Genomic DNA, 70009 nt, shown 5'->3' on the forward strand with positions numbered 1-70009 from the left:
TCAGCAGGACAGGGCGGAATAAGATGAAAGAGAACTCGTGGGTTGAGATAAAGGCAGCGTAATAAAGAAATGCAAAGGCCGTGCACGAAAGCAATGGGAAAAACAAACCAAGATTTCTTCTGTACTTCCCATCGGCAGCCACTGCCTGGGAGGGCCTTCAAGGTGCGTAGTGGTTGCTCTGGCCAGCGCCTTGATGACTAACGCCCACCCCCTTCCTCCCTTCTCTTAGTTTTTATGCTGAGCACAACGTCCCATGGCATGGAACATCCTTTTGGTCAGTTTGGGTCAGCTGTGCTGGCTACGTCCCCTCCCAACCTCTTGCGCACCTCCCAGCCTTTTGGGAGGGATGCTGGAGGGACAGCCTAGATGCTCAGCAGTAGCCCAAACACTGCTGTGCTCTCAACACCTTCCTCACTGTGAACAGAAAGCACCGCACTGTGAGGGCTGCTGGGAAAAAACGGAACTCCGTCCCAGCCAGAGCCAACACGATCTCCACCCCTTATTCCATGCCACTTGCGTTGTGCTCAGGTTCTACATGATTTAATACACTTATACGTCTTCTAACCATCCCTTCGTGTCTCATTCTCACTACTAAAATCCCTGCTCACCAACACATGTTGCACTGCGTGCTTAACCATTCCGATACCCAACGGTACAGACCGGTACATTCTCGTTAGCGAGCACCTCTCCCCTGCCCCTCAACAGACAGATGTCACTCATGAGATTGTGCAGCATTCCAAGACTGATGGATACTACTATGACTAGAAAATTCAGCAACAGCCATGCCACTGTCCATGTTCCAGAAATGCTTCTGTTATGGCTGCGGCCAACCCCCCTGGCATGTCCATAACTTACAGCCAATTCCATTCGTCTGTAAAAATTGTGTTTGTTGCCAATGCAAAATTAACAAAACTTATCGTCACGGTTTAGCCTGGCCAGCTGCTAAGGCACCAGGTGGTCACTCGCTCACTCCTCCTCCTGCAGTGGGGTGGAGCGGAGAAAGAAAACGTAACGAAAGGCCTGAGAGTTGAGATGAGAACAGGGAGGGATCACCCATGAGCCATGGCCGCGGGAAAACAGCCTCGGCGTGGGGACTAATCAATTTAATCCATTATCGGTTCCTTCAGACAGCACAAGAAACAAAGGTTAACCGGGTGATCAGGCCCAGTCAACACGGGTTTATGAAAGGCAGGTCTTGCCAATCAAACCTGATCACCTTCTATGATGGGGTGACCATCTTCTCAGCTTGGGTATTTCCACCAATTGCTCCAAAACCTACCGAGAAGGAAACAGCCCATAAATCACACATGCAAGACCAACAAGTGTTTTTAATTCTGGCTTTGGCTTTTCTGCCTGTTGGCTCCAGATGACTGTTGTTTTTGCAAGGTGATCCCAAAAGCTGAATAGGGATTAAAGCTCTTCCTCGAGGGACCTGTGAGTGCAGGCCAGGCAGCAGAACTGTCCAAGTCTCTGGAAGGGCTCTCTGAGCTCTCCCTGGCCAGAGGCAGCACTGGGAGGAGGGACAGGGTGGGCTGCTGGTGCCCTTTGTGCAGCTTGGTTCCTGCTGGGGGTGGTTTTGGTGTTCCCAAAAAACCAAAAACCTCCTCCCCCTCCTCTTCTCCGGCATGGCAGAAGTCAGATGCAGAAGTCGCAGTCTGCCCCATCACTACTCAGCACCGTGAGTGTTTGTCCAATGTGTATCTCGAGGCTGCAGAAATGCACCTTCTCCCTGCTGAGGGGTTGTAGTCTGTGATGTCCACGAACGAGCTGCAGAGATCATAGCCCCGACGCCGGGATCTCCTCTGCTTTCTCTGCCTCAGCCGAGTTTGCTCCCGAGCAGCACTGGGTGCTGGAGCCCCCTTGGAGCTGGTGTTGGAGGGCCCCGGTGCTGCATCAACGTTTTTTCCACCTCTTCCTACGTACTGAGGGGTGATAGTCCGTGATCTCCAAATATCGTATGTGGAGAATATTGCCCCGCTGTGGGGATCTGCTCCGCTTTTTCTGCCTTAGCAGGGCTGGCCCCCCAGCAGCACTGGCTGCAGGAGCCGGCTGGGAGCGCTCTGAAACTCTGTCAACCCTGCGAGCATGGTCACGACTTGGAGGAATAGTTCTCCTCCTCTTCCCTGTGGTATGGTCGCAGTTTGAGGTGTCCCAGCTGTGGAGATCACTGCCCTGCTGTGGGGATCTGCTCCGCTTTTTCTGCCTTAGCAGGGCTGGCCCCCCAGCAGCACTGGGTGCAGGAGCCGGCTGGGAGCGCTCTGAAACTCTGTCAACCCTGCGAGCATGGTCACGACTTGGAGGAATAGTTCTCCTCCTCTTCCCTGTGGTATGGTCGCAGTTTGAGGTCTCCCAGCTGTGGAGATCACTGCCCTGCTGTGGGGATCTGCTCTGCTTTTTCTGCCTTAGCAGGGCTGGCCCCCCAGCAGCACTGGGTGCAGGAGCCGGCTGGGAGCGCTCTGAAACTCTGTCAACCCTGCGAGCGTGGTCACGACTTGGAGGAATAGTTCTCCTCCTCTTCCCTGTGGTATGGTCGCAGCTCGAGGTGTCCCAGCTGTGGAGATCACTGCCCCGCTGTGGGGATCTGCTCCGAGCCCCCTCTCTGTCACTGTTCCTCTGGCTGCAAGAGGAGCTGAATCTGTGCTCCCGTTGTTGTGCTTTCCTCTTTGTTCTTGCTCTCCTGTGTTGTTGCACAGTCTGCAGCGCATTGTCAGACGGTGGGCTGCAGGTCGGGAACGCAGCTTGGCATGTGGTCATCAGCCTTATACAGGCACAGACACAGGCACAGAGGCAGAGATGCAAGTAGTTGCACACGTAGAAGGTGGTGATAATCAATGTGCCTGGCCAGATAGGCCCTGACCAGCCTGCACATGCCTCCCCTGCACCTGCCCAGGTTAGCTGGCTGGTGCTGGCTGTTGTGGAGGAGCTGCTGTCCTCTGGAGGGTCCTCCGAGCCCACCGCCATGTCCTGCAAAGACAGCTGTGAAAGGTCCTGCCCTTTCCTCCTGGAAAGACCAGAGCAGGGGGACAGCTCAGGGCCTCCCAAAGGCTCTCCTGGAGGGCTGCAAGGGCAGAAGGGCCAGAGGTGGACAAACGGGATGGAGCTAGGTGGGATGCTTTGAGAGGGAGCAGCGTTGCAGCTGTGAAGAAAGCTGCAGTGTGGGTGGGAAAAGAGAGCAACGCCAAGATCCCAGAAAGAAATCCATTGTGCATCTGGTGCCCTGACCCACCTCCCCAGAGTTACCCTAGTCCAATGGGGCAGACCCTGTGGTCCCACAGAACCCACCTGCTTGCTGTCAGCGCCCCGCTGACCGGGGAAGGAATGGACATGCGATGGTGCTGGTGAGGAAGAAGCCGTTTCTCCAGTTTCCAAATCAGAGCACCTGGAGGAAAAGAAGTGATCTCTGTTTAGGGCTGTTCTTGCAGCCTCCTCTGGGGTTCAGTCGTTTTCTTGGAGTGGGTTCTACAACAATGTGATGATGTAACCAAGACTACAAAGGGGAAATTTGATTAGAGTCTTCCCACCAGGTTCTGCCCCTGTCAGAGCAAGTCCTCTTCTTTCTACCCGTTCCAGCCTCCATTTCATAGAATCCTAGATGGTTTGGGTTGGAAGGGACCTTCAAGAGCACCTAGTTGCAACTCCCCTGCTGTGGGCAGGGACACCCTTCACTAGACCAGGTTGCTCAAAGCCCCATCCAACCTTGCCTTGAACACTTCCAGGGATGGGGCACCCACAGCCTCTCTGGGCAACCTGGTCCAGTGCCTCGCCACCCTCAGAGGGAAGAACTTCTTCCTTAGATCTCATCAAAACCTGCCCTCTTTCAGTTTAAGACCGTTAACGCCTGGTCCTGATGCACTCCCTGATAGAGTCCCTCCCCATCTTCCCTGCAGCCCCCCCCGAAGTACTCCTCTCTACATTAGCCAGCTTCAGCTAGCAGACAAGGAGCAGTTCACACCAGGGCAGTGGCCTAAAGCCCAGCAGGGGAAAATAAGGACCGACATGGGGAAGTTCCGATTCAACTGCACGGAATGGTGCAGGTAGTAACTGTCTCCTGTGACAGAAAGAGAAATGCTCAGGAGGATGAGAAGAGAAAATAGCAGAGCCAGGGAAAGGAAACGTCTTCTGAAGACATTTTAACACTCGTTCTTACCTGGCATAAAACAGTAAATAGGCTTGCTGCCCGAGAACCTCGTCGACATCACAACCGTCCACGGACTTATCGATCATCTTATACCACAGTCCGTCGGCGGCCTGCAAAGAAGGGCATGGATACCTGGAGATGAACTGCGTGGTTTCTCCACAAACACACGGGCAGAAAACTACAGAACCGAGAGTGCGCCAAAACACGTCCAATCCAGCCCCTAAGGAGACCTTCTCCTCCCAGACCTTGGCTGCCAGTAACACTGCCATGAAAGTTTGTCTTCCCCAGCACACACTTTTCCCCTGCTAGGAAGGAAGTTGCTCTTTACCTTTGTGTAGCAGAAATAGTGTCCTGCATGCGAGCTGGGACCGCTGTGTACCAGGACAGCATATAAGGCGTAGAGGACTGGTTCTCCAGCTGCCTGGGACATGTATGGCCGAAGATCCAAGTACTCGGGATACGCCACAACCTACAGAGAGACCAAAAGGGCTCAGAAATGATCCTGAACTACTACATGAAACAGCCTTCCCAGAGCAAAGGCTAGAGGTGTATAATTTACATCTTGTTGGCTCATGAGCACTTGGTTTTCCCTGAAGCAGCACGCAATGGTTTGGGTGGCAGGAAGCTGTTCTTGGCCAAAGCAGCTTTGTCAGAGCAGAACACATTTTGTCTTCCCACAGCAACACTCGTCTCCCCAGAAGGGAGCACGAAAAACCCAACATGAACAGCTCGTGAAAGAGCGTCCTGCTTTGGGAAATCTCCCGCCCCGGGAAGGGGCACTCCAATCGCGTACTCACCCTGCAGATCTTCCTGCCCGTGAAACTGTCGAACCTTTTCAGGCACAGTGTGAGCACCCTGGGTGCACAATGGACTGTGAACCCCTTGGAGGCGGCGACCATCTGGTGACACCTGGAAACCAAGCACAGAGCCAAGTGCTGGAGCACACCCTGTCTTCCCCCAGGGAGGCCAGACAAGCTGTCAGGTCTGGCACAGCCTTACACCACTTTAAGGCTACTCAGTACCACAAGACCACATTTTCAAAAAACCGCGTCGCATTCTTGTGCGTTAAACCGACATGAAAAGACAACTTGTGCTCAGTGACGTGCAGCACCTTCACGCCGGATCTGGTGTTAGTGTGTCGTTAGAAATCATCTTACTTGCCACATTTGTAAGCATTTTCATCGCCCAGCGGCTCGGGTGTCACAAAGTCCTCCAGAGCTGCGGTGACAGATGAGGCTGCCTGGAGGGGTGAGAAAGGAGAGCGCTGAGCTCGGGGAAACGCCCTGGCCCAAACACTTCCGAGGAGCTGACAAGAGGGCCCAGGTAGCTGACGCTGAGCAGACCCACTGTGAACCCACAAGCAGTGTCCAGAAAGAGGCAGAAAGAGGGTATTTTGCTAGACATTTCCCACAGTTCCCAGGGATTCCCGGGGCTATCAGGAGCTTCCTCTCTGTGCCACCACTCAGTTCAACTACCAGTGATATGCAGGGTCATCAATAATGAAAACAATACAAACAAGATCAGCCCGGGAGTCAGACGGGTGTGGAGGAAGGGCAAAGGAAGAAGGATGAGAGCTCGCCAAGGGTGCAGAGAGGATCACGCGTGTCCGGCTTAAAGCCAGAGCCTACAGGGAGACCACTGCCGTGGCCTCCCCAGACAGACACAGTCCATTCCACCTGCCACCTACCACCAAGCTCTCTTGCACTCGCAGTGTAAGTTTTTAAGCCAAATGCGTGGATTCTGGAACGCTACAGGGGATGTCTCAAAGCACAATTACAAACTCTCTTACTTTTATATCCAAAGGGACATCCAGGAAGGCCTCGTACGAACTGGAAACCGCTCTGCAGCTCAAGCACGTGACTGGAAGACAAATCAAAATGCTCAGCCATAGGGCAAGTTGACCGGCTGTGCTGGTTTCTGTCCTTCTGTCCCAGTTTTAGCTGGGACCGGGTTAGCTCTTCTTTTTTTTTTAACAGCCATAAGAGCTCCGTGTTTTGGTTTTACTCAGAGGCTCGCTCTGGAAGAATGCTGATAGCAAGTTGATATTTGTGGTTGGATGTGAAACTCCAAGGACTTTTCAGTGTGCCGGAGTGCAGAAGCATGGCGGGATAAGGGGGGAGCATAGCTGGGACAAGGGGGACATGATTCCCCTTGTGATTTAGAATCATAGAATCATAGAATGGTTAGGGCTGGAAGGGACCTTCAAAGGTCATCTAGTCCAACCCCCCTGCAAGGAACAGGGACATCTCCAACTAGATCAGGTTGCTCAGGGCCTCGTCCAACCTGGCCTTGAACGTCTCCAGGGATGGAGCATCCACCACCTCTCTGGGCAACCTATTCCAGTGTTCTACAACTCTTATGGTAAAAAATTTTTTCCTAATATCCAACCTGAATCTACCTCCCTCTATTTTAAAACCATTACCCCTTGTCCTGTCACAACTGGCCCTCCTGAACAGCCTCTCCCCATCTTTCTTGTAGGCCCCCTTGAGGTACTGGAAGACCGCTATAAGGTCACCCCAGAGCCTCCTCTTCTCCAGGCTGAACAGCCCCAACTCTTTCAGCCTGTCCTCATAGGAAAGGTGCTCCAGCCCTCTTATCATCTTCGTGGCCCTCCTCTGGACCCTCTCCAACTGGTCCATGTCCTTCTTATGTTGGGGACTCCAGAACTGGACACAATACTCCAAGTGAAGTCTCACGAGGGCAGAGTAGAGGGGGAGAATCACCTCCCTCGACCTGCTGGCCACGCTCCTCTTGATGCAGCCCAGGACGCGGTTGGCCTTCTGGGCTGCAAGAGCACGTTGCCGGCTCATATTGAGCTTCTCGTCCACCAGTACTCCCAAGTCCTTCTCCTCAGGGCTGCTCTCGATCCATTCTCCGCCCGGCCTGTATTTGTGCCTGGGATTGCCACGACCCAGATGTAGGACCTTGCACTTGGCCTGGTTAAACTTCATGAGGTTGGTACGGGCCCACCTCTCCAGCCTGTCGAGGTCCCTCTGGATGGCATCCCTCCCTTAAGTTCCTTTGTGGTGGAACTTAAGATTGAGGCCAAACTGGCCAATTAGTATTCCATATCATGCAGCGTCATGCCCAGTATAAAAGCGAGGGGCAGCCGGACAGAAGGGCTTTTGCGCTTTGGCTCTTTCGCCGCTTTTGCTCTTTTGCGCTTGCTGCGCTGTTGCTCTATTGTTTTTCTTTCTTTTTTCTCTCTCTCTGTTATGGTTTGAAGTGGGGGGGGAGGTCCGGGTGGCAGAAGCTGCCCATCACACCGGACTCCCGTCCCCCTCGGGGCTTGAGCCAATCGGCGCCTCTGCGAATTGCCCTATTTATGTCGGCCAAAGGAACCGGAAAGGTGTGCCGGTGCCCAGGAGCAAGGAGACGGGAGGGGGGCACGGCCCCCGCTCCCGGCTCCCGGCCGGGCCGGCGGCCTGGGCCGGGCCGGGCCCGCTCCGTCGAGGATGGCGGCGGCGGAGCCGCTTGGGGAACTCGGGGAGAGCCCCGCTGCCGGGGCGCCCACCGGGCCGAGTTCACCCAGACAGGACTGAAATCTAAGAGAAACGGCCACACACATAAGAGGTCAGTGAAGATGGGACGGAACAACGTGTGCCGCGGCTGAGTCCCCCTTGGCAGCAGCCCCTTTTATAACAGTCCTCGGTGGAGCAAGCAGAGACCCACTCGCAACCAGTGGATGACCCACGTCGGGAAGAGATGCCTGAGCCTGAGACTATTGTGAATCATGGGCACAGGTAGAGACACATTTACGCATTTTACGCATTTACGCATTTAAAGTTTCTATGGAGACGCATTTAAGGTCGACATGACGACCCACGCCGGAGCACATTTAAAGTTTGTTGATGACCCACGCCAGAGCGAGTGGCTGCAGCTCCTTAAAAGCCCAGGACTGGTAAAGCCCGCACTTGGGGCAAATCCGATGGGGTAAGGATTTGCCCCCCCAGCGGGCAGGATTCACGCCTTCGCCGTGAGTAGGGGATCCACTGGATCAAGGGACAATGGTGTAAGGACTCCTTCCTCCTTTAAGAAAAGCACAGTAACAACTTGGAATGAACTGACCTGCACTCCCCCATTCCCTGCCCCCCTGCGCCGCTGGGGGGAGGAGGTAGAGCCGGGAAGAAGAAGCAAAAAAGGGGGGGGGGTGGTGTTGTTTTAAGACCTGGCCTTGTTTTCCTCGTTATTCTCTCAAGTAACCGTTTTTGTGTGCTTTTGTCTTTGTAGGTAGCTGTTAATAAATAGTTTTGCATTAAGAAAAAAGCCTCTTTTGCCCGGGACCGTGGTTGGTGGGTGCTCCTCTGTTCCTGTCTCGATCCTCAGCTCTTTATTACATTTTTCTCTCCTCCCCATTTTACTGGACTAGGAGAGCTGCATGGGTTTGGTTGCTGGACTCAGCCTAACCCACGACACTCTCCCAGTACTCCCGCTCTCGGAGTACTATCTCTCCCTCTCTATTTCGGGGCCTCACGTTCGTCTGGGACTGCAGCTTCGGGACGAGACGGGCTTCGCATACAAGGGGGTGGTGAGCATCTACCTGTGTATTAAATCATCTGTATTAATCACTCTTATCTCAACCCACGGGTTTCCCGTTTCCCCTTTAATTCTCTCCCTCATTCCTGGGGGTGGGGAGGGGGAGTGACCGGCTGTGTGGGAGGGTCAGCCAAACCACGACACCTTCATACCTACTTATGCCGGTGACATGGTCAACTGTTTATCGCAGGCAGACAGAAGGGCACAGACAATTCCAAGGAGAAGAATAGCTGTGGAAAAGTACCTCTGGATCTCAGAAGGCCCCCAAATATTTGATGGACAAACGGTAGCATCTTCAGAAGAGATGTCCCAGCTGGAAAGAAAGGGTAAGGCAGAGAGCTATCACCTCCAAGAGTTCTCCTTTGTCCGAAAGCCCTGGCCGTAGGGCTTTCTTGACGGGACTACATCACGGAGTCCAAAGGGCTCGGGAACATCGGAAAATGTAATTTGCTTGTGCTTACTTGCTGCTTCCGCTCAGACAAGCTGTCTGCATGGCACTGACAGTGCAGCGCAAGAACTCATGGGCATCTTCCTGCCTGCCATGCTGGGAATGTTCTCCTATTCCAAAGAAAGAAGATGTTAGTAGTTTCTCTCCTACAAGAAGATGTTGTGGGTTAGGCCACTCTGGCAACTAAACCCTACACAGTCCCTCTCTCACCCTCCCCCCACCCCCAGGGATGAGGGAGAGAATCAAAGAGGGAAAAAAGAAAAAAAAAGACCCATGGGTTGAGATAAGAACAATTTACTACTGCTGCTACCAATATATACATATACAGATACGTACAAGGATAAACATATACAAATGAGTATGTACAGTGTAATTGCTCACACACCCCTTGACCGAGGCCCGTCTCGTTCCAAAGCTGCAATCCCAAACGGATAAAACTTGATACGGCAATCCCGGACGAACGGGCGGCCCCGAGACAGAGAGCGAGAGAGAGAGAGAGAAAACACTCTGAGAGCCCGAAAGTGAGAGTCCCGGAAGCGCAAAGGCCCTTCTTTCCGGCTGACCCTCACTCTTATACTGGGCATGACGCTGTGTGATATGGAATACTAATTGGCCATTTTGGCCCTCAATCTTAAGTTCAGGTACAAATCATAAGGAGAGTTTGTGGACTCTCTGTCCCGGCCATGCTCCCCCCCATCCTGTTGTGCTCCTGCACACTGGCAAGAACCCGGCAGCTGAAACGTCCTTGAGGCCTCAGTGCCAACCACAAACATCAACTTGCTATCAGCATTCTTCTCAGAGCGAGCCTCTGAGTGAAACCAAACCACGGAGCTCTTCTGGCTGCTAAAAAGAAGAGCTGACTCTGTCCCAGCTAAAACCAGGACAGAAGGAAGAAAACCTGTAAAAGCACCTGAAGGGACTCACGGGTGAGGACACTGCTGACAGCAGTAGGCGGATGGCACTGACAGCCTCAGGAATGCAGAACCTGGTGAACATGCGCTTCCATCGTGCACATCATGCAGAAGCCTTCCTGACGACCTCAGGGAGAGAGGGAAGCAAGCTCCTCAGGACAGCAGAATATCCCTAGCGAAGGGAAATCTAATTTTGTCTTCCCGGCTCAGGATGGTATCAGCAGTCTCAGAGATTGTGGAGTTGGGGGTGAGCAGCTCTACAGGCAGCATGAGCGAGGGGAAGTCGCAGAGGGAAAAGCTGCACCAGTGCCACCAGCCGGGGACATTCCTGGCACCGTCCTGGCTGAGCCTCACTGTGTCCATGGAGCATCCGAAGAGCCTTAGGGCCAGTTCGAGAAGCCTCTTCTTGGACACGGGAACGTCACCAGCCTGGTCCTCAGGGCTTGATTGTGGGGTCAGCAGAGGGGCTGGTGGGGAGACGCTGCCCAGCGGGATGTTGCGCACAGAGGTGCCCGCGCAGGGGTTTGCCTGTGCTGGAGTTGTCGAGCTTTGTGAACTGTCCCTCGATGTGCTCGTAGCTGCTGATGGACATCGGTAGCACCTGAGGGGCTGGGGCCACCACTCTCACCCCTGAAGTTTGTAGGGCAGGGGGTGTTGCGTTTGACTGTGGGAAGCCCCGGGGCGGCCCAGGCCAGGGTCGTCCTGCAGCCCCCGGGGCCCCACAGGGCAGCACCTGGCAGAGAAGGTGTGTCATGGCCGAACGTGGAGGTGGCCAGTGGAGGCAGGATGGTGCTGGTCCCCTGAATCTGGAAGACCTGGAGTCAAAGCAGTAGCCACATGGTGGTGTGGGTGATTGGTGGTGTGCTGGGCCAGGAGGATCCTCCAGGGATCTCCAAGGGAATGGGGGAGAGATCGAAGGGGTAGAAGGGAAGGAAACTCGTGGCTTGAGATAAGAACATTTAATAATCGAAATAAAATAAAATTTAAAGTAATAATATAAAAAGAATAATAAAAAGGAAAAGAATACACACAAACAGTGACACACAGTGTAATTGCTCACCGCCCCGCTGACCAGTGCCCAGCCCGGATGCACTGCCTGAGGAATGCAGGGCCTGGTGAACATGCGCTTCCATCGTGCACATCGCGCAGAAGCCTTCCTGACGACCTGAAGAGGGAGAGAGGGAAGCAAGATCCTCAGGCTAGCAGAATATCCCTAGCGATGGGAAAGGTAATGGCACAGGCAAAGGACACCATAGGACAGCCTGGTGGGGACGGCCAAGGGACTTGGTGGGGGTACTGAGGTCCTTGTCTTCTCGGCTATGGCTGTTGTCTTTTCCAGTCAGGCCCAGGAGACGACACCGGTTCCTCACAACCCCAGGGTCTCGGTGCTTTCTCGCCACCATAGAGCATGGGAGACGTCCTGGCACTGTCCCGCCCTCAGCATCGCACACCTCCACATCACGCTGCCCCCAGGAAAAGCCCCGTCCCATGAGAGAAAGGTGCTTGCTTTGCAGGGGATGAGGGGTCAGGGTTTGGCCATCTTGCTTGGCAAAACACAGCCAAGGCTTTCAGAGCCACCTCCACATTTGATCTTCCTCCCGTAGCCAGTGCCTCTGACTTCCTGCTTCAACAGCCCCCAAGGGATGGCACCTTCTCTGGTCGCTCCCCTCACTGCTCTTCAGTGACAGTCCTCAGTGAGGCCCACCAAAACCCTCAGGCACCTGGACGTTTGCATTCTGTCTTTTACTTCTCTAGAGGCTTCTTCAACCTTTCAGCATCTGCAGCTCAGGAACCTGGCACCAGCGGGCTCAGTAACACGCAAAGCACCCTAATAAGCCAAGTCTCTGGGCATCATTTTCCTCAATTCTGCAGTCCTTAGAGCAAGCTCCCTATCCTGGATTTCAGGAGAGCAGACTGCAGCCTCCTTAGGGATCTGCTTGGCAGAGCACCGTGGGATAAAGCCCTGGAGGGAAGAGGGGCCCAAGAAATCTGGCTAATATTTAAGGATCACCTCCTCCAAGATCAGGAGCAGTGCATCCCAACAAAGAGGAAGTCAGGTAGGAACACCAGGAGGCCTGCATGGATGAGCAAGTAGCTCCTGGACCAACTCGGACACAAAAAGAAGGCCTACACAGGGTGGAAGCAAGGACAGGTAGCCTGGGAAGAATACGAGCCATTGTCCGAGCAACCAGAGATCAGGTTAGGAAAGCCCTGATAGAGTTAAATCTGGCCAGGGACATCAAGGACATCAAGAAAAACTTCTATAGATATGTCAGTGATAAAAGAGATCTAGGGGAAAACACGGGCCCTCTCCGCATGGAAGGGGAGACCTGGCTACCTGAGATACGGAGAAAGCTGAGGTATTCCATAATTTTTACCTCAGTCTTCACTGGGAAGTGCTCTAGTGCATTGCAGAAGGCAAAGGCAGGGACTGGGAGAATGAAGAACCGCCCACTGTAGGAGAAGATCAGGTTCGAGACCATCTAAAGAACCTGAAGGTGGACACGTCCATGGGACCTGATGAGGTGCATCCACGGGTCCTGAGGGAACCGGCAGATGAATTGCTAAGCCACTATCCATCACATTTCAGAAGTCGTGGCAATCTGGTGAAGTTCCCACTGACTGGAAAAGGGGAAACAGCCCCCATCTTTAAAAAGGGAAAAAAAGAAGACCCAGGAACTACAGGCCAGTCGGTCTCACCTCTGTGCTTGACAAGATCATGGAGCAGATTCTCCTGGCGACTGTGCTAAGGCACATAGAAAACAAGGAGTGATTGGTGACAGCCACATGGCTTCACTAAGGGCAAATCCTGCCTGACTAATTTGGTGGCCTTCTATGATGAGGTTACAGCACTGATGGACAGGGGAAGAGCAACTGACATCGTCTACCTGGACTTGTCCAAAGCATTTGATACTGTCCCACACGACATCCTTGTCTCTAAACTGGAGAGACGTGGTTTTGATGGATGACCACTTGGTGGATAAGGAATTGGCTGGATGGTCGCACTCAAAGAGTTGGGGTCAACGGTTCAATGTCCAAGTGGAGGCCAGTGACGAGTGGTGTTCCTCAGGGTCAGCACTGGACCAGTGCTATTTAACATCTTTGTTGGGTGACATGGACAGTGGGATCGAGTGCACCCTCAGCAAGTTTGCAGATGACACCAAGCTGTGTGGTGTTGTGGACATGCTGGAGGGAAGGGATGCCATCCAGAGGGACCTTGACAGGCTGGAGAGATGGGCCTCTGAGACCTCATGAAGTTCAACAAGGTCAAGTGCAAGGTCCTGCACGTGGGTCGGGGCAATCCCAAGCACAAGTACAGGCTGGGCGGAGGATGGATTGAGAGCAGCCCTGAGGAAAAGAACTTGGGAGTGCTGGTGATGAGAAGCTCACATGAGCCGGCAATGTGCACTTGCAACCCATAAAGCCACCTTGTTGTGGGCTGCATCCAAAGAAGTGTTTTCAGCAGGCCAAGGGAGGTGATTCTGCCCCTCTACTCTGCTCTCGTGAGTCCCTGACACGGAGTACTACGTCCAGCTCTGGGGTCTTCAGCACAGGAAAGACTTGGACCTGTTGAAGTGAGTGCAGAAGAGGGCCATGAAAACGATCCGAGGGCTGGAGCACCTCTGCTATGGAGACAGGCTGAGAGAGTTGGGGCTGTTCAGCCTGGAGAAGAGAGGCTCCGGGAAGACCTTCCAGCAGCCTTCCAGTACCTAAAGGGGGCCTACAGGAAAGCTGGAGAGGGGCTTTTTACAAGGGCAGGTAGTGACAGATCAAGGAGCAATGGCTTTAAACTGAAAGAGGGGAGATTTTGTTAGATCTAAGGAAGAAATTTTTCACTCTGAGGGTGCTGAGGCACTGGACCAGGTTGCCCAGAGAAGCTGTGGCTGCCCCATCCCTGGAAGTGTTCAAGGCCAGGTTGGATGAGGCTTTGGGCAACCTGATCTAGAGGAAGGTGTCCCTGCCTATAGCAGAGGGGTTGGAACTAGATGATCTTTGAGGTCCCTTCCAACCCAAAACCATTCTATGATCTATGATACTTAGCAAACTAAAACTGAGCATTTGCACTGTAAAATGGATGCTTGGAGCCTAAAATGAGGCTTTGGATGCCAGATCGAAGACTCTGTAGAGGAAAAATGAGGTTTGGGATGTAAAAATGGGGCTTTGGGACCTGAACTCAAATTTTGAGCCCTAAAATTGAGAGTTTAGGCACTAAAAATGAAACTATGGGCTCTAAAAAAGGTCAGAGACATGCTAGGGCAAACCATGATATTGATGAGCTGGTGGAGACCAATGGGGTGTTGGGCCAAGTGGGCGCATCCAGTCGCACGTCATACACCTGCCCCTCCTCTGTGTTGCAAGATAGCGGTGGTCAAGGGGCTGAAATTGGGGTATGCCCCGCACTGTTCTCCCACCCACACTTGGAGCAGCAGAAGTGTCAACATCACCTCCGTGCAGGTGATGAACCACGGGTTGTAGAGGAGGGTTGAGGGGCATCACGGCAGCTCTGTGCCAGAATCAAGTCCTCTAACCGCTGCCTCGCAGCCCGGCAGAGCCGCCCCGCCTATATTTCATCAACTTGTGGCCCATCCTCCAGTGCCGGCGTCATTGCCACTGCTCCTGCCCCCGCCATGCCCGCCAGAAGAGCCGTCGCCCCCCAGCCCCACCCAGCAGAGTCCTGCCCCGTGTCAGCACCAGTGGGTGGCTGAGGCCGCACCAGACTAAGCAAGGGTAGGGCGGGCAGGGGACCTGCCGGAGAGATGTGCAGCAGCTGTGGGAAGAGGGGAGACAGCATCATCCCTGGGAACCCCGTACTTTGAGGGGGAGACCCCCGTCTGCCATCTCCCCCTGCTCAGCTCACCACCAGAACGGCAGCCACGGCCTCGCGTTTGTCACCGCCCTCCAGGCGGCTCAGGGCGGCTCAGGCTGTGGGGAGGGGATGTGGGTGAGGCGATGGCAGCGGCCCCACAGCACCACCCCCCGACCGTCCTCCCCCCCCGCCCCGCTGTCCCGCAGCCGCACGCTCACGTCCGGGCACGGTCGCTCGGGACACCGCAGCGGCGGTGGCGAGAAGCCGGTGGCCGTGGCTGCCGTCCCGCGGCACGCCGCAGGATGCTGATGCTGCGGCGCGGGGGCTCACCGCGGAGACATGGCGTTCGGAACACGGCGGGGGGTGGGAGCGGGGAGGGGGCCCGGGCCGGGGCTGCTCGGCCGCTGAGCAGCCCCACCTGCGCCATGCTGGAGTTCGGCCCCGCTGCCGGCGGAGCCCGCCTTCTTCTCACAGGGGTCTGCGCTGGATTGGCCAGGAGGGCTGTCGGTCTCCTGCCCTGAGGTGTTGCTGCCTCTGATTGGCCCCCAGGTGGTCAGTTCACCTGGGGCAATGCTCTCTCTGATTGGCCGCCTGAGCTGTCACTCTGCCCAAGTGTGCCTGCCCTTCCCTGAGGTGGTGTTTTCTCCGATTGGCTGCCTGGGATTTCTCCCTTGCGCCTCCCGTCAAATGACAGGTCAGACAGCGTATCAACGGTCTGTGGGTCTGCGGAACCGTCAGCTGTGATTGGTGGAGCCAGCATGGCCCGCCCCCAGCCCCCAGCCCGGGCCGTTTGACTCCGCCGTTCCTGCAGAGAGCAGGGCCGGCCCCGGCCGGGCCCCGGGGGCAGCGCGTCCCGCCGGAGCTCCGCCCGGGAAGCTGCGCCGGTTGTGGCGGGCGCAGCTCGGAGCGCCCGCGGACACCGTCGCTCCCGGCTGAGCCGGCCGAGCTCTAGCGCCCGTCCTGCGCGCCCTGCCGCAGCGCTCCCTGGGCAGCCGGCAGGGACAGCGCCGGTCCCGACAGGCGCGATTCCACCCGCACCGCCCGGCGCAGCGCAGCGATGCCCGTGGCCAGCGGGACGACATCGCGGATCCCAGCCCAGCGCTTCCTGATGCAACCGCGCTGGCCAACAGCACGTACGGCGACGCGGTGCTGAGTCATACGGCTCTGGAAGCAGCCCTGGGAGCGCATCAGGCGGCACTCGGGGCAGCCACATCCGAGGAAACACAAGGAATGTTTCTAGCGAGTTTATTTCAGCACACTCTGGTCAAATTTGTCCGTATCTCAACCCTTGGAGTGCCCTATGGGGGGCCAAAAAGGAAGGACTGCCGTGGGCTCGTCCGGCCGGACACTGACCGCCACGCAGCCGCTTCCTCACCCTCCCTCCCGCCCTGGGGAATGGGGATGAGAACTGAACGATTTGATAATGAGTTTTATTATTATAAATAGTTTTTAAAAAATAACACTTGAATGTATCTATGAAATAAGGTAATCGCGTGTACAAACAAGTGATGCACAGTACAATTGCTCACCACTCGGCAAGGGACAAGCGAGAGGCCCGAAAAGAGAGTGAGTGAGAGAGAGAGCTCCCGGAGTCTGAGAGAATCCCTCAAAAGAGAGAGATTCCAACTTCCCAGTCAACCCTCAGCGACATATATGTACTGGGCATGACATCGCATGATATGGAGTATTCCATTGGCAAATCTGGCCCTGCATCCTCAATCTAAGTGCAAATCGTAAGAGGAGTTGTGGGCCCTCTGTCCCAGCCGTGCTCCCCCCCCAGCCTGTCGTGCTCCTGCACACCAGCAAAACACAGGAAGCTGCAAAGTCCTTGATGTCTCAGCACCAACTATCAACATCAGTGTGCTGTCAATATCTTCTCAGAACAAATCCCATACTCGATCCAAACCACAGAGCTCTTCTCGCTCCTGAGAGGCAAAACTAACTCTGTCCCAGCCAAAGCCAGGGCACTAATCCAACCCCATTCCGCTCAAGTGACTTGAACTCCATATTAAAACGGAGCACGTGCACTGCTTCCAAAAGCCCGTAACATAAACTTCTCAGCTTGGGTATTTCCACCAATTGCTCCAAAACCTACCGAGAAGGAAACAGCCCATAAATCACACATGCAAGACCAACAAGTGTTTTTAATTCTGGCTTCAGCTTTTCTGCCTGTTGGTTCCAGATGAGTGTTGTTTTTGCAAGGTGATCCCAAAAGCTGAATAGGGATTAAAGCTCTTCCTCGAGGGACCTGTGAGTGCAGGCCAGGCAGCAGAACTGTCCAAGTCTCTGGAAGGGCTCTCTGAGCTCTCCCTGGCCAGAGGCAGCACTGGGAGGAGGGACAGGGTGGGCTGCTGGTGCCCTTTGTGCAGCTTGGTTCCTGCTGGGGGTGGTTTTGGTGTTCCCAAAAAACCAAAAACCTCCTCCCCCTCCTCTTCTCCGGCATGGCAGAAGTCAGATGCAGAAGTCGCAGTCTGCCCCATCACTACTCAGCACCGTGAGTGTTTGTCCAATGTGTATCTCGAGGCTGCAGAAATGCACCTTCTCCCTGCTGAGGGGTTGTAGTCTGTGATGTCCACGAACGAGCTGCAGAGATCATAGCCCCGACGCCGGGATCTCCTCTGCTTTCTCTGCCTCAGCCGAGTTTGCTCCCGAGCAGCACTGGGTGCTGGAGCCCCCTTGGAGCTGGTGTTGGAGGGCCCCGGTGCTGCATCAACGTTTTTTCCACCTCTTCCTACGTACTGAGGGGTGATAGTCCGTGATCTCCAAATATCGTATGTGGAGAATATTGCCCCGCTGTGGGGATCTGCTCTGCTTTTTCTGCCTTAGCAGGGCTGGCCCCCCAGCAGCACTGGCTGCAGGAGCCGGCTGGGAGCGCTCTGAAACTCTGTCAACCCTGCGAGCATGGTCACGACTTGGAGGAATAGTTCTCCTCCTCTTCCCTGTGGTATGGTCGCAGTTTGAGGTGTCCCAGCTGTGGAGATCACTGCCCCGCTGTGGGGATCTGCTCCGCTTTTTCTGCCTTAGCAGGGCTGGCCCCCAGCAGCACTGGCTGCAGGAGCCGGCTGGGAGCGCTCTGAAACTCTGTCAACCCTGCGAGCATGGTTACGACTTGGAGGAATAGTTCTCCTCCTCTTCCCTGTGTTATGGTCGCAGTTTGAGGTCTCCCAGCTGTGGAGATCACTGCCCCGCTGTGGGGATCTGCTCCGCTTTTTCTGCCTTAGCAGGGCTGGCCCCCCAGCAGCACTGGGTGCAGGAGCCGGCTGGGAGCGCTCTGAAACTCTGTCAACCCTGCGAGCGTGGTCACGACTTGGAGGAATAGTTCTCCTCCTCTTCCCTGTGGTATGGTCGCAGCTCGAGGTGTCCCAGCTGTGGAGATCACTGCCCCGCTGTGGGGATCTGCTCCGAGCCCCCTCTCTGTCACTGTTCCTCTGGCTGCAAGAGGAGCTGAATCTGTGCTCCCGTTGTTGTGCTTTCCTCTTTGTTCTTGCTCTCCTGTGTTGTTGCACAGTCTGCAGCGCATTGTCAGACGGTGGGCTGCAGGTCGGGAACGCAGCTTGGCATGTGGTCATCAGCCTTATACAGGCACAGACACAGGCACAGAGGCAGAGATGCAAGTAGTTGCACACGTAGAAGGTGGTGATAATCAATGTGCCTGGCCAGATAGGCCCTGACCAGCCTGCACATGCCTCCCCTGCACCTGCCCAGGTTAGCTGGCTGGTGCTGGCTGTTGTGGAGGAGCTGCTGTCCTCTGGAGGGTCCTCCGAGCCCACCGCCATGTCCTGCAAAGACAGCTGTGAAAGGTCCTGCCCTTTCCTCCTGGAAAGACCAGAGCAGGGGGACAGCTCAGGGCCTCCCAAAGGCTCTCCTGGAGGGCTGCAAGGGCAGAAGGGCCAGAGGTGGACAACGGGATGGAGCTAGGTGGGATGCTTTGAGAGGGAGCAGCGTTGCAGCTGTGAAGAAAGCTGCGGTGTGGGTGGGAAAAGAGAGCAACGCCAAGATCCCAGAAAGAAATCCATTGTGCATCTGGTGCCCTGACCCACCTCCCCAGAGTTACCCTAGTCCAATGGGGCAGACCCTGTGGTCCCACAGAACCCACCTGCTTGCTGTCAGCGCCCCGCTGACCAGGGAAGGAATGGACATGCGATGGTGCTGGTGAGGAAGAAGCCGTTTCTCCAGTTTCCAAATCAGAGCACCTGGAGGAAAAGAAGTGATCTCTGTTTAGGGCTGTTCTTGCAGCCTCCTCTGGGGTCAGTCGTTTTCTTGGAGTGGGTTCTACAACAATGTGATGATGTAACCAAGACTACACAGGGGAAATTTGATTAGAGTCTTCCCACCAGGTTCTGCCCCTGTCAGAGCAAGTCCTCTTCTTTCTACCCGTTCCAGCCTCCATTTCATAGAATCCTAGATGGTTTGGGTTGGAAGGGACCTTCAAGAGCACCTAGTTGCAACTCCCCTGCTGTGGGCAGGGACACCCTTCACTAGACCAGGTTGCTCAAAGCCCCATCCAACCTTGCCTTGAACACTTCCAGGGATGGGGCACCCACAGCCTCTCTGGGCAACCTGGTCCAGTGCCTCGCCACCCTCAGAGGGAAGAACTTCTTCCTTAGATCTCATCAAAACCTGCCCTCTTTCAGTTTAAGACCGTTAACGCCTGGTCCTGATGCACTCCCTGATAGAGTCCCTCCCCATCTTCCCTGCAGCCCCCCCCGAAGTACTCCTCTCTACATTAGCCAGCTTCAGCTAGCAGACAAGGAGCAGTTCACACCAGGGCAGTGGCCTAAAGCCCAGCAGGGGAAAATAAGGACCGACATGGGGAAGTTCCGATTCAACTGCACGGAATGGTGCAGGTAGTAACTGTCTCCTGTGACAGAAAGAGAAATGCTCAGGAGGATGAGAAGAGAAAATAGCAGAGCCAGGGAAAGGAAACGTCTTCTGAAGACATTTTAACACTCGTTCTTACCTGGCATAAAACAGTAAATAGGCTTGCTGCCCGAGAACCTCGTCGACATCACAACCGTCCACGGACTTATCGATCATCTTATACCACAGTCCGTCGGCGGCCTGCAAAGAAGGGCATGGATACCTGGAGATGAACTGCGTGGTTTCTCCACAAACACACGGGCAGAAAACTACAGAACCGAGAGTGCGCCAAAACACGTCCAATCCAGCCCCTAAGGAGACCTTCTCCTCCCAGACCTTGGCTGCCAGTAACACTGCCATGAAAGTTTGTCTTCCCCAGCACACACTTTTCCCCTGCTAGGAAGGAAGTTGCTCTTTACCTTTGTGTAGCAGAAATAGTGTCCTGCATGCGAGCTGGGACCGCTGTGTACCAGGACAGCATATAAGGCGTAGAGGACTGGTTCTCCAGCTGCCTGGGACATGTATGGCCGAAGATCCAAGTACTCGGGATACGCCACAACCTACAGAGAGACCAAAAGGGCTCAGAAATGATCCTGAACTACTACATGAAACAGCCTTCCCAGAGCAAAGGCTAGAGGTGTATAATTTACATCTTGTTGGCTCATGAGCACTTGGTTTTCCCTGAAGCAGCACGCAATGGTTTGGGTGGCAGGAAGCTGTTCTTGGCCAAAGCAGCTTTGTCAGAGCAGAACACATTTTGTCTTCCCACAGCAACACTCGTCTCCCCAGAAGGGAGCACGAAAAACCCAACATGAACAGCTCGTGAAAGAGCGTCCTGCTTTGGGAAATCTCCCGCCCCGGGAAGGGGCACTCCAATCGCGTACTCACCCTGCAGATCTTCCTGCCCGTGAAACTGTCGAACCTTTTCAGGCACAGTGTGAGCACCCTGGGTGCACAATGGACTGTGAACCCCTTGGAGGCGGCGACCATCTGGTGACACCTGGAAACCAAGCACAGAGCCAAGTGCTGGAGCACACCCTGTCTTCCCCCAGGGAGGCCAGACAAGCTGTCAGGTCTGGCACAGCCTTACACCACTTTAAGGCTACTCAGTACCACAAGACCACATTTTCAAAAAACCGCGTCGCATTCTTGTGCGTTAAACCGACATGAAAAGACAACTTGTGCTCAGTGACGTGCAGCACCTTCACGCCGGATCTGGTGTTAGTGTGTCGTTAGAAATCATCTTACTTGCCACATTTGTAAGCATTTTCATCGCCCAGCGGCTCGGGTGTCACAAAGTCCTCCAGAGCTGCGGTGACAGATGAGGCTGCCTGGAGGGGTGAGAAAGGAGAGCGCTGAGCTCGGGGAAATGCCCTGGCCCAAACACTTCCGAGGAGCTGACAAGAGGGCCCAGGTAGCTGACGCTGAGCAGACCCACTGTGAACCCACAAGCAGTGTCCAGAAAGAGGCAGAAAGAGGGTATTTTGCTGGACATTTCCCACAGTTCCCAGGGATTCCCGGGGCTATCAGGAGCTTCCTCTCTGTGCCACCACTCAGTTCAACTACCAGTGATATGCAGGGTCATCAATAATGAAAACAATACAAACAAGATCAGCCCGGGAGTCAGACGGGTGTGGAGGAAGGGCAAAGGAAGAAGGATGAGAGCTCGCCAAGGGTGCAGAGAGGATCACGCGTGTCCGGCTTAAAGCCAGAGCCTACAGGGAGACCACTGCCGTGGCCTCCCCAGACAGACACAGTCCATTCCACCTGCCACCTACCACCAAGCTCTCTTGCACTCGCAGTGTAAGTTTTTAAGCCAAATGCGTGGATTCTGGAACGCTACAGGGGATGTCTCAAAGCACAATTACAAACTCTCTTACTTTTATATCCAAAGGGACATCCAGGAAGGCCTCGTACGAACTGGAAACCGCTCTGCAGCTCAAGCACGTGACTGGAAGACAAATCAAAATGCTCAGCCATAGGGCAAGTTGACCGGCTGTGCTGGTTTCTGTCCTTCATACCTACTATGCCGGTGACATGGTCAACTGTTTATCACAGGCAGACAGAAGGGCACAGACAATTCCAAGGAGAAGAATAGCTGTGGAAAAGTACCTCTGGATCTCAGAAGGCCCCCAAATATTTGATGGACAACGGTAGCTTCTTGAGAAGAGATGTCCCAGCTGGAAAGAAAGGGTAAGGCAGAGAGCTATCACCTCCAAGAGTTCTCCTTTGTCCGAAAGCCCTGGCCGTAGGGCTTTCTTGACAGGACTACATCACGGAGTCCAAAGGGCTCGGGAACATCGGAAAATGTAATTTGCTTGTGCTTACTTGCTGCTTCCGCTCAGACAAGCTGTCTGCAAGGCACTGAGAGTACAGCCCAAGAACTCATGGGCATCTTCCTGCCTGCCAGGCCGGAAATGTTCTCCTATTCCTAAAAAAGAAGGTGTTAGCAGTTCTCTCCTACGAGAAGGGAAGAAAACCTGTAAAAGCACCTGAAAGGACTCACGGTTGAGGACACTGGTGACAGCGGTAGGCCGGATGGCACTGCCTGAGGAATGCAGGGCCTGGTGAACGTGCGCTTCCATTATGCACATCATGCAGAAGCCTTTCTGATGACCTGAAGAGAGAGAGAGGGAAGCAAGCTCCTCAGGTTAGCAGAATATCCCTAGTGATGGGAAATCTCATGGAGATCTTGAAGTTATAAGAACAGTCTCCACTCCTCTTGTCCCAAGGTTCCAACGTCCCAACAAGCTAGAAAGAGGTGCCTCTCTGAAGATGGACACACCTAGGTACGCATCCTAGGCTTGGCTGGGAAAGAGTTAACTTTTTTATGGGAAGCTGAGAGGGGACACGGCACTGGCAGCAGACCAAGCCTGGACCAGTGGGCTGTTCGACCCCATGTGCCGACACGCTCAGAGTAATACTGGGGGAGCGAGCTGGGCGGGGGGGTTTGCTTCCCGGGTCAGGAGCAAGCTTAGTTTCCAGGTTCCTTTCTCGTTTTCCTGGTATTGTTCTATTAAATTGCCCTTATCCCAACCCACCGGTTTGCCCTTTCCTTCCGATCTCTCCTCTCCGCCCCACCGAGGTGGAGGAGCGAGCGAGCAAGGCGGTAGCCTATCTGCTGGCTGGGTTAAGCCATGACAACACGACAAGTGGCTTCTAGGCTTGAGCATTCAAAGAACACCCACTCAGGGGGTTGACAAAGAAGAGCTGCTTTTCTCCTGAATCATGTTCCAGCTTCTGGGAATCCTTGGGAAGTGCCCAACAGATTTACAAGGAGATGTTCCTAGAAGTGCTCACATGACTGGCTGTGCTCACGAGAGAGCAGGTAGTTGGCCAGAGGAGGGGTGTACGTCAGGCACTGCAGGACCGAGTTGATGAAGCACGTGTTGCCCAGGTTGTGGAGTCCCGCTCCAACACTCTGTCTTTGCTGCCACTCCATGCAGATCTCCGGGGGAAGGAGGATCCTTTGTGGTGGAGCCATGCCCTCAGCAACGACTGCAGGGAAATGACATTTGAAAAGAGTTGAGACGATACTGGTGCACGAAAGCGTATTTTAAAAGTCGAGCTCTGTACAGGAGCATGTATTCTCCAGCGCAGAAACATCGGGAGAAGCCTAACATTGCCCTTGAAATTTACTCCTGCTGAGCTCAGGGCAGTTTGTTTGCCTGCTGCTCCACTCGCCTGCACAGAAGCTGGGGAGGGGGCAGCCCCTGCCTCCCCCCTCTCTTCACTGCAGCTCCGAGCCACACTGTGGGCTCCCTTGTCCCCATCGTACATGGGGCATCGGCAGAGGCGCTGCCGGCTCGGCCCTGGCGTGAAGGGATGGGGGGTCCGACCTGGCCAGAGACCGCTCCGACCGGTGTTGGAGCCCGGGAAGTTACAGGGGCTGCAGCCCCTCTCCCGCTACCAAAACCCCCAGCACACAGACCCAGCACACCGTGACGTTCTGACGCGCACAAAAAAGCCGGGAAGGTTTCTGTGTGCCCGCCTGCCCAGCGCTCATGCCAGAGCCTTGGGGAAGAAGGGCCCTTCAGCAGCTGGGCATTTTTAAACTCCGTTTAGGTTTCTCAGAAGGCTTAACTCCCAGGACACCAAGAAACTCCTATCGAGTATTCTCCATTTGGTCGCCAACCGTTTCAGCAAAACTCACACCCCATACCTTTACCCCTGCCCAGGTTTCACAGCCTCTCCAGAGCTCCCTAATTCCAACTCCTTTTACATCCTTCTCACCAAAAGGAAGCACAAGCCCAACAGTACTCAGCGTACAGCCTGGCACAGGTGAAGCCACTAAATCTATCTGCCCATCCATGATATCATGGGGATTTCTTTTCCCAAAAACCCACACCACCTCCTGGGAACAACCCAATCCAGACTTGGAGCAGTCGTCGCTGCCCACCATACCTCTGCAGCCATCCCACCGCTACTGGGGACTAAACCTGTCCAGAGCAAACCAGGATCTGACACTGACCTCAAGGAGGAACTGAAAAGGCGACTGGAAAATCTTCCACTGCTCACGACAGCAGGAAACCCAGCAGCACGTCCCAGTTTGTGCTGTTGAGAATTCCCACTCAGGTGTGTCCTTACGGACTCTCTTCCACAACAGCGGCTGCGCTCCTGGCTCTGCGAGGGGTGGCAGCCCCTGAGCCCGGTGCAGCCACCGCGCCGAAGCCAAGACCCGCGTCTGCCACCCCTGGGGTGGGCGAGTGGCCTTATGTAGGTGTCCCAGCAATGACATCACGGGGGGGGGGCGGGGCAGTGTGGCCTGATTGGCTACAGCCTGCCCTACCTCACAAAGGGGGGGACAGGACAGTGTGGCCTTCCATGGAATGTTCTGGAATGTTCCGGACCCCCTGCACAAAGGAGGGGTGGGACAGTATGGCCTTCCACGGGATGTCCTGCCTCCTGTACACAGGACGGGTGGGAACAGTGTGGCCTTCCATGGGATGTCCTGCCCCGGTGCGCAAGGGAGGGACGGGACAGTGCGGCCTTTTGTTGGTTTGACTTTGGCTGGCCGCATGCTCTCCACCCAGCTGCTCTATCACTCCTTTCCTCAGCAGGACAGGGCGGAATAAGATGAAAGAGAACTCGTGGGTTGAGATAAAGGCAGCGTAATAAAGAAATGCAAAGGCCGTGCACGAAAGCAATGGGAAAAACAAACCAAGATTTCTTCTGTACTTCCCATCGGCAGCCACTGCCTGGGAGGGCCTCAAGGTGCGTAGTGGTTGCTCTGGCCAGCGCCTTGATGACTAACGCCCACCCCCTTCCTCCCTTCTCTTAGTTTTTTATGCTGAGCACAACGTCCCATGGCATGGAACATCCTTTTGGTCAGTTTGGGTCAGCTGTGCTGGCTACGTCCCCTCCCAACCTCTTGAGCACTCCCAGCCTTTTGGGAGGGATGCTGGAGGGACAGCCTAGATGCTCAGCAGTAGCCCAAACACTGCTGTGCTCTCAACACCTTCCTCACTGTGAACAGAAAGCACCGCACTGTGAGGGCTGCTGGGAAAAAACGGAACTCCGTCCCAGCCAGAGCCAACACGATCTCCACCCCTTATTCCATGCCACTTGCGTTGTGCTCAGGTTCTACATGATTTAATACACTTATACGTCTTCTAACCATCCCTTCGTGTCTCATTCTCACTACTAAAATCCCTGCTCACCAACACATGTTGCACTGCGTGCTTAAACCATTCCGATACCCAACGGTACAGACCGGTACATTCTCGTTAGCGAGCACCTCTCCCCTGCCCCTCAACAGACAGATGTCACTCATGAGATTGTGCAGCATTCCAAGACTGATGGATAACTACTATGACTAGAAATTCAGCAACAGCCATGCCACTGTCCATGTTCCAGAAATGCTTCTGTTATGGCTGCGGCCAACCCCCCTGGCATGTCCATAACTTACAGCCAATTCCATTCGTCTGTAAAAATTGTGTTTGTTGCCAATGCAAAATTAACAAAACTTATCATCACGGTTTAGCCTGGCCAGCTGCTAAGGCACCAGGTGGTCACTCGCTCACTCCTCCTCCTGCAGTGGGGTGGAGCGGAGAAAAAAAACGTAACGAAAGGCCTGAGAGTTGAGATGAGAACAGGGAGGGATCACCCATGAGCCATGGCCGCGGGAAAACAGCCTCGGCGTGGGGACTAATCAATTTAATCCATTATCGGTTCCTTCAGACAGCACAAGAAACAAAGGTAACCGGGTGATCAGGCCCAGTCAACACGGGTTTATGAAAGGCAGGTCTTGCCAATCAAACCTGATCACCTTCTATGATGGGGTGACCATCTTCTCAGCTTGGGTATTTCCACCAATTGCTCCAAAACCTACCGAGAAGGAAACAGCCCATAAATCACACATGCAAGACCAACAAGTGTTTTTAATTCTGGCTTTGGCTTTTCTGCCTGTTGGCTCCAGATGACTGTTGTTTTTGCAAGGTGATCCCAAAAGCTGAATAGGGATTAAAGCTCTTCCTCGAGGGACCTGTGAGTGCAGGCCAGGCAGCAGAACTGTCCAAGTCTCTGGAAGGGCTCTCTGAGCTCTCCCTGGCCAGAGGCAGCACTGGGAGGAGGGACAGGGTGGGCTGCTGGTGCCCTTTGTGCAGCTTGGTTCCTGCTGGGGGTGGTTTTGGTGTTCCCAAAAACCAAAAACCTCCTCCCCCTCCTCTTCTCCGGCATGGCAGAAGTCAGATGCAGAAGGCGCAGTCTGCCCCATCACTACTCAGCACCGTGAGTGTTTGTCCAATGTGTATCTCGAGGCTGCAGAAATGCACCTTCTCCCTGCTGAGGGGTTGTAGTCTGTGATGTCCACGAACGAGCTGCAGAGATCATAGCCCCGACGCCGGGATCTCCTCTGCTTTCTCTGCCTCAGCCGAGTTTGCTCCCGAGCAGCACTGGGTGCTGGAGCCCCCTTGGAGCTGGTGTTGGAGGGCCCCGGTGCTGCATCAACGTTTTTTCCACCTCTTCCTACGTACTGAGGGGTGATAGTCCGTGATCTCCAAATATCGTATGTGGAGAATATTGCCCCGCTGTGGGGATCTGCTCCGCTTTTTCTGCCTTAGCAGGGCTGGCCCCCCAGCAGCACTGGCTGCAGGAGCCGGCTGGGAGCGCTCTGAAACTCTGTCAACCCTGCGAGCATGGTCACGACTTGGAGGAACTTGTGCTCATGTTCCAGAAATGCTTCTGTTATGGCTGCGGCCAACCCCCCTGGCATGTCCATAACTTACAGCCAATTCCATTCGTCTGTAGAAATTGTGTTTGTTGCCAATGCAAAATTAACAAAACTTATCGTCATGGTTTAGCCTGGCCAGCTGCTAAGGCACCAGGTGGTCACTCGCTCACTCCTCCTCCTGCAGTGGGGTGGAGCGGAGAAAAAAACGTAACAAAAGGCCTGAGAGTTGAGATGAGAACAGGGAGGGATCACCCATGAGCCATGGCCGCGGGAAAACAGCCTCGGCGTGGGGACTAATCAATTTAATCCATTATCGGTTCCTTCAGACAGCACAAGAAACAAAGGTTAACCGGGTGATCAGGCCCAGTCAACATGGGTTTATGAAAGGCAGGTCTTGCCAATCAAACCTGATCACCTTCTGTGATGGGGTGACCCGCCTGGTTGACGAGGGAAGGGCTGTGGATGTAGTTTTCCTTGACCTCAGTAAAGCCTTTGATACAGTTTCTCATGGCTGAGAAACTGGTAACTGCTGGCCTGGACAGGCACACCCTCCTTTGGGTTAAAAACTGGCTGGATGGCCGGGCCCAAAGAGTGGTGGTAAATGGGGCCTAAATCCGGCTGGAGGCCGGTCACCAGTGGGGTTCCCAGGGCTCAGTGCTGGGTCCGTTCTGTTTAACATCTTATCCATGACCTGGATGAGGGGATTGAATGCACCCTCAGTAAATTTGTGGACAACACCAAGCTGGGAGGCTGTGTCAATCTGCTCAAGGGTAGGGAGGCGCTTCAGAGGGATTTGAACAGACTGGATCGTTGGGCTGAGGCCAATGGCATGAGCTTTAATAAGGCCAAGCGCAGAGTCCTTCACTTGGGGTATAAGAACCCCAAGCATCGCTATAGGCTCGGGGAGGAGTGGCTGGAGAGCTGCCTGGCGGAGAAGGACCTGGAGGGTGTTGGTTGACTACCGGCTTGATAGAGCCAGCAGTGTGCCCAGGTGGCCAAAAAGGCCAATGGGATACTGGCATGTATCAAGAATAGTGTTACCAGCAGGAGCAGGGAAGTGATCCTGCCCCGTACTCGGCACTGGTGAGGCCGCACCTGGAATATTGTTCCCAGTTTTGGGCCCCTCGCTTTGAGAGAGATATTGAGCTCCTGCAGCGGGTCCAGAGAAGGGCGACTAAACTGGTCAAGGGGCTGGAAAATAAAACTTATGGGGAGCGGCTGAGGGAGTTGGGGCTGTTTAGCCTGGAGAAGAGGAGGCTGAGGGAGACCTGATTACGCGCCTACAAGTACTTGAGAGGGATGGTGGGGAGGTGGGGGAAGGGCTCTTTACATCAGTGATGGGTGATAGGACAAGAGGAACTGGGTATGAACTTAGTCAGGGGAGGTTCAGGTTGGATGTTAGAAAGAATTTCTTCTCTGAAAGGGTTGTCAGCCACTGGAATAGGCTGCCCAGGGAGGTGGTTGAGTCCCCATCCCTGAATGTGTTTAAGAAAAGGCTGGATGAACTGCTTAGGGATATGGTTTAATGGGGGATTAGGGACGGTGGACTGGATCATCTCTAAGGTCTTTTCCAACCTGGAAATCTATGAAATCTATGAAACAGACTCGGCTTGGGAATAAAACAATTCATTTATTATCAGTTACTTTAAAAAGATAGAGACAAAGAAAACCAGTTAATTGAGAGGATAAAAAGAAAACAAGGCCAGATCTTAAAAGCAACACCTCCTCCCCCTTTTCCTTTCTTCCCAGCTCTACCTCCTCCCCCAGCGACAGAGGGGGACAGGGAGTGGGGGAGTGCTGGTCAAATCATTCCATGTTGTTACCTGCCGCTCCTTTTGTAAAGGAAGACGAGTCCTTACACCCTTTTCCCTTGCTCCAGTGGATCCCCTACTCACGAGGAAATCCACAAACTTTTCCAGTGTGAGTCCTACCTGCAGGATGCAATCCTTCCCCATCGGATTGCTCCGGTGCGGGCTTTACCACAGTCACGGATTCTTAGGGAGTCGTTGCCACTCGCTCCTGCGTGGATCATCATATAGACTCTAAATGTGTCTCTACCTTGTCGTGCGTCCCATGCTTCACGACTGTCCTCAGGCCCAGGCATCTCTTCTCCAATGTGGGCGTCTCCATGGGCTGCAAGTGGGTTTTTGCTCCACTGAGTCCATTCTGGCTGCAGGGGGCCGCCTGCCATCTGGCCACCGCTTGCAGGGGAAACTCAGCTCCATCACACCTCGTCCCGTTCCATCCTCACTGACCTGGTGTCAGTGTGGCCGTTTCTCTCGGATCTCAGTCCTCTCTGGGTGAACTCACCCCGGTGGGCACCCCTGGACAGGGGTGCTCCCTGAGTTCTTCAAGTGGCTCCGCTGCAGCCATCCTCAGCGGGGGCAGCGCCCCCCTCCCCTCTCCTCACTCCTGGGCAAAGGCACCTTTTCTGGTTCCTTCATCTCAACTTTAATAGGGCAATTCGCAGAGGCGCCGATTGGCTCAAACCCTGAGGGGGATGGGAGTCCGATCTGGTGGCCAGAACCAGAGATGTAACAGGGAGCAAATCCCTGCTCCTGCCACCAGAACCCCCCCATCAAACAATCACACCAGGACAAGACCCTGTGGTGCGGTGAAAAGGGGTGCCAGGGTGGGAAGTGTTCTGGTGCCTGTGACATCACCAGGACGAGTCCCTGTGGGGCGATGACCAGGTGTGCCGGGCTGGGATGCGCTCTGGAGCCTGTGACATCACCAGGACGAGTCAGCATGGGATGGTGACCAGGGGCGTCAGACTGGGATGCGCTCTGACTCCTATGACATCACTGGAAAGAGTCCCCGCAGGGTGCTTACCAGGCTTTCCAGGTTGGGACTCACTCTGTCGCCTGTGACATCACTGGGATAATTACCCTTGGGGCGATGATCGGGGGGGCTAGGCTGGGATGCGCTCTGGTCCCTGTGACATCACTGGGACGTGTCCCCGCTAGGTGCTGACTAGGAGTGCCAGACTGGGACACGCTCTGGCGCCTGTGACATCACCGGGACAAGTCCCCATGGGGCGTTGACCAGTGGCGCCAGGCTGGGACACGCTCTGGTGCCTTTGACAATCACCGGGATAAGTCCCCATGGAACCGTGACCAGGGATGGCAGCCTGTTAGGTGCTCTGGCACCTGTGACATCATCGGGATGAGTCCCCGCAGGGTACTGACCAGGGGTGCCAGGTTGGGACACGCTCTGGCACCTGTGACATCACCGCGACGATGCCCGCGGGGCACTGACCAAGGTTGCCAGGCTGGTGATGCGCTCTGGGGGCCTGTGACATCAGTGGGATGAGTCAACGTGGGGCCGTGACCAGACTCACCAGTCTGGGATGTGCTCTGGTGTCTGTGACACCACCGGGATGAGTCCCGTGGGGTGGTTACCAGGGATGCTAGCCTGTGATGTGCTCTGGGGCCTGTGACATCCCAGGACGAGTCTCCATAAGATGGTGACCAGGATTGCCAGGCTGGGATGCGCTCTGGCGCCTGTGACATCAAGGGGAAAAGTCCCATTGGTGCCGTCACTTGGGGTGCCAGACTGGGACACACGCTCTCCGCCTGTGACATCACCAGGACGAGTCCCTGTGGGGTGGTGACGAGGGGCGCCAGGCTGTGATGCGCTCTGGGGCCTGTGATATCACCAGGATGAGACCCCGTGGGTCGGTGTCCAGGTTTCCACTCTGTGATGTGCTCTGGCACCTGTGACATCACTGGGACAAGTCCCCATGGGGCGATAATCAGGGGCGCCTGGCTAGGATGTGCTCTGGCACCTGTGACATCACTGGGATGAGTACCCCGTGGGGGCCGTGACCAGGTTCGCCAGGCTGGGACGCGCTCTGGCGCTTGTGACAATCACCGGGACGAGTCCAGTGGGGTGGTTACCAGGGGTGCCAGGATGTGACGTGCTCTGTTGCCTGTGACATCACTGGGACAAGTCCCCGTGGAGCAGTGAACAGGGGTACTAGGTTGTGATGCGCTCTGTCGCCTGTAACATCACCGGGACGAGTCCCCGTGGGGCCAAGACCAGGCTCGCCAGGCTGGGATGCGCTCTGGTTCCTGTGACATCACTGGGATGAGTCCTGTGGGGTGGTGAACAGAGACACCAGGTTGTGTTGCACTCTGGTGCCTGTGACATCACCGGGACAAGTCTCCATAAGATAGTGACCTGGAGTTCCAGGCTGGGATGCACTCTGGCACCTGTGACATCACCAGGATGAGAACCCGTTGGGGCGGTGTCATGTTAAGCGGTCAAAGACCCGGTCTATCAGCACCCAAGTCAGAGCACCGGGACTCAACACCAGTAGACGAGAAGATAATTCTAGCTAGTATACTGGTTTCCCCCAAATGCCACGAGCACCCTTGCACCCAACTCCACCTGTCCTCCCTTGGCAGCCACAGTTAGTCGGAGGGTGTTCACCCACCTATAGGTTAACAGCAGTAATACTATGGCCAAAACTCCTAATAAGGAGACACGTCTCTGGAACCATTATATATATTTATTTGTGACAGAATATAGATTGAACCCTTTCAGCTTCCCGCGAAAAAGAAAAAAAAAAATTAAAAATGAACCTTCTCCCAGCCCAACCCAGAACATTATCCACCCCTTATTCTATACCATCTGCATCATGCTCAGAACATTACATCTTCCAATTAATCCCCTTAATTTATGGGCCATCCCTCTAACATGTCCGTGAGTTCATTTAGTCCGCGATTTCGGGGGCCCCGTTATCCCAACAGTCCTTCAGGTCAGGCGAGGCGGTGTGCAGTATCAGGTTGTTGCACGCTGCATCTGGAGCTCGTGGCTGGTGTGTCGGGCATGATCCTTGACTGTGGTCGGAGATGTCAGTCTCAGGAAAGTCGCTGGACATCGATTGCTAAAAACTCATTCTAATTTCAAACCACTTGTGTGCTCTGGACAGGGGGCGTGGAAATGATTTTCTGCTGCGCACACTATCCCAGAATCCAACAGTCCAGGGCAGCAGGCTGCATGGATCGCGAGGGCAGAGTTGTGTTGCGTTATATCTTCAAAAAAAAACCCGTGAGAAAAATGATGAAATTTATGCCAATATTCTTTCCAATTTATTGCCTGACTTTACTTCCAATCGTTGTGTTTGTGATTATTGGTTGTTTCCCCGGGAGCGTTTTTGTTGTTGTCGCTGTCCATGTAGGCCATCCCCGCAGCCTGCTCCCGAGGCGTCAGAGCCACCAAATGTTGTTACTATTCAATGTTAATAAGATGTTAAAGTTGTTAAACTGTTGTTTCAATGTTACTTATATGTTAAAAAAAAAGTTAAATCTCTGTTCTAATGTTGAAAACTGTTGTTAGCTATCGTTGTTCATTGGTTCAATAATCAGGTTTAAAATTGTTAAGTCTCTATTTCCAAATTGAAAATTGTTGTTACGCGCCATCTCTTTTCTTCTTTCTTTCTCTACCTCTATCACTTGTGCCACCATGGAGAACCATTTTTTTGAAGACACACCAGTCGCGGATGTCCATCCGAAGATTGTCGGGAAGGAAGACCACTGGCTGTGTCGAAGATCTCCTGCCCTCCCATGGACCTGAGAGCGGAACCTAGGAAAACCAGCATGCACCCAAACCCTGTGGTCCAAAAACAGAGGGGCCTGGAGACCATCGAAGACCCCTGGTGGCGCCCCGAGGAACAGCACTGGGCATGCGCACCACTGCCAGGTAGTGGGTGGAGCCAAGCGGGACTGGGGACTTCGCATCCACCTGCTCGAGGAGTCAGACTGTTGGGACACCGCAATTCCATGGTGGCAGCTCTCCTCCAACTCTTCCCTTCTCTGCATCTTTCTTTTCTCTCTTTCCAATAAAGTTGTTTTGGCGCTTGACTCCGAGTCTTAATTCTGTTCCTGGGAACATGAACAAAAAAAAAGAAACCACGCTCTGGTCTATGACTGGCGTGTGGCCTTAACGTAATACAATGTAATGCATTGGCTGTTTTCTCCCAAAATCAAATCCCCTGGGGTACACATCGGACTTCCCCATCCTTCTGCATCACCCACCAAGTGCACCAGGTCCTTGGGCAAAAGCAATCCCATGAATGGATTTGCCTTTGCCCGAGGCAGGACTAACCCAGACCGCCATCCCCAACATGTTCTTTACACGCACTATGGGGACCTTGTCGCCGTCTACAATACGTGGGAGTTTCGACTGGGCAGGGCCGGGTCAACTGGCAGAACATCTAGTGTTAACCATCCAAGTGGCCTTTGCTAAATGAGTATCCCAGTGTTTGAAAGTTCCACCACCCATTGCTTTTAGTGTTGTTTTAGCAGCCCATTGTATCGCTCAATTTGCCCAGAGACTGGTGCGTGATGGGGGATGTGATACACCCACTCAATGCCATGTTCCTTGGCCCAAGTGTCTATGACGTTGTTATGGAAGTGAGTCCCATTGTCCGACATGATTCTTTCTGGGGTGCCATGTCGCCACAGGACTTGTTTCTCGAGGCCCAGAATAGTGCTCCAGGCAATGGCATGGGGAACAGCGTAGGTCTCCAGCCATCCGGTTGTTGCTTCCACCATTGTGAGCACATGGCACTTACCTTGGTGAGTTTGTGGGAGCGTGATGTAATCAATCTGCCAGGCCTCCCCATACTTATGCTTTGACCATCGGCCTCCGTACCAAAAAGGCTTTAACCGCTTGGCCTGCTTGATCGCAGCGCGTATCTCACACTCGTGGATAACCTGCGCAATAGAGTCCATGGTTAAATCCACCCCTTGGTCGCGAGCCCATTTGTATGTGGCATCCCTTCCTTGATGGCCTGACGTATCATGGGCCCGCTGAGCTAAAAATTTTTTGCCTTTATGCTGCCAGTCCAGATCCACTTGAGCAACTTTAATCCTAGCAGCCTGATCCACCTGTCGGTTGTTTTGGTGTTCTTCAGTTGCTTGACTCTTGGGTACATGAGCATCCACGTGCCGTACCTTCACAACCAGCTTTTCAATCCGTGCAGCAATGTCTTGCCACAACGGGACAGCCCAGATGGGTTTGCGTCTGCATTGCCAGTTGTTCTGTTTCTGCGGGAGATGAGTGAGGACACCTGACACGATCAATGTGATCAAACAAGTGAACCTTTATTTGCATACACTCAGCGTGCTTTATAGCTTTCTAAACAAGACTTGGCAATCTATGATTGGTTACAATACAAACAATAGCCCACCCCTGAGTATGATTGGTTGCATCCCGGAAGCAACGTCATCATGGTGTCGAATTCCCTTTCTGCATCCAGGCACGTGCTCCCAGGAAAGGCTGGATTGTTCACATGACTCAGGTATCCTTCCACACATCCCCCTTCTTGTTTTTGAACAATCCAGACTTGTTTTACAACCTGTTCAATCATTTTCGTGAGCAAGTGTAACAGACAAATTATTAAGCATACAAGCAACCCCCACACCTGCAATACACCAAACAACAAGAAGCATAAAAAACAGTTTACATATTCTTCTGAGGCTTTTGAAACCATTTCTTGTCAGTAACCAGTATGTATCTGTGGGAAGAAGCCACATTCTAGTTTGCTTCGGGTATATATGGCTTTACCCACTTCGCCGGAACCCACAGTGGTCCGTTTCCTGTAAGTAAACCCCATATATCCTCTGCCTGTTACTTCTAATTCTACTGGTCCTTCCCACTTCCCTGTTTTTTAATCTTTATAGAGTACTAGGCCTTGTGTTTTTCTTTCCAGAACGAGCCCATTCCTTTTCTGTGTACTATCATAGGCAGCTCATCGCTGTTTCCTGCACTCATTGGTATTATGATTATCCCTTTTGCAATTTTTGCACCATTCTTGCTACTATATTGCTGCTGTTGTTGTGGCTGTTTACATTGAGTTCTGTAATGGCCTGATTTCCCACAATTAAAGCATTTCTTTTGCTTAGCTCCTCCTTCTTTTTGTTCTAATAGAGGACAAACAGCACTATATACCGCAGCAGCAGCAACTAAAGATGCAGGACCGGTGGTGCTTTCCGTAACTTCTAACATATCTGCCACTTGGGCATCTCTAGACAATGTGCTCAAGACCCTTTTTACTTTATCATAGCATTCTCAAAGGCAAACATTTTAAAGACTTGTTCCTTCATTGTCTCATCAAATCAGGATGACTTCGAACAGCCTGATGTACACGATCAATAAAGGAAGGAAAACTTTCCTGGGGGCCTTGTTTAGTATTTGCAAAAGAATATACTTTTCCCGGTTCTCTAATTGAAATCATTGCTTGATAAGCTAATTGTTGTGACAACTGCAATACTTCTCCCAGAAACCCTTGCTGTAATGCCGTATTTGAAAAAGGACCTTGACCCATCAGCATTTGTGCTTGAACACCATATAGAGGATCTCCCTGCTGCCGAGGTCCGTGCAGCTTCACGTTCACATAGTTGTTGCCAGGCCCTGGAAAACAAAAGCTGCTGAGAAGGGGACAAAAGAATATTGGCAACTTGTTGAGAATCGTGTGGTATCAGCACATCTGCTGTGAAAATAAATTGCAACAGTTGTTGAGTATAACTGGATTGAAGCCCATATTGCGATACCGCAGAACGCGCCTTTTCTAAAATTTTCCAGTCAAAAGGTTCCCATTTTCTATTTCCCCATGGTCTGTGATAATGGTAAAGGCAGATGGTAGAAAATTTCCTTCGATTAAGGCTTCACGAATAACTCCCTTCCATCTTCTGCTTCTTTCTTCTTCATCCGGTGGCGCAAAGGGTGGTGGAGCAGTCGGCACTGGCGGGTGATAACGACGTAGCAAAAGGATTAGGTGTATTATGGAGATTTTTCCTCTCGTTGGCATCTGTCGTTTTTAATTCCGATAATTTGTCCATAACTTGCTGCAAGACTTCCTCAGATAGTTCCTTTTTCTGTTGTTCTCCCAAAGAAATCGGTGCGGACAAAGGTTCCTCCACTGGGTGGAGCTCTCGGCGGGGTGGTGGGAGGTCAGGGTAGAGGCGGGACTTAGGCCGGCAGGACCGTCCGCCTGTTCCCCCGCCCCTTTGTAGTTCTTCCGCCTTCTCTTCCGAGTCCCCTTTTCTGCCCACGTGCTGCCGCCATCTTGGCGCATGCTGTCGCCATTTTGGCTGCCGCCATTTCGGCGCGGTTCTAAGCACGTGGTCCCTGAATTCGCAGTTTCTACTTTGATAGCAGAAGGTAATGGTGGTGTTACAGGCACAGAAATTCGCGTAGAAAAGATAGAGACGATGATCATGAGAGTGAAGAGGAGGAGGATGAAGACGATGCCAGTTATTGTACTAAGAGCAGCTTCAGGAGCCACAGCACCTACAGCCGTAGCAACAGTTCGTTCGACTTTCATGCTATGTAACGCTTCTTTAATTGACTTCCACAGGGTAGCATATTTATTCGCCTCCTTTGCACTCGCTCCCCCCGAACTGATATCATCCCATAGCTCTCTACCTATGGCTTCCCACGTAGCGAGTTCAAAAACGACTCCTACTGAGGGGATTAATTCTTTGTTCCATGCCCACATTAACAGCCCTTTAAGAGCCGAGGATTCATATTTAAGTCCTCTCACAGAGAGCATGTGTTGGAGCAGATTTAGGACAGCCTCTTGTTGCTTATCCAACCCCATCTGTCTCCCCGACCGCTCACCTCTTCTAGGCGAGATTCCAGCGTCGATCCAGCGACTAAACAGGTGCACCTTTTTCCACTTAGTGACTGGGCAGGTCACTGCTCATTCCGCCGGGGCAGCGGATCATTCGGTCGGCCTTCCACCCTCTTCCTCGCCAAGTCTTGCAACTTTGCTTTGAGGATTCTGAGGGTCCCTGTTCGGGCGCCAATTGCGGGAGATGAGTGAGGACACCTGACACGATCAATGTGATCAAACAAGTGAACCTTTATTTGCATACACTCAGCGTGCTTTATAGCTTTCTAAACAAGACTTGGCAATCTATGATTGGTTACAATACAAACAATAGCCCACCCCTGAGTATGATTGGTTGCATCCCGGAAGCAACGTCATCATGGTGTCGAATTCCCTTTCTGCATCCAGGCACGTGCTCCCAGGAAAGGCTGGATTGTTCACATGTCTCAGGTATCCTTCCACATGTTTCCACCCCTACAAAGCATTTGCCACCATCCATGAGTCAGTATAGAGGTAGAGCATTGGCCACTTTTCTCACTCAGCAATATCTAAGGTCGGTTGGATGGCTTTACCTCTGCAAACTGACTCGATTCACCTTCTCCTTCAGCAGCTTCTGCAACTCGTCGCATAGGGCTCCACACAGCTGCTTTCCACTTCCGATGTTTCCCTACACTGCGGCAGGACCCATCCGTGAACAGAGCACACCGTTTTTCACGCTCTGAGAGTTTATTATATGGTGGGGCCTCCTCAGCACGTGATACTTTCTCCCCTGGTAACATTTCAAAATCTTTACCTTCTGGCCAGTTTGTGATGACTTCCAAGATTCCCGGGCGACTGGGGTTTCCTGTTCGGGCCCTTTGTGTGATGAGTGCAACCCACTTACTCCACGTAGCATCAGTTGCACGATGTGTGGAGGGGATCCTTCCTTTGAACATCCAACCCAGCACTGGCAGTCAGGGTGCCAGGAGGAGTTGCGTTTCAGTACCAGTCACTTCAGAAGCAGCTCGGACTCCTTCATATGCTGCCAGTATCTCTTTTTCAGTTGGAGTGTAGCGGGCTTCGGATCCTCTGTATCCTCGACTCCAAAACCCAAGTGGTCGACCTCGAGTCTCCCCTAGTGCTTTCTGCCAAAGGCTCCAAGCAGGGCCATTCTCCCCGGCTGCAGTGTAGAGAACATTTTTTACATCTTGTCCTTCCCGGACTGGCCCAAGGGCTACCGCATGGACAATCTCCTGTTTAATTTGTTCAGAGGCTTGTTGTTGCTCAGGTCCCCATTTAAAATTGTTCTTCTTCCGAGTCACCTGGTAAAGAGGGCTCACAATTAGGCTGTAACTTGGAATGTGCATTCTCCAAAACCCACAACACCTAGGAAGGCTTGCGTTTCTCCACTGTCGTAGTTGGTAGAGACATAGCTGCTATTTTGTTGATCACTTCCACTGGAATGTGGCGACGCCCATCTTGCCTTTTTATTCCTAAGAACTGGATCTCCTGTGCAGGTCCCTTGACTTTACTTCGTTTTATGACGAAACCAGCCTTCAGAAGGATCCGAACTATTTTCTTCCCTTTCTCCAAAACTTCTTCGGCTGTGTTACCCCATATGATAATGTCATCGATGTACTGCAGATGTTCCGGAGTCTCACCCTGTTCCAGTGCGTTTTGAATCAGTCCATGGCAAATGGTGGGGCTGTGTTTCCACCCCTGGGGCAGTCGATTCCAGGTGTACTGAACACCCCTCCAGGTAAAAGTGAACTGTGGCCTGCACTCCGGTGCCAAAGGGATTGACAAAAATGCATTAGCGATGTCAACTGTGGCGTACCACTTGGCTGCCTTTGACTCCAGTTCATGTTGGAGTTCCAGCATATCTGGCACAGCGGCACTCAGCGGCGGTGTAACTTCATTCAGGCCACGATAGTCTATTGTTAATCTCCGCTCCCTGTTGGGCTTCCTCACTGGCCATATGGGACTGTTGAAGGGGGAATGAGATTTACTGATCACCCCTTGACTCTCCAGTTGGAGGATCAACTCATGGATGGGAACCAGAGAGTCTCGGTTGGCGCAGTATTGCTGCCGGTGCACCGTCATGGTAGCAATTTCATAGATTTCATAGATTTCTAGGTTGGAAAAGACCTTAGAGATCATCCAGTCCAACCGTCCCTAATCCCCATTAAACCATATCCCTAAGTATATCATCCACCCTATTCTTAAACACATCCAGGGATGGAGACTCAACCACCTCCCTGGGCAGCTTATTCCAGTGGCTGACAACCCTTTCAGAGAAGAAATACTTCCTAACATCCAACCTGAATCTCCCCTGACTAAGCTTATACCCAGTTCCTCTTGTCCTATCACCCATCACTGATGTAAAGAGCCCTTCCCCCACCTCCCCACCAACCCTTCTCAAGTACTTGTAGGCCGTAATCAGGTCTCCCCTCAGCCTCCTCTTCTCCAGGCTAAACAGCCCCGACTCCCTCAGCCGCTCCCCATAAGTTTTATTTTCCAGCCCCCTGACCAGTTTAGTTGCCACCTGTTGGCACCTGTTTTTCTTTAACTCTCAGCAATCCCACAACAGAAGGGTCCTCCGAGAGACCAGGCAAGGCAGACAACTGTTCAATTTCCTCTGTCTCCATAGCAGCTACACCGGAAGCCCACCGATACCCTTTTGGATCCCTGAAGTACCCCCTCCTGAGGCAGTCTATGCCCAGGATGCACAAGGCTTCTGGACCAGTAACAACACGGTGTGTTTGCCAGTCATTCCCAGTTAGGTTCATTTCAGCTTCTACCACAGTCAGCTGTTGGGACCCCCCTGTAACTCCTGAAATACAAATGGGTTCTGCCCCTTTATGGTATGAAGGCATTAGGGTGCATTGTGCACCGGTGTCCACTAAAGCCTTATATTCCTGTGGGTCTGATACGCCAGGCCATCGAATCCATACTGTCCAATAAATCCTGTTATCCCTCTCCTCCCTCTCCTCCCCCTGACTGGAGGCAGGGCCCCTCTAGTCCTGGTAACTGTGTTCATCACGGTCCTTCTGTACGAACGAGTTAGAGGTGCCTTCAAGAGGATCAGAGATGGAGTCAGCCCTTCTATACTGTCTGGGGTGCTGTCCACTGGAAACTGGAGCAACACTTTTCCTGGAAGAATCCCCTTTTATGACTGTTTTTCCTTTCAGTTCCTGTACCCGTGCCCTTAGGGTCGAGGTAGGTTTCCCATCCCCCTTCCTCATGTCCTCTCCGTGGTCACGCTGGAAAAACCGGAGGCTGCCTCGAGGTGTGTACACTCTGTATTCTCTCTCTTGATCAGGGGAACACTTGCTTCTGCACAGGTCCATGCAGGTGGAGAGTGGGACATATCATCTTTGAATTGGTGTTACTCCTGTGACAGTTTCTCCAAACCTGCAACACAGGTCTGTACGGAGGAAGAAACACTTCCTTCATATTGCCGGAGTTGAGCAGCCACATCCTGCACCGTTTGTTCTTCACCTTCTTTCCAAGCCAATATTGCCAATGAGTTGGCATATGACGGTGGTGTACTTCGTAGGAATTTTCGCCACATGAACTGACTGCATCGGATTTCATCTGGATCTAGGGGTGACTGCTCATTATTCAGGTCACCATAAGTCACCTCCACCACAGCTAACTCCCTCAGGTACTGGATGTCACTTTCCATGGCGATCCACTTGCCTGGGCGACATGTAATATCGTCTTTGAAGGGGTACCTTTCTTTCACACTTGACAAAAGCCGCCTCCAGAGGCTGAGGGTTTGTGTTTTCCTTCCAACCGCTTTGTCAATGCCCCCTTCCCTAGACAGGGATCCCAGCTGCCTAGCTTCCCTACTGTCTAGTTCCAGGCCATTGGCCCCATTATCCCAGCACCGGAGCAGCCAGGTGACGATGTTCTCGTTTGGAAGGCGGCTAAAATCCTTTCGCATATCTCGCAGCTCACCTTGCGACAGTGATCGGATGATCACCGTCTCATATGTGGGTTCTACCTCTTCCTCCTGTTTTTGTGATGGCCCTGGTTCATTTTCATCCCTTACTAAGCGAGCTGTTTTCTTTAGGCACTTTCTTTTCTGTACAGGGGCCACTGACAGGGGAGCAGGTGGGTTCTCCGGTTTAGCTGCAGCATCTGTCACGCTGTTACCAGATTCAGGGACCTCCTCCCCACTTTGAGGGTGCTGAACAGTATTAGACACGGCCACTCGGCAGGCGTGGGCCAGGCCCCAGCACACTGCAGTGAGCTGCGTCTCCCTGGAATTGCCAGGGCGACAGCACACTTTTCCCAATTGCTCTACCAGTTTGTCAGGGCTCTGTATTTGTTTGGGGGTGAATTCCCAAAACACTTGAGGTGCCCACTGTTCTAGGAATTTCCCCATGTCTTCCCACACACCATGCCACTTGTCCTGCCTTGGGGCACATCTCTTGAGTTTTTTGAGTAATTCTTTAACCCCAGACAGGACCTGAAACCCGTTCCAGACAAGCAGCAGTAGGACCATGCTGGCCAGCGCACCCCCGGGACATTCAAAATCCTCAAAGGCTGTTGTACCCGGCCCGAATGAGAAGGGCGGGCTGAAGGGCCGGCAGATGGGATTGTCCCACACCTCCTCCGTTGGTTGGGCGCGATTTCCAAAAAATTCCGGGAAGTGGTGCCCGAGATACGGTCATGATGCCAATGCCGCGTACACGGAGCAGCCCAGCTGCGTGGCCAGCGCCACGACCGGACCATAAGCCCTCGTTATCCCGTACAGTGCCAGGAGGGCCCTGAGCCATCTCCCAACCGCCATAAACATCATCACAAACAGTACATAGGGCATGTAGGGAATTGCGGAAAACCACCATGAAAGCAACCAGAACATTATGATCAATCACTATTAACACAATAAACAGGTATAACAAATTTGGCTCTGTCGTTATCCCAATCCTTCGTGCCCCACATTGGGCGCCAAAAAGGACTGTCGTGGTTTAGCTCAGCCGGCAGCTGAGCTACCACGCTGCCGCTCGCTCAACTCCTCCCTCCGGCAGGATGGGAGGAGAAAAATCAGAACGAGAGGGGCGAGACCAGTAGGTTGGGATAAGGATGATTTAAATGAACAATATCAGGAAAAGGAAAGAACAGGGTAAACAACTATGAACGTGCAAACGTGAAAAACAATATGAACTGACCACACGCCAAACATGACGCACCGCTGGCTCCCGATCACTGAAGCGAACCCCTCCCCCGGCTGCTCCCCCAATATATACCCTGAGCATGAGCCACATGGTATAGAATAGCCATTGGCCAGGCTGGGTCAGCTCTCTGAACCGTGTCCCTTTCAGCTTCCTGCGAAAAAGAAAAAAATTAACCTTTTTCCAGCCCAACCCAGAACAAGGTGGAGCTCGAGTGACTCTAGTCATACATAACTTTATTAGGATTGGTGTAAATTTCTCTAGTGAGGGTTGGTCGCAGCTCGGAGGCGGGTGGAGGTGTGATTTGGTAGCTAAAGGACATGATTTCACCATTGCTGCTGAGGCAGTGGTTGTGATTCATCTTTATCTTCACCAGGCGCCCCTTATGCCTGATAACAGGGATGAGCCGTAATATCTCCGTACCACTCTACTCCCCATTTCAAGGGTATAACGTAGGCCTTATTTGCTATTCATTATCCCTGATAACAAGGATGGGTTGTGATACTTCCGTATCACTCTGTTCCCCATTTCAAGGATATTACATAGGCCTTGTTTGTTCCTGGGAGCAGCAGCTGTGTGTCATCTCAGAGCTGCTCTGATATAACAGCTTATGTTGAGATGTCGCTGAATTTTGGGGGACAATGTTCTCCCATTCCCCTCCAACTTCAGTTATTTTCCCACATAATCCACCCCGTGACTGTAGTCACTCGAGTGTCACAATGCCTAAATAGGTTTGGGGATGCCCATAGTATGTAGGACATCAATTGTGTTATGCGCACTAGATATGGATTCTAAACAGGTTAAGCTTCTCATCATTGTCCAGATTCTCACTTACATCACTGCCAACAAAACAAAACAGCATAGTTAGGATTAAAAGAACAACAACAGGGTGAAGCATTCTGTTGAGAACTCCTGTGGCAGTGGGTGACCATCTGAAAAGGGCATCCCACCATCGGTGTTCTGCATCTCTTTTCACCCGTTCCAGGACACAGTGTATCTCATCGGTGTCATGATGTATGATAATCAAAGTCCTTTAAATGCTGATGTTGTAGCAACTTCTTCACCAAGGTAAGATTCATTCCAATAGGCACTGGTGACAGTTCTTGAATCAGGGTGAGATTTGATTGCTGCAGGTGGAAAGATATGACTGGTGCTAAATAGGTAAAGTCACATCCTATAATCTCAACAAAATTACGTACACAAAGATTAGAATAATTTTTTGCATCTACAACAACATTGTCAACTGATATGTAATTACAAAATGTTCTAAGGCACACACAACCTTTGCCAATATATAGAAGTATTGTCTCTGTACTCTCGTTGGGACAAATTTGAAAATGACAGACATTCTGTTCAGTGTCAAGACAGATGTCTTGGGTCTGGATGGTGTTCCCTTCGCAAATAAATCCTTCTTGTTCTCGCACAATGCATGAATCGACATCAATTGTTTGCCATTTATCTCCATTTTTCCGAGCCCATATTCTATGCTCCAGAGGATAGAGTATAGTTCCGTTGTGATTCAATCCTAATGCAATGATGGGGTGTATTGTGAATACTGAAGCATTGTATATGGTTAGCACAAAAGCTGTGGCTGTGCTGGTGGTGGAATCATAAGTAACATTCACTAAATGCCATCAGGATTGAAATATCGTTTTGAAATCAATTGCATTGTCCCAGATTATTTTTCTAATTTCAGTGGGTAAGATGCTTTCTTCACCTTCCCTTATAATTGAAGCGGTTATTGATTGTAAAAGCCATTGTTTAGTTCCCAAAACCAATAGGGAAAATCATAAAGAATGCTCCAATTTATTCAAGTCACTGATTGTGGTGACTAGTTTGTTCACCAATACTTCAGAATCCATGATATTTAGAATTCCTAATCCTGTTCTCAGGATGCCAGTTAGATCCCTCTTCGTTTGCTTTGGGGTTCGTTTCAGCAGCCCGGTTGTCCAACCTTCATAGAAGGCTCTTAGAAAAGATCAACAGGCTGGCTGAACTCTTGAAACGTTATTTTGCATTAATAATTCAACTCGTTTGAGAGACCATGATGGGTTAAACGGCACTTGTTTCTGACTTGTGTTTCTGAGCACATACAATTCAATTTCAGAAATTTTTGGGTTGGTTACAATGAGCAGTTTGGCACCATTTATTTTGAATTCTCCCTGGTATTTCGTGTGGTTTTTGTTGTATGTGATCCTATAAGGATCTTGTACAGAGGTCAAATTTAACTAACAATCTCATTTTTGGTTCTTACATAACACAATAGGACCTTGGAATCCAGTCCCATAACTATGTACAGGTTCAGCAAGAGATTCACTAAAGAATTTATATTGTACAGTAATGTTATCACCACCTATTGCAGTGAAAAAGGGTATAAGTCTGTCTTTGTTATCCAAGGCGATCAGGATATCTGAACTTAAATGTTAGGCCCAGCAGGGCAGGTTGCTTTTGCTGCCAGTGACATGTCACATAAAGAGGTTTAATCAAGATAAAATTGTACCAATAGTTCCCTTGTTCACTGATACAAGATTTGGTGACTTCAGTGTTAACGGTACTGAGGTCTAACGTGTCGCTGCTGCTATGCCATTTGCAGCAACACATTATGGTGGAGCCATATTGTCGTGGTTTTTGGACTGAGGGTCGAGACAAGAACTGAGAGGGAGCACCCACCAACCATGGTCCTGGGCAAAACATGACTCAGGCTTTCTTCATAAAACAAAACAATTTATTAACAGTTACTTAACAGGAAACATAAGGGAACGAAACCGGTTACTTGAGAGGAGAAAGAGAAAACAAGGCCAGATCTTAAAGCAACACCTCCCCACCCCGTTTCCTTTCGTTCCTGGCTCCACCTCCCCCCGTCAGCGCAGGGGGACAGGGAATGGGGGGTGCAGGTCAGTTCATCCATGTTGTTACTGCCGCTCCTTTCTCAAAGGAGGAGGAGCCTTTACACCATTTTTCCCTTGCTTCAGTGGATCCCCTACTCATGAATTAAAAAAGTCCCCAAACTTTTCCAGTATGAGCCCTGCCCGCAGGATTGCAAATCCTTCCCCATGGATCGCACCAGTTCGGGCTTTACCAGTCTCGGCCTCTTAGGGAGCTGCTGCCACTCGCGTCGGCGTGGGTCGTCCCACGGTCTCCAGATGCCTCCACGACCTCGTCGTGCATTCCATGCCCCATTATCAACAGTACCTGGTCGCGCATCCCCTGCTCCACGACCTCTCCTGGGCTCAGGCATCTCCTCCCCGACGTGGGTTTCTCCACGGGCCACGAGTGGGTCGCTGCTCCGCCGAGTGCACCCTGGCTGCAGGGGGCCGCCCGCCATCTTCACACCGATTGCAAGGGAAGCCTCAGCTCCAGCACCCCTCCTCCTGCTCCATCTTGACTGACCCGGTCGTTGTGGTTGTTTTCTCTTAGATCTTAATCCCCCCTAAGGGAGCTCGGCCCGGCGGGCACCCCGGGAGCAGGGCGCTTCCCGAGCCCCCCATGCGGCTCCCCCGGCGCCATCTTGAGCACATGGCGCCGGCCCGGGCAGCCGCTCGGCCGGGAGCCGGGAGTGAGGGCAGCGCCCTCCTGCTCTCTCCTCGCTCCTGAGCAAAAAGCCCCTTTCCCGCCCCTTTGTCCCAGCTTAAATAGGGCCGTTCGCAGAGGCGCCGATTTGGCTCAACCTCCCCCGGGGGTGATGGGACTCAGATCTGGTGGCACAGGGAGCAAATCCCCTCCCTGCCACCAGAACACCCCCCCAACACATCAAACTGTCACACATATTTAGCACAGTTCCATTCTTTGTTGGAACAAGATTTAATTGCGCTGTTTGAATTGAATTTTGACCATTCTATCTTTAATAGATTGCTAGAAATCATAATTTGGGTTTTGTCCCATTTCCGCTGAGTGGTGTACTTCAGTGTTCTGCATCACTACAGTGGCTAAATTTGGAGGGTTGTTACTGGGGTATTTGCCCCATGCTGCTTGTATATTGAATGAAAGCTTGAGACCATAGTCATTCTGGGTTATTCTGGTTATAAATCGAGAGTAAAATGTAGAATAATATCTAAAACTAATATTAATATGCCCTGTATACAGTCAATGTTTGTGTAGGTGTATCCACTCGTCTACGTGCAGTTCATTCACAGTACCTAAAAGAAAAAGAAAAACACACGCTCGGTTGCTAATGCGACCGACAAATGTTAGTTAAAATGAGGGTATTATCCACCAAATACTGATTCGGTGTATTTTTGGCTTTCTGAGCAATGCCAGCAGGTGGTGGTGTGCCTTTGTGGCTATCCACTTCTCTGCTCCAACCAGGGACAACAGGTCTTTGTGGCAATGGGAACCATGTTCACTGAACCCCCATTCTACACAGATAGGGTAAATCGGGTGGATGACACCGAGTTGTTGAAACAATCTCAGTTCTTTTATCAGGACCTCTAATGCATCTCCATGCTGGTTGGTCCAGTCCCATGATCTGCCTTTTTTGAGCAAATCATACAAGGGACGAGCAACAATGGAAAAACTGGGGATGTGTTTATGCCAGTAACTTAAAAGTTCCCAGGATTTGCTGCAGTTTTTTTTGTTGGAAGGATTTTGTCCGTGCTCTATTTTTTCCAGAGTGTCCAGAGGGACAGAGGTAGCTCCTTGAAACCACCAAACTCCTGGAAATTTAGCTCCTTGAATTCGAGTCACTAATTCTGCAGTGTTTGGTGTGGCTGCTGTTAGAGGCGCAGTGTTGGCATTTAATTGCCTGTAGTCGATGGTGAGCCTCCACTGTCCCTTTGGCTTTTTAAGCGGCCAGACAGGAGAATTGTAGGGGGAGTGAGCGTGAGCAATAATAGCTCACTCCTCTTTCACCACCCCGTCAATTCCTGCCTGCGCTGCAGCTGGCAGAGGATTTTGTTTTGTATTTGTGACTCGGGATGAGGGCAGGGGAATGGACACTTTTAACAGTTTCAGTTTTACAAAATCAGAATCGACCCACAGCCGATCTTCATTACCCCGCCCTGCAAAACTCTGTAAGGAACTATCAGGCAATTTCCATGACCTGCCATATAGCAAATCAAGGCTTAATGTGTCAGTACAGGTGGCACCAACTGGCACTTCAGCACGGGTTAGTTTTTTATCTCCTGGAAGCCACAGAGCTGTTTTTGCTGTTGGTTGTTCTCCTTCAGTCTCAACAACCTTCACTTTCTGGTGACTGGGTGTTATGTTTAGATCCTCAGCAGCTTTTTCAGTTACTACCGATGTTTTTAAACTATCAGGGAGACCACGAATTAGAGGTGTTAATTGTGCTCGATCAATGGGAGCTGACACTGAGGATTTTCTTGTCGGGTCTCTCTCACGCATTGCTCGTCTGCATACCACCTTTGGCACTGAGGAAGACAAATCAAAACCCCATAGTGATAATTCTCAACAAATTGCCTTTTTTCTGAGGATCTATACCACCTGCCCAGTCTGCCACTCGTGTAGTTAAAGAACAATAATGGTTTCCAGGTATAGTAGTTAAAAACACACCAGGACCCCAAAAACCTTCTGCCTCCTCCTCACTTAGTAAAATCTGACCTCCCCATGTAAGGGAGACTCGCCACACGTATTCCGTTTCTGACTCTTTGGGATGTCTGGAGTATTTTTGTTTTAATTTCGCCAATTCAGCAGGGGACCAGGGGACTGTTCGCACACTGGTGTGAATTTCTTCATTGTTATCAACAGCAGTTTCGGTCTTAATTAACGGTCTTAAAGGAAGTGGCTGAGAGTTGGGATCGGGGATCCCCGTGATTTCATTATCCTCACTATCACTCCAAATATCCCTGTCCCAAGTCTCAGTGTCCGTGTACTGAAATGACTTACAAGACTTGTTCGATCGAAACAGAGATTGTTTTTCCAGCACCTCTCTCTCTGTGCACTGTGCTGCAGCAAGCAGAGTTTTAAGGTAGTCCACTTCTGATTTAAGATGATCATTTTCAGTTACAAGTTTATCATTTGCAATCAAAAGTTTATCATTTTGTTTTTCCAGTTTTTCTTTTGTCTCCCTCTCAAAAGCTAATGATGATTTCAATGTCTCATTTTCTGATTTTAAAGCAGCATACTCTACATCTGCAATTTGTTTGGCGGGGGCAGAAAAATCTTTAGCTTCTTGCTGTACACAAGACAAACAGGCTCCAAGCACTGCACAAACAACTGCTTTACCCTCTTTAAATTGCTGCTCAGCCTGACATTTTTCAATGCATTCTACCACTTTCGTTTTAACCTTCCAATACTTTTGAACTCGCTCCTTCCCAGCTAGGGAAGGGGCACATTTATGTTTTTGTAGCAGTTTATCCATGGCTATCCTGCCGACTACGCCAATTTTACTGTCATGTTTTGAAGTCAACATGACCGGTCTGTATAATAAGGTCAAAAGTTGCTGGGACTTTTGTATATATCTTTGGCAAGTACACCAGTTTGGTAATACTACAGCCCAACCTCCTTATATAAGGGCAAAGGTTCCTAGAACCTTTGAATATAATTTTGGCGAGTACAACGGTACGGTAGTACTATAGCCCAACTTCCTTATATAAGGGCAAAAGTCTCCAGAACTTTTGTATACATATATAAGATATTGTTGGTGACAGCATATAGATTCGTAGATAGCCGGTGATAGTGACTGACTGAGAACAACTTTAATTAAAATACTGCAGTGATAATACTAAATAGCTAGCAAGATGTTAATAAATAAATGCACATAACGGAGCTCTTACCCAATAGGCGCCCCTATGGGGGGGAGAAGAGAGGTTCAGCCCGTCGACTGATCCCGGACGTTTCAATGGAGGGGCTTCTTCCTAACATCCCCTTTGTCTTTTGCTATTTTATACTTTTTTTATTTCTTTTAGGTGGAGCTCGAGTGACTCTAGTCATACATAACTTTATTAGGATTGGTGTAAATTTCTCTCTTGAGGGGTGGTCGCAGCTCGGAGGTGGGTGGAGGTGTGATTTAGTAGCTAAAGGACACGATTTCACCATCACTGCTGAGGCAGCGGTTGTGATTCATATTCCTTGCTTCACCAGGCGCCCCTTATGCCTGATAACAGGGATGAGCCGTGATACCTCTGTACCACTCTACTCCCCATTTCAAGGATATTATGTAGACCTTTCCTGGGAGCAGCAGCTGTGTCTCATCTCAGAGCTGCTCTGATATTACAGCTTATGTTAAGATGTCACTGAATTTTGGGGGACAATGTTCTCCCATTCCCCTCCAATTTCAGTTATTTTCCCACAGGCCCTTTGGAGAAGAGCCCAGCTCTCCCACAGGCTGCCTGGTGCAGCAACAACGCCGAAAGCAAATCATCTCGGGGGAGCACCGGCACTTTTTGTGCTGAAGCACAGACGGAAGGAAAAACACCCACTCTCTTGCCCCACCTTCCATCCCTGGCATTTGCTCTTCGCCCTTTCATTTTGAGAACCCCTCTGGTCCCCTCTCAGGGAATGGCAACGAACTCAAGGGGTTAAATCAGGCGACAGCTCCTAACAGCTTACTTGTGCAAGTCAAAAACTAGGATAGTCTTTCCTAAGCCAGCTGTTTACCCATCACTTGACTTTTCCTACTCAAAAAGTGCAATCCTGCAAAATTTCTTTAAATGTTTTTTAATAAATAATCACCATCGCACATCACGCGTGTCTGGGAAGGGCAGGAGGGAGGATCCCTGTGATGCTGCGGCTGCTTCACTGCAGCAAAAGAGCGTTTGGAGACTGAGAAGATCTGTGTCTTCGGACAAAAGAGCCTTCGGATCTGTGTCTCCGGAGCAGCAGCTTCTGGCTCCCTGACCACAGCTGCTGAGGGGTGAGGCAGCTCTTGGTGAAGGTGCGACAGCTCCTGGCAGGTCTTGGCACGGCGTTCCATATAGTCCTGCTGGGATTGTCGTCCTTGGGCCAGCTGCCTCTGCAGAAGGGACACCTGGAAGAGGCGAAAGGCCGAGCTCAGACAAGCCCACGCCGGTAGGTCCATCCGTAGCTCCGCAGTACCGGCTCCCAGGGAAGACGCACCCTCTAACTCCAGCCCTGGCCAACACTTTGTCCTTGTGGAACGAAGTAAGAAGTTCCCAGAGTCACCCTGAACTGACCTCACATGATCAACAATTCCGAGCCCCTTTCTGGCACAGCATTCACACCTACAGCACGGAGACGTGACACGGACGCTAAGAGCATCTCCCAGGAAGTGAGAGATCAAGTTCCAGTTCCACTGTTTCCCAGACGCAACCATTGCCCTAACTAGCCTGCTGGGGACCAGCTTTGAGCAGAGCATCTCCGTTTTTCTAGTCAAGGGGAACGTCCTCAGGATATCCTCTGTCTTCTGTTGAGTTTCATGTTTCTGAATTTTCTCCAATCCCTCTCCCGCCCTGCCTAACCTTCAGGCAAGCCAGACAGCAGACCCAGGTGAAGGATGTTGTTTGGCCACGGCCAACAGATGTGTCTGACTGGGAAGTTCCACAGACAGCTGTACTCCCTTCCTGACAGCCAAACACCCCTCGGGCTGTAGCAGTGTGCAAAGTTGTTCCCACCAGTACAGCCCTAGCGGCTTTTGACGAGAGCTTTCCTGCTCCTCACCTGCTCCTGCAACTCGGCCAGTTGATGACGGCAGCACACGTGAGACTCCTCCTGCAAAGGAAACACAAGCATTTCTTTTTGGTCTCCGGTTTGGTCAGGGCCATTATCTACATTCAACTTCTCTTACGTCTATCCCGGGGCTGCGGCGACTGGGATTTGCCATCGTTCCTGTGTACGGCCAGAGCCTCCTCCCACCGAGTCAGATTCTGTTCTCACCTGTCCAGAAGCAGGTGCCTCGTGCTGGGTAGACTCAGGCAGAGAAAACCCACACGCATCTGGCAGAGACCACCACAATCTCTCGTCAGTCTGCTCTGTTCTCTCTCCTGGAGATCTCTCCTCTTCTCTGCTTCCTCTTCCTCCCAGGTTTGGAGTTTCTGCATTGGTTTTCGTAGGGTCTCCCCCTCAGCTCTCCATCACAAAGCTGGTGTTAATGGTTTCACCAGCTCACTCTGCCTCCTAAGCTTTTCTTCTCTCTCTCTCTGAGTCTTCTCTAAGTACCTGACTCTGTCTCTCTGGTACTTGATCTCTTCATCTTTCTTTGTCAGAGTCTGCAGAACATGCTGGAGAGCTTCCCGAAGACCTCTTATTTCCTCTTCTAACTCTTGTTGCTCACCTTGAGCCTTGGTCTTTTGTTCCCTCTCATCATGCAAGGCTTCTTCCAGGAGCTTCTCTTGCTCTCGGTGCTGTCTAACCTCATCAGTCTTATCCCTCAGCCTAAGCTGGACATTCTCCAAGGTCTTCAGTTCTTGTTCTTGGCACTGGAGTTTTTGCATGAGAGTCACATAGTCTTCCTCTCTCTTCTTCACCATTTCCTCAAGCACCTTCACTTGCTTCTGGCACGATGTTAGTGCTACATTCAGGCTTTCCTCACGAACCTGGAGCACATTCATTTGCTCTGTCTGCTTGAGGAACTCCAAATGGTTCTCTTTCAACAGTTGGCTCATTTTGTCTAGATCCTGCTCTAGACTCTTGGCCCGCTTACCTTCTAACTCCTTCTGCTCTCGAAGGAACACTTCCAGTTCTTGGATCCGCCGAGTCAGAGACACAAGCTCTACCTTTTTTTCCCTCACACTTCCTTTCACGTGCGCCAGATCCCGTATCTGTTCTTGCTGGGATCTGATTTGCCAGTCCCTGACCTCCAGCTCTTGGCTCATCTTGCAGAGAGCAGTCCTCTGCAACTCTTGCTGCTTCTCCAGCTCTGCTATCAGTTCTTGCTGGGATCTGATCTCCCGCTCCCTCTCTTCCAGCTCTTGGCTCATTTTGCTGGCAGCAATCCTTTGCTTTTCTTGCTGCTTCTCCAGCTCCCGGATCTGTTCTTGCTGGGATTCCATGGTCTGGTTTTTCTCTGCTATGGCCTTAATAACCTGATCGAAAGTACTGAGATGCGCTTCTCTCTGCTGTACCAGCACTCGGATCTGTTCCTGGAACAGCTGCACTTCTCTCTCCTTCCCTGACAGGATGGTGGTCATCATACGAGTGAGAGCCTCCTGCAAAGCTTTTCCCTCTGCTGCCTCTTTCTGGAGCATCTGCATTTTCTCCCTCTGCGTTTCCAGTTCCTCATTTTTCATTTTTAAGACAGACAGAGTACTTTGCAGTTCTTGTTGAAGGGCATGGCTCATATCTGTCGCTATTTCTGCTCGGGTTTCGGAGGCTGTGACTGCTTCCTGAAGAAGCTGCATCTCCCCTGCCAGTTTTTCTGTCACTTCTTGCAGTGTCTCGTGTTCACGCTGCAAAACAGGGAGAAAGAGAGTCAGTAATTCCATCTGGGTATGTTTGCTTTTCGTACGAGATTGAAACTCCTGCTTCACTGGCAGTCAAGGGCTCAAGTTGGAGCTTCTAGTAGAAAATTGGAGCTATTCAGTTGGTTTCCCTGTTCCGTGTCAATTTTCTACTGTCTCTCCAAAAAGATTTCAGAACTGTACTGTATTTATCAGGCTCTGTCCACAACGGATGTTTGGAGTGACTGTAAATGGAGAAGTGGGAAAATATTGATCAAGTAACAACAGCTGCACTGGCTCAAAAGTCCAGGCTCGTCTCCTGTACGGAACGGTGCCTGTGAGTGCACACCCAGGGAAGAAAGCCTAGGAGTGGGGCAGACTTACAGGATACCTCCCCGACCCCAGCGCTGTTGCAGCTTGTGAGAACTTTCCCAGTCTCCCCCTGACCCCATCCACACCTGCTCTATTTACAACACCCTTTGTCCAGGAGTTCAACAGGTCTGCGCTGCTGTGGGGGTACCCAGCCCTGCTTCCCTTGGCACCCGGCCTTCCTCTTGCTCGTCTCTGGAGCTCACCAGGCTCCGTGCTTTCCGTGCCTGCGCCAGCCCTTGCCTCCTCAGGCCCAGCACTTTGGTTTCAGAGCCTTGTTGCTGCCCTTCACTCTGGTACCCGGCGCTCTCAGCCTCCCTCCCCTTACGCCCCATTGCCAACCGCCCGTTCCTCCAACCTGCCCTACTAGCCAGGCTCACCTGCCCATACTGTCGCGCCTCTGCCAGCTCCTGCCTGAGCTGCTCGACCTGCTGGCAGGCTTCTGTCAGCTCTCCCTCAGCTTGGCGTAGCTGCCATAGCAAAACGTTCTTCGCACGCTCCCTTTCCAGCAGGATCTGCACGGGAATAAAGAGAAGACAGGTTGAAACTTCCCACATAAAATTTGTGTGACAAGACCCAAAGACTGATGGGCCCACATGCTCTCAGAGCACTGTGCTGCTGGTCTCCTAGGACATCACCTGCCCGCTTGGACACACAGCTTCCTCATGAGACTGGCAGTACAGACATGATCCATTCATGGCCCACCTGTGATTGAATCTCCAACAAACTCTTCGTCATCTAACACAAAACGTGTGCCATTTCCCAAGGGCCTTGCTGCTGAGGGGATCCCTCCTCTTCTTCTGCTCTGTCCCATTTGCCTTTCAACAGCCACTTTTGCACCCAGTTGGCAGCAGAGAAAACGCCAGGCTGCCAGAGGGCTGCACCTGGCAGTTCCTTCAGAAAACTCCTGTATTCTAAGGGGGGGGGTGCTGAAAATTACATCAGTTTTAGGGTGTTGAGCAGGCTTTGGTAAAGGTCTGACATCCCAGGGACACACTGCCATCTCCGAGCTCTGCCCTGTCAGTTCAATACCTGCAGACACAGCCACGGGCACTGCTGCCCCTAGGCAGTCTGCACGAAGAGGACTTTCCATGCAGGACAGGGTTGCTTTGGCATAGGAGATCTGGGCACAAAAGAGCTTCTCAGCAAATGTCTCAAAACACAGCCCAGAAGACACCTCTGTTTGACTGCTCCGAAATATTTCAGAGGAGGCTTTAAAAGATTTTTTCTTTGGTGAACGATCCTGCTGCACCCCTCTCCGGCCCCCCCAAGCAAAAACCCATCCTCCTGGGGATGCAGTGCTCCAAACCCAGTTTTGGCCTATGGCAGAGGATGGCTGCCATGTCACACGCTCAGGCGATTTTCTTCTACAGCCAGCCCCCAAAGCTTGCCTGGAGAACTCAGAAGCACAGTGTTTCCTACCAGGTCTCGCAGGAGCTGGTTCATTTCAACTTCGGGATCAGAGTCCCGAAGTGCGAGGACGTTGTAATCCCGCTCTTCTGTGTGCGGGAGCTGTCCTGCCACGTTTTCCTGTTGCTGGTTCATGCCAGATCTCTCTGCTTCCAGCTCACCTTGGAGGCACTTCACTTCTCCTGCCAACATGACAAATGGCAAGGTTCAGAGTCGACACAAACAACGGTTCTGGCTTTACTGACCTTAAGCCATTGGAATTTTCGTGGAGGAGGGATCTGCCTCCAGCTCCCTCACTCCTCAGAAGCACCGCGGACAGACAGCTGGTTTGATACCATCTTCCCTGGGCAGGGGGATCACCGGAAACAAAGCACACAACGCGCTCACCTTGTGTCACCTCCTTGGCCTGCGTGACCGTGTGCAGTTGGATTTCCAGCTGACAGAAGTGCTGCTGAGCCTCAAGCAGGCTGGATTCCAGGCTCTCCTTCACTGACCTGCAAGTTGGGAACATGCAGAGAAATGACTTTCCTGCTCCTGACACCCACGGGGAGTCAGTCCAGTAAGAAGTCGGTCAAGATCCCTGCGCCTGAGTACGGAAAAGGGCTTGCACGGAAACTTGTACACAGCAAACACAGAAACCTGCTGTTCAAAAGAGCAGTGCAGCCCCTCTGAGGCAATGCCCAGGCTTTCCTTACGACCTGGCAGAACACGGAGAGCCCAGCCCAGTTTGATCTCAAGAGCCAAATCTGAACTTGCTCTGCTCTGCTCTAGGACGCACGGGGAGCTGTGCCCACACAGCCGGTGCCAGCAAGCGAAAGGGTGAGAGCTCAGCTCTCAAGAAACACACAGAGTCCTAAGGGTGTTTATCAGCCTTGCTAACAACATGCTCTGGAGTGGTAAAGCATAACAGTCACTACACACAACAAACAATCTCTAAAACATCATTTGTTCAGCTCTGCAAGTCCAGGAGTCTTCTAAAAAACACCTGAGAGGAGGACAAACATCTCAGTACTTTCTTTTTTTTTTCCTCACCCTTAAAGGAGAACTTGTCACAATTCTCTGGCGAGAATTCAAAAGAGACTTCCCTGCGGCTGGTGGAACCAACTCTAGGTCCTGCACCGTAGGCAGCAAGAGTCAGCTTAGAAACAGAAGGCCCTCAAGATTTCCAGCAGGAGCCTCTAGCTTCAGCCTAAACGGCAGTGTCCTCCTCACAACGTCCGGCTGTCAGCCGGAGCCAAGCTGGCTTGCTTTGGACTTCACGCAGGAACGTACGAGGGGGCATAAACATGTGCCCAAGGCTCAGGAGAGCTTTGCTCGCTTCAGCTGTCAGAAAAACAACATTCAAGTCTTGGCATACTGTCGGGTGTTTCTGCTCAAGACTTCTGTTTTCTGTCTGTGGAAGGTGGTGAAAACATCTGAAAAGCTCACGGGATGCAATAAATCCTCGTGTAACCATTATCACCTCCACAATCACAGACAATAACGTCCTGCCTGGGGTCTCCTCCCTGCTTTTTTCTGCAGTGCAACACCTCTGCTGGGTATTTGCCAGAAATACCACCTACCCCCAAACTCAGACTGCCTGTCAGAGAACAGACCATCAGCAACAAACAATTCTCTCCAAGTTATCCCATAATACCCAAGATCGTACATGAGAAAACTCACATGGAAACGACAAACTCCCTAGTCTCCTCCAGTGACACGATCCTCCCAAGCTCTTTCTCCAGGGTACCGAAACCAGGTAGTCCAGAGCAAGGAGTCTTGTGTCATCACCTAGTTCTCATCTTCCTCCTCAGAGCCTAAAGAGGCTCTAGCAATTCCCAGAACCAGAGAACCATTTAGGTTGGAATGGACCTTTAAGATCATCGAGTCCAGCCGTTAACCCAGCACTGCCAAGTCCACCACTAAAGCACAAGTGTCACGTCTACACGTCTTTGGAAAACCTCCAGGGATGGTGACCTATCCACTTCCCTGGGCAGCCCATTCCAATGCTTGACCAGTCTTTCAGGAAATAAATTTCCCCCATCCCCCTAGTAAGAAATTCCCATGTAAAAAATACAGGTTTCTTGGAATGGAGAATAGATGACAGAGAAACATCTAAAGAGGCAGACTTGCTGAATTTAGAGCCCTTTTCTTCTTCCCTCGGCACAAGTCAGGAGCGAGGCTGAACTCAGGGAATCCAGAAGGGACCTGCTCGCTAATTCTCACACTGTACCTACCAGCTGATACCGCAAAAGTCAGCTCTAAGAGTTATTTTGGAGTTTTAGAAGGCAGGCGTCCTTCAGTGCAGTGCTGGGCAGCACTGGGGATCGCTCCTCCACAAGTGCTCCGCCAGATTCCCAAAATCGCAGAGATTATACGTTACACAATCGTACATATTCATAGAACTGCCGAGAGCTGATTTACTGAAACATGAGACTTCCTGCAAATCATTAATATATACAAATGTCCATCTCGCATGCACAGTTGTCTGCATCGGTGGTCTTTGGGGGTCCTCTGGTGGTCTTCAGCAGTCTTCCTCACTTGTCCGTTAGTTGACCTTTTTTCTTGATTCTGCGCAGTAGGAAGTCTTCTACGTGCTTTGAAGACAAATGTAAAAGAATGTTTGTTAGCAGCTCCATTTTCTACACTTTCTCGATTATCTCTAACATAAACAGTATTGCCTCAGCAGTCTGAATCACATGCAAAGGGTTAAAAGGCTGTCACCTCCCCAGAGAGTTAAAAGAACCACTGTCTTGAGTTAATCAGCTAAGGTATTTACATCACTTGTGTCCTTGGCTGGGTATCTTTTCCATTCTCCCTTGTCTTTATACTTTGTGAATTCCTCTACAAAGGCTCTAAATTCTCCTATTTCATCACCTTGGGCAAAGCCCAAACTCTCATAGCAAGTTTCTTTAATTTCTACCACAAAAGGCAATTAGGGATTGTTAACACAGTTACTACTACTAACAATATCAAAAGTGGGTGGTCTCAGGCGTTTAAGGTTTTCTCTGCAGAAGGTGAGTACCCTGAAAAGACATCCCACCAATGATGGGCCGTATCAGATTTAATCTGACTGGACAATCCTACAGGTTTCTCTCTGGTTATCACAGGTTTGATCATGGATTTGGTCAATGTCTTGTTCACTTTCTTTAGATGTTCCTGAAGCTCCTCAGATTGGTTCAAGATTTTGTTTAACCCTTCCCGAGATAAGCTTGCATGACTCAGGTTTAAGCTTTCATAATGCCAAAACACGGCTACCTGTCCTTCTGTGTGTGTGAAAAATGAGCATGTTCTTCCACACCAAGTGAAACGGGTTACATTCTTGAGACATCCTGTGAACAGGACAGTTACATTATGTTCTCTAACTACTGATCGATTGTGAGTCACTAAACGCACATCTCCAGTATTAACTTCTACAAACGTTTCAAACACATTAGGAGAGAGAATCGTCCATTTACAACTGTTACAGAGTGTTCTAACAAGCGTGGTTCACATAATGGAGATTGTTGTCCACACAGGACGCCGTCAGTGGTGGTTTCACAAAGATCTAAATCATACGTCGTCTTGTTGCTTCCGATATATTTCCCTTGAAATTCCGGTAACCAGTACTCTGGGTTTCCTTGACTTAAAAAGAATGTTGGCAAAATTAAAAACTTACACATTAGTTCAGAGTCTGTCACATGATAGTACATTAATTGTCCTGCACCCCATCTATCATAACATTACAATCTTAATTGCTTGAGCCACATTGAATCCTGTTGCCCCAATTTAGCTTCTTAAGGTTTCCAGACCTACTGAATTCAGGAGTCCTATTCTAGTTCCTGCACCCCCAAGCAAAGTGTCACACCACGCTCATCTTGTTCTCTGGGGGGGTGGCTGGAAAGGAGATATTAAACGTCAGCCCATGTTTTTGTTGAACTCTTCCTGCGTTTGCGCAGGGGGATGTAATCTAATGAATTCATTCTGACCTATGGTCGGTTGTGGATTTAACAATGTTAAAGCGATCACTCACAGGGCGCCCCTTCTCTTTCCAGTCTAATTTGCATTCACACCTCCGTTTACACACATCAGGGTATCCCATTCACTGGGTATCCAAAAACACGTAGTATTCATTATGAAGGAATCATTCCGAGTAACGCATTCCTTCATTTCTAGCAGAGGCACTGCCCCTTTGACTGTACAACACCTTAGAGGGCCGTTCGATTCAACCGTAAAACTCCTCAAGTTAGTACACAATGCAAAATCTAATCCCTGCTGTGGTACTTTGGAATTCTCCTGTTTGGGGGGGTCTCCACAGGGAACAATTCTGAGAGAACAAAATGTCTGTGCAAGTATAAATATCACAAGTAGGATGTACTTGTATCTTTTGGCTCTTTCCACTTCCACTGGAGACCCGAAACGAATTAGTTAATTTTGTTCAAGGGCCAGCTGGGAGTGCAGTTACCCATCCTAAACCAAAACACAGCAGTATTAATTTTGGATCAGTCTTACAGATGTCGGTCCTGTGAGCTGGGATTTCCATGGTCCACCAGGTGAATACTGGATCCACGCAGCGTGTTCCTCAAGTTTAATTGCAGTGTAGGTCGTGAGCAGAACTTGAAAAGGGCCGCTCCATTTTCCTTCCAGAGGATCACCTGAAACATTTTTCACACAGACCCAATCCCCTGCTTTAAAAGGATGTAGCGGAGAGTCTAGACCCCACGCTCATTTAGACAGCACTAGTTGATTGACTTCTTGCAATTGTTTCCCCAATAGTATTAGATATTGTTGCAAACTAATTTCCCCCACTTGGGTGAGATCTTGCCCTAAATATCTGGTTTGATATGGTCTCCCGTGTAAGATTTCAAAAGGACTCAGTTTCTCTCTAGTTCTTGGTTTAGCTCCAAGCCTTACTAATGCAGTCGGGAGGGCGTGATCCCACTGGATCAAGTTGGTTTCCTGGCAGGTTTTGCTTAGCTGTGTTTTTGTCACGATTCATCTTTCCCACCTGTCCACTAGCTTGCAGGCGGGAAGCTGTATGTCCTTTCCAACCAATCTCTGAAAATTTACTGACTTGCTGAACTATTTGTGACACGAAGTGTGACCCTCTGTCAGAGGAGATCACTTCTGGTACTCCAAATCTGGGAATGATTTCTTTTAATAAGACTTTTGTTACTTGTCGAGCTTTCTTTGTTCTACGTGGAAAGGCTTCGGGCCATCCAGAATAGGTTCAGACTAAAAAATACCTAAACCCCCCTTTTCTGGGGAGCTGCAAAAAATCTATTTGCCAATTTTGACGTGGAATTTTTCCCTTGTCAATATTACCAAATTTGACACGATTTTCTACTTTTGGGTTATTTTTAAACATATTTCACACCTCCCAACTACATTTTTCGTAGTTTAAAATAAGTTCCTGGCCACTATGTGTATAGTGAGGGAATCCTACAAAACTTCAGTTCCCCAATGGGTTTTGTCATGTTGTTTTTATCAATTTCCATAATATCTTAAAGGGAATTGTTATTCTCTTGTCTTTTAATGTTGCCCATCCCAATGAGCCAATCTCCGCATTTAAGTCATTAATTAGTTTCTGATCTTTTTCATCATCTTTAACTGACTCAGGTAGTGGCAAAGATTCATCAGGAATCAAACTTAATTCCTCACCTTGTTCCGCAGCCCGTTTGGCCTCCTGATCATCTGATTTGTTTCCCATTTCCTTCTCAGCGTTACCTTTCTGATGTCCCTGGCAATGCATAGTTGCTACTGCCAACGGAGGTTGTACAGCTTCTAGAAGTCGTACTTTTAGGGAGTGATTTTGCTTCTCCCACTCCATCTTTGGTGCTTCTAGCATATCCAGCCATTCCAATTCCGTTTCTTATGAAACTGCTCCCATCGGTGTACCAGGTATGGTCCGCTTCCTCTAAAGGTTCCTCTTTAAGATCCGGTCTGCTCACACACAGAGTCTCAATGGTCTCTATGCAATCACGCACAACAGTCTCCATTTCTTGTTTTTTTGCTTAGAAAGGAAGCAGGATTGGTGATAGCAGATACAACAATCTCTATATCATCTTGTTCTGTCAGAACCCCTGGATATTTCAGGAATCTCAGCGGGAAAAGCCAGTGTCCTCCTTTTTGTTCTAAAACAGAGGTTACAGCATGAGAAGTGTGCATGATTATCTTTTGTCCCAGAGTGAATTTTCGTGCTTCTTGGATGGTGAGAGTAACAGTGGCCACTGCTTGAAGGCATCCTGGCCACCCTTTGCTTACTCCATCCGATGGCTTGGAGCAGTATGCCACAGCTCATTATAAGGACTCAGTTTTTGAGCCAAAATTCCTGAAGCCACCCCTTGTCTCATATGAGAACAGCCAGAAGGGTTCTGTTACATCAGGCAGGCCCAAAGCTGGTGCCCTCATCAGTTCCAGTTTCAGTTCTTGGAAAGCCCCTTCTCGCCAGTCCGAGTTATTTGTGTCTATTTTTCAATAGTTCATGTAGAGGTTTAACTAAGAGTCCGTAATTATAAATCCATAAACAACACCAACCTGTCATTCCCAAAAAGGTTCGAAGTTCTTTTACCGTAGTCGGCTCTGGAGTGCTGCAAATCGCTTCTTTTCGGTCTCGAGCTCATCAGCTAAGGCATTTACCAGTCATTTGTGTCCTTGGTTGGGTATCTTTTCAAGGAAATTGTCTATCAAGTCCTAAGCCACCAGGAATCTCCTGTCTTGGATGGCGTTTAGCAGGTCTCTCTTTTAGCCCTGAAGGAACATATGTTATTACCATTTCCAAAGAAAAAAAAAACAGAAACAAACAATAATTCACATTTCTTCCTTTGAAAGTAAAAAAATAAGTAGTGTTTTGTTTCTTCTTTTGAGGAAATTCATGGTCTAGAGATTTTGCATATATCCTTCTAAAGATCTATCGAGCACTTCCTGCAGTGTTGGTTTTTTCTCCCCCCGGTGTTTCTGTGAATAATCTTACGATGACGCTGGTAAAAGTCACTCGGGATGTCTCTGTCTCTAGAAAATCTTGTCTCTTGTAAGTCCCAGCAGCACGGGGGGGAGCATCCTCCTAAAGTGACTGGCCTCTTAGAAGAGGGACACCAGACTGCTCCAGTCACTCACGTCCACTGGCAAAGAGGTGGTGTCGAGGTCACACAACTGCTCCATGTTGACGGAGTTGGAGAGGTAATCCTTGGTCCCTTCGTCCCAGGAATGCTGCAGGAAAGAAGTGGCCATGAGGGTCTCGTCAAAGTCCAGGTTGTTCTGGTTGGCTTCAGTGAGGAGCTGCTCCTGCCCCTGGGCACAGTCGATGTGCCCGCGTGCTGCCAAGTCCACATCGTGCAATACGGGGCTCATTGGAGTCGTGAGCTCCAGCTCCCCAAAAGCGGAGGTGTCTCCATTCAGGTCAGCGTTGAAGACGGCTTCCCAGTCAAAGTCACCTTTGAGCGACCCCAGCTGGGTCTGCTCTTCCTGGGTCAGCAAGGCAGAGTCAGAAAGCCGAGAGGCCTTGGCCGTTCGCTGGGGCGAGGGCTGCTTGCGCTTTTGCCCTGCTTTGGCATCCACTGGATTCCAGTTCAGGTCGCCAGCGCCTTCTTCAAACCCTTTCAGCAGCTGCTGCAACTCCCTGTTGACGTTGAGGATGTCAGAGGAGATGCAAGGCAAAGTGGGCGGGCTGGCGACGCAGCGTGCTTCTTGCTGGGGTGTTTTGGGTAAGGCCGGGTGGGTCTGCGCTGGGGGTGGCCTCTGCGTTTTGAAGGCACTGTTCTTGAGCCGGTGGGCGTGCTGGGGGTCGAGCTTCCAAAACCCGCCTCTCCCCGGCTCGCCCTTCTCCCGAGGCACCTTGATGAAGCCCTTGTTGAAGAAGAGGTTGTGCTGGATGGAGTTCTAGATACAAAAGAGAAAAAAAACAAGGCTGAACGCTTGTCTGCTGGTGCAGCACCTGCCTGCCTGGGGAGCTGGGGGTGGGAAAGAAAAAGAGGAGTTTGTGCTCCCATCGAGCTGTTCTGAAACTCTGAATGTGCCTGGAGTGATGCGAATAGTCAGAAAGGAAAGTCAGTTGTTGGTAAATAAGCCAGCATCAGCCTCCCCAAAGACAAAAGTGTATCAAGAGATTGGATATGGCAGAGGGTTGGTTTTTGTAATGTTGCCTGGTCTGTTTCTGCATCCCTAATGCGTAGTGCTGAATAGGAAAAGCAAGGCTTGAATGCTTAGAGCTGTTAAAAATGGGCACACGCACACACTCACCCCCCACCCCCACCAAACCTTGCAGTGGCTGAAGGTCCTTGGATGTGCTGGCTCCTGTGCAAAGCTGTGAGCTGCCCCAGGAGTATCTCCACCTCCCCTCGGAGTATGGGTGGCCTGAGCTTGGCAGACTGTGTTCACATATGAGAATTGGGATAGGGGATGAGAACACAGCCTGAGAAAGAAAAGGAGAAAAGAAACAAGGAAGGGAGAAGAGAGAAAGGGACAAGAAAAAAAAGGGGAAAAAAAGAATAAAAAAAGAAGGAAAAAAAGACAAAAAAATAAAAAAAGAAAAAAAAGATAAAAAAGACAAGGATGAAAAAGAAAAAAAGAAAAAAGAAAAGAGAAAAGAGAAAAGAGAAAAGAGAAAAGAGAAAAGAGAAAAGAGAAAAGAGAAAAGAGAAAAGAGAAAAGAGAAAAGAGAAAAGAGAAAAGAGAAAAGAGAAAAGAGAAAAGAAGAAAAGAAGAAAAGAAGAAAAAAGAAAAAAAGAAAAAAAGAAAAAAGAAAAAAAAAGAAAAAAGAAAAAAAGAAAGAAAAAAGAAAAGACCTAGCCTCGTGGGAGGGATGGAAGCTGTAGAAAGCCCTCCCCAGCCCTGAGGGGAGAGGGGACAAGGCCAGAGGGCTCCAAAGCTCCTACCTGCCAGCTGGGATCAGCACGTCAGAAGTGGCAGAAGTTGTCGGTGATCCACTCGTAGATGGCGGAGAGGGGGATCTGGGGCTTCTTGCTGGCTTCCATCGCCATGTGGATGAGGGTGGCATAGGAGTAGGGCGGCTTGACGGACGGGTCGCTCTTGTAGTCCACGTCCCCGACGAGCCGAGGGTGTGTGGCCATGGCGTGGTGCGCCGGCCTCGAGGTGGAGGCGGAGATGGGCTGGCAGGGAGCGGGAGGCACAGCCACATGTGCCAGGTCAGCGGCCAGGGGCGAGCACGGGGCAGCAAAGCTGGTCACCTCTTGCCAGTGCTGCGGGCCCGGGGCGCCAGGGCAGCGGGAGGGCTTGCCCGTGAGAGTGTGTTTGATGGAGAAGTCCGGCAGCCAGCCGAGGCTGGGGAAGCTCTCGTCCGGGCCAGCCAAGACCTTCCGGCCGCTGTCGCTGGGCGGCCGCCAGTTCAGCCACCTCTTAGCCATGCCTTGGCGCGCCAGCGGCTCGTGTGTTCCCGGGGTGCAGGGGAAGGGGCGGGAGGGCGCGGGGCAGATCCTGCAATAACTACAGGGAGAGCGACGGCTGAGGCTCCCCGAGGCGCAGCCGCTCTCCGGCACCCGGGGGGCTGGGGCTGGCTGCTCCCGGGGCCGCCGGGCGAGCCCCGTCCCCGGGCTGCTGCGCACCGGAGCTGCCGCCCCCCCCGGGCTGCCTTAGCAGCCCTGAACCGCGGGGCAATTCCCTCCGACCCCCGCGTCCCGCGGGCACCCACAGCCCGGGGGGCTGGCGCCGCCCAGCAAACCTTCCGCTGAAGCACGAAACGGACAGAAACACCGACCCCCCCTCGGCCAGCCCCCCCCGAGCCCCGCCGCCCCGCGGAGCCAGGAGGTCTCTCCCGCCCGCCGGGAGCAGCACAAAGTCTCCCCATCTCCAGCACCTCGCCAGCAGCGCTGCCCAGTTCCCCCCGGCTCCGCTCCCACCTGCCCTCGCTTTCCTGCTCTTCCTGCTGCCCCCGGCACCCCTCAGCCCCGGGGCGGGGGGCGCGGCCCCCCCCGCGCACACCGTCCCTCCCGGCGAGCCGGGAGCCGCCGGCTGCAGCTCCTGCCGGGCTGGGATGCGGCGGCCGGTTTCTCCGCGGGGCCGGGACCCCGCGAGCCCGCGGCTCCGGGGCAGGAGAGCGCCCTGCGGGGGGCCGGGGCCGAGGGGCCGCGCACCGGCTGCGCCGGGAGGCCGGACCGGCAGTTGCCCCGTTCCAACGACGCGGGGCCCGGCGGGCGCGGGGCGCGGGGGCCGCTCCGAGCGGCTTCCCGCGGGCCACGGCGAAGCCCCGCCCCGCCAGCAGCTCCCGGCCCTGCCATTGGTCCGTGGGGAGCGCGAGCGCCCGGCCGCTGCGGGCTGAGACTCGGCCCGTGGGAGCGGGATGGGACGGGGGGCACTGGAAGGGATGGGATGGGCGGGGTGGTGGGAGCCAGGGATGCTGGGGGACCCCACCGGACGCCACAGCCGGGGCCAAATCCAGCCCAGCAGGACTGTCCAAGGGCCTGGGGGCACGGGATCACCCTGGGGCACCCCTCCAGCCCTGTACCTCCTCCTGCCCTGAGTATGACCCCGGGGTCCCAGCCGTGACCCCCAGGGGCCCCATGTCCCCTCAGGAGCTGCCGGCACCGCCACGGCGGTGGGGTGGTCCTGCAGGAGTAGGGCAGAGCTGTCCCCCTGTCATGGGTTAGGCCACTCGAGCAACCAAACCCTACACAGTCGCTCACTCACAGTGACACCATCACCCCAACCCTCTCCCCTGTAAGCAGCTCTCCCTCTCCCCAAGCCCCCACACCCCTCAGCCCAGCCAGATCCAGTGCTACCCCAGGCACAGGTGGGGATCAGAGGGCACCCACCCCACACAGCCCCCTTTGCGGCGCAGTCACAGACCAGGGACACAGGTTTGTTCTCCCTCCTGAAGGGGTTATTAACCCGGAACGCAGAAACACAAACCCAAACAAGGCACCGGGTACAGCCCGACAGCGGCAGCTCCCCCCCAGGAACCGCTTCCCACCCTGCCCAGCTCACAGAGCTGTCACAGGGCTGCTGGTTTGCAGGCCAGTGCTCAGCCCCACACCACAGCACACCCATGGGTGCCACAGCCCAACTCCTGCCCAGGGTGGGGGGTCCAGGGTGGGGGTGAAGCCCCTCCTGCCCCTGAAGTTAACCACAGCTGGCTTGGAGGAAGATATCAAACTACTTTAAGATGGGGGGCAAAAGACCCAACAACAACAACCACCACCAAATGGCAAATGACAACAAAACCCCCAACAAACCCAGGCAGTTGGTGACTACGACAACAAGGGGCACCCACAGGGTGCCCACCCCCAGGCACCTGCCCCCTCTGTGGCCCTGCCAGCAGAGAACGACGAGGGCTGGGGTCCTGTACCACCTGCAGCTGCAAAGGAGGTTTAAGTGCTTTGCTGCAACAGTTCTGCCATTAAGCCCCACTGGGGGCTCGCAGCCCTGCTGGCCCCCGCGGGCTCGCAGCTGTGCTGAGGGGGCTCGCAGCCCCAGAGAGGGTCTGCCCGGCAAGATGGCTCCCCAGGGCTCAGCAGGGGAAGTGCTGCAGGCCAGTGGCTTTCCCAGGGCTGGCACAACCTCCCCTGGCCCAGGGGGCAAAGGGAAGGGGCTAGAGCAGTGGCCTGGGGGGCTGCCCCACACCCCCTGAGCCCCAGTCCCAGCAGGAGAGAGGAGAACTGGGGGTAGCAGCTGGCACCCACCACAGTTCTGCCCTCCCCACCTCTCCACCACAGAGGAAGGTTGAACCTGGCAGTGAAGCAGTCCCAGGCACACCCTCCCCTTCTCCCACCCTGTCCCCTGCCTCACTACAGCCCCCAGCCACCATTTGGGGTCAAAACCCTAAAGCCTTGAGGGTAAACCCACAACCATCGCCCCCCACCCTGCTGCTGAGGTCAGTGATGCCATGCAGGGCACCCAGCAGAGGAGGGCTGGGGGCAGCCAGGTTTTGGGCTGAGAGATGTTGCCTGATGGTAGCCTCGGGAGGGGGGATGGGGGGGCTGCAGGGCTCCCCTGGAGCCATCAGAAGTCCTGGAGGTGGCTGTAGAGCTCTCTCTTGCTGCGCTCGCCCGCCCAGGTGCGGCTCTTCAGGCAGAACTTGCGCGGGCACAGTTTGGGGAGGGAAGAGGGTGTTTTCCCCCCCCATTCCCAGCCCTTGCTCTCCTGACAGGGACCCCCTCCCAGACAGGGGCCAAAGGGGGGGGCTCACCTAGTACTGAGGGAAGAACTCCCGATACCCCCCCCCTTCAAGACGTAGAGCTCGGGGCAGTGGATGCGGGGGTGCTCGTTACAGGCTCCGTCCTTCTCCCCGACGAACCCCCCCTGAAAGCACAGCCATGAACATTTACCACAGTAGGACACCTTAGTGGCTTGGCAGGACTTCAGACTAATTCCTGGATTGGTTCTGGTAAAGTCAGTGCTGTGGCCATTTTAGACAGGAAACAAAATATTTCAGTGATTTAACAAAAGACAGAAAACCTAAAAGCTCAGAGTGATCTAGGTATGAATATCAAATAAAAGTGATCTAATTCTACCTTTTTTGCTGACTTTTCTCTCCATATTGTAATGACTTGTATCTGTTTTTTTTTTTTTTTAAATTAGATTGCAGATATTTTGTTCTTCTGATTTCTGCATTTTAGTTCAATATTTCTCAATGCAGATGCAACACCTGATGAATTTTACGTCTCCACAATGCTGTACATCAGGAGTTGTTGGATTTTGGCATTCTTTCCCTCTCTTTAACCCTATGGCATCCTGACCTAATTATATTTCTATTATGTGGGAAACAATCTTAGCAGATGCCTGTAGAAAGAAATCAATAAAGGAACTTTTTAAATTGAAAAATGTACAATGAAATCAAAGTGAAATTCAGCTTCAGCTCCTGATTTCACTGTTTTATGTAGTATAGTTTGTTAATACAAACCGTATCACAGGCAGCTCAGTCATTTGCCTATGTCATCATTCTCTGCCTCAGTCTTCACTGGCACGAGCTCCAGCGGCATGGCCCAAGTCACGGAAGGCAAAGGCAGGGACTGGGAGAATGAAGAACCCCCCACTGTAGGAGAAGATCAGGTTTGAGACCTTCTAAAGAACCTGAAGGTGGACAAGTCCATCGGACCTGATGAGGGGCATCCACGGGTCCTGAGGGAACCGGCAGATGAAGTTGCTAAGCCACTATCCATCGTATTTCAGAAGTCGTGGCAATCTGGTGAAGTTCCCACTGACTGGAAAAGGGGAAACAGCCCTCGTCTTTAAAAAGGGGAAAAAAGGAGACCCAGGGAACTACAGGCCAGTCAGTCTCACCTTTGTGCCCGGCAAGATCATGGAGCAGATCCTCCTGGCGACTGTGCTAAGGCACATAGAAAACAAGGAGGTGATTGGTGACAGCCAACATGGCTTCACTAAGGGCAAATCCTGCCTGACTAATTTGGCGCCTTCTATGATGAGGTTACAGCATTGATGGACAGGGGAAGAGCAACTGACATCGTCTGCCTGGACTTGTGCAAAGCATTTGATACTGTCCCACATGACATAGAATCACAGAACGGTTTAGGTTGGAAGGGACGTTAAAGATCATTCAGTTCCAGTCCCCCTGCAGGACAGGCAGGGACACCCTCCACTACACCAGGTTGCCCAAAGCCCCATCCAACCTGGCCTTGAACACTTCCAGGGATGGGGCAGCCACAGCTTCTCTGGGCAACCTGCTCCAGTGCCTCACCAATCTCAGAGGGAAGAATTTCTTCCTTAGATCTCATCGAAATCTCCCCTCTTCCAGTTTAAAGCCATTGCCCCGTGTCCTGTCACTACACACCTGTGTCCAAAGCCCCTCTCCGGCTTTCCTGTAGCCCCTTCGGGTACTGGAAGACTGCTAGAAGATCACCCCGGAGCCTTCTCTTCTCCAGGCTAGGAACAGATATTTACGGCAGCATGCAGAGGGGCAACACCAACCCCCTAAAGATCAGTAATAAAGAAATCAAAGAGGACATGGTCTTCAGGATCTCTCCCTGGGGAAGTCAGGAAACTCATGGATCTACGGGAGGGAGGACTACTGGAGGTGGGCAGCTCCCTGGGCAATGCTGAGTTGATGCATGATTGTGGCCAGATGCAGGCAGGGAGGTCCCATGTGGCAGCAGGGCACCGGGACAAGTGGCACAGGGGGACAGTGGCACATGCCAAACGGGGCAGCAGCCGTTCTCACCATGGTGCCTAAGTCGTCCACGGGTGGCTCCAGGGCTGGAGGCTCCCCCAGAACAACTGCTTTGTCTCTCTGCTTGTCTTTTTCCATCTTTTCTTTTGTCTTTTTGAGGATCTTCTTGTACTTTTCATTTCCTGAAGGAAGAAAACACACACAAATTGAAGGGCCAACCCCACTTCAGCTGGGAAGTCCCACTCCCCTGACGTTGACCTCTCCCAGAAACCAACTCCTTGAGCAATCTATGGAAAGTGGATGCTGCTGCTCCTCTCTGAATCCTGATGTTCACTCCCACCCACCTTCCTCCCCACATAGGAGCATCTCATCCCCTGCAACGTGATGCAGATCCAACCCTGCCAAAATCCCTGCCAGCCTGCATTACAGCTTTTCCAAGCTTTTCTGTCCAGCCATCATCTTTCCCGGGCTCCGACAGTTACTCTGGCAAGCTCTGCAGGATGGGTCCTGGGGCGAAGCCCACATGGGATCATCTGCTGGAGACTGAGGAAGCAGCCAGGTTGAGCGTTGGTCTGACAGCCCTGAAACTTCCAGGCTTGGTGGAGGTGGCTGTGAGTTGCCCTGTGGGCATATGACATGGTGAGCAAAACCCAGGGGACCTTCCTGGGGAGCAGAGGGGCAGTGCTCACTGCTCACCTGCGATGTTCTTGGGCAGGTCCAAGCGAATCCTGGGGAAAGATCCCCTCTCCTTTCAGAGAGATTTCGTCTGGTTCCAGGTGAGCCACTCACATTTGGAAAGTCTTGCAGAAGACTCCAGGCACCCCTGGCAGGTAATAGACCTTCAGAACTTGCTCCTTGCCAGGTGCAATGTAACCCTGCAGAGCGTGAGAGAAGAGAGATGATTCATGAGCCCAACCAAACATCTCCTGCCTGGGTGGTTATACCGAGGGTGTGCGAACAGACTCATGTTAACCTGCAAAAATACATCTTTGGAAGTGCTGGAGCACAGACGAGGGCAAGACCCAGGGCAGAAGGTGTTGCTGGGAAGGAAGCCCGGAGAGGAGGTGCCCCGTGGGGCTGCCCAAGCCCTGGGCTGGGCTCACACCAGCCAGGCCAAGAGCAAATACAAGCAGGCAGCAACACGGCGCTGGGTGCCAGGACGGAGCTGCAGCTCTTCTCAGCTCGCCCTCCGCACGCTGGGCTGGCCCCCCGGCTCCCCGCTCCCCTCCCCGCTGCAGGGAGGAGCTGCTGAGCGGGACAGATCCTGCCCCCGGCTCCCCTGACCCTTACTCCAACTGAAAACACAGCTGCAGCGACAGCGAGCCCTGCCAAGCGTCACCGGCGCTGGCAGCCCTCGTCGGTGCCGTTACGGCAACAGCGGCGCGGGCCCAGGCAGAGCCGTGCCTGCGGAAGCTCGCGGGAAGAGGGCACCGGCGTGTCAGCCCCGGCAGGAGCCACGCGTGAAGAAAGGGGAAAGCCACTTGGCTGCCTCTTCCCATGGCAAAGAGGGACACAGGCAGGAACGCTGCTCCGGCTTGACGACATCCACGCAGGACTGAGAAGCCGGGACGGTGGGATGCTGCCGTCTCCTCTCCTCGCTGTCGCAGCCCCGCTCCCCCCCGGCCCCCCTCGCTGCCCCACGAAGCTGCTGCAGAGCAGCGAGGCCGGAGGAGCGAGGGAGCGGCACGGGGGCTCTTACAATCTCTGGCAAAGGGGCTTCATGCCCGAGGCAGAGCGCATTTCAGCCTCACCTGGTTAGCGGTGGCAGGGGACAGGCAGGGTTTGTTACGGACAGGGACAAGGAGTAAATCTCGTCGGATCACACGGCCTGGGTAAGGTGACCCTCAGGAGAGCCCTGCGCCGTCGGGCTCTGGTGCCAGCACAACCAGCACGCCCGGCAGCTGGGGAGCAGAGAGCTGCTGCAGCCCTTGTGCCGCCCGCCGCCCCTGGCTGAACACCAGCAGAGCCAGCGCCGGCACAGACCACGAGAGAGTCTGGTAGGACCACGTTTGCTTGACCAACTCTGCTCCCCAGCAGCAATTCCTCACAGCCCTGTCTCTCCTGGCTACTTTTGGGGTGTTTGGTTTTTTGTTCCACCCCCTCCCCTCTCTTCCTCTCTTTAACCCTCTCCTGGGCATCCTGACCAAGTGCCAGGGTTAAGGAGGTGCCACCTCTGTACTCACCATGCTGGGCACAACCATGGGCACGCCGGGCAGAGGGCTGCCTGCAGCGGCTGCGCTGGAGCTCA

At 52.2% G+C, this 70009-nt stretch overlaps 3 protein-coding genes across 3 annotated transcripts; all 3 read right to left on the bottom strand.

Moving 5' to 3' along the window:
• Positions 1–15788: 15788 nt before the first annotated feature.
• LOC147526689 (ubiquitin carboxyl-terminal hydrolase 17-like protein E) lies at positions 15789–20690 on the bottom strand. The gene is made up of 5 exons (XM_086628011.1): positions 20589–20690; positions 20120–20260; positions 19801–19901; positions 18542–18656; positions 15789–16016 (listed from the first exon to the last, which is right to left on the bottom strand). Exons 1-5 carry the CDS (start codon positions 20688–20690, stop codon positions 15789–15791), a joined length of 687 nt encoding a protein of 228 aa, XP_086484137.1.
• Positions 20691–20944: 254 nt separating this feature from the next.
• On the bottom strand, positions 20945–33611 carry LOC147526690 (ubiquitin carboxyl-terminal hydrolase 42-like). The gene is made up of 7 exons (XM_086628012.1): positions 33452–33611; positions 23001–23198; positions 22207–22317; positions 22029–22131; positions 21813–21880; positions 21581–21651; positions 20945–21031 (listed from the first exon to the last, which is right to left on the bottom strand). Exons 1-7 carry the CDS (start codon positions 33609–33611, stop codon positions 20945–20947), a joined length of 798 nt encoding a protein of 265 aa, XP_086484138.1.
• Positions 33612–39860: 6249 nt separating this feature from the next.
• On the bottom strand, positions 39861–40985 carry LOC147526691 (uncharacterized). Its single transcript, XM_086628013.1, has one exon. The coding sequence runs from the start codon at positions 40983–40985 to the stop codon at positions 39861–39863; it is 1125 nt and encodes a 374-aa protein (XP_086484139.1).
• Between the last annotated feature and the right edge of the window lie 29024 nt (positions 40986–70009).

The sequence above is a fragment of the Tauraco erythrolophus genome, chromosome 29 (genome assembly GCF_009769465.1).
Source record: "Tauraco erythrolophus isolate bTauEry1 chromosome 29, bTauEry1.pri, whole genome shotgun sequence".
Taxonomy (NCBI): domain Eukaryota; kingdom Metazoa; phylum Chordata; class Aves; order Musophagiformes; family Musophagidae; genus Tauraco; species Tauraco erythrolophus.

Bases quoted from the DNA above. Each gene is read 5' to 3' on its own strand.
- LOC147526689 (XM_086628011.1), bottom strand. From the start codon at position 20,690: ATGGTCGCCGCCTCCAAGGGGTTCACAGTCCATTGTGCACCCAGGGTG. The intron at 19,902-20,119 runs GTAAAGAGCAAC...CCTTCTTTGCAG, and splicing joins ACTATTTCTGCTACACAAAG to GCCGCCGACGGACTGTGGTA. The intron at 18,657-19,800 runs GTAAGAACGAGT...TGGTCTTTCCAG, and splicing joins TATTTACTGTTTTATGCCAG to GAGGAAAGGGCAGGACCTTT.
- LOC147526691 (XM_086628013.1), bottom strand. From the start codon at position 40,985: ATGGTCCTACTGCTGCTTGTCTGGAACGGGTTTCAGGTCCTGTCTGGG.
- LOC147526690 (XM_086628012.1), bottom strand. From the start codon at position 33,611: ATGGACTCTATTGCGCAGGTTATCCACGAGTGTGAGATACGCGCTGCG. The intron at 21,881-22,028 runs GTAAGCACAAGC...CTTTCTTTCCAG, and splicing joins TGTCTGAGCGGAAGCAGCAA to CTGGGACATCTCTTCTCAAG. The intron at 21,652-21,812 runs GTACTTTTCCAC...TTTGTCTTCCAG, and splicing joins GGGCCTTCTGAGATCCAGAG to TCACGTGCTTGAGCTGCAGA.